The 70,246-nt window shown below is 43.6% G+C and overlaps 3 protein-coding genes and 2 long non-coding RNA genes across 12 annotated transcripts in view; 3 read left to right on the forward strand and 2 right to left on the reverse strand.

Annotated features, from left to right (window-relative positions):
- Positions 1-9,976: 9,976 nt before the first annotated feature.
- Positions 9,977-34,271, reverse strand: LOC309848781. 5 transcript variants are annotated; one of them, XR_014303268.1, is made up of 6 exons: positions 34,192-34,271; positions 26,281-26,376; positions 21,240-21,331; positions 19,377-19,643; positions 12,282-12,350; positions 9,977-11,481 (listed from the first exon to the last, which is right to left on the reverse strand). It is a non-coding gene; the product is annotated as an uncharacterized lncRNA (long non-coding RNA). The 5 variants fall into 5 exon arrangements; XR_014303269.1 differs by lacking the exon at positions 19,377-19,643 and adding an exon at positions 19,753-19,869 and having other exon boundaries at positions 12,282-12,344; XR_014303270.1 differs by lacking the exon at positions 19,377-19,643 and adding an exon at positions 19,753-19,869.
- Positions 34,247-39,867, forward strand: RPL21 (ribosomal protein L21). 3 transcript variants are annotated; one of them, XM_082700760.1, is made up of 6 exons: positions 34,247-34,549; positions 36,653-36,731; positions 36,996-37,057; positions 37,631-37,743; positions 39,402-39,552; positions 39,750-39,867. In XM_082700760.1, exons 2-6 carry the CDS (start codon positions 36,665-36,667, stop codon positions 39,837-39,839), a joined length of 483 nt encoding a protein of 160 aa, XP_082556886.1. In that variant the 5' UTR covers positions 34,247-34,549; positions 36,653-36,664; the 3' UTR covers positions 39,840-39,867. The 3 variants fall into 3 exon arrangements, with proteins under 3 accessions (XP_082556886.1, XP_082556887.1, XP_082556888.1); XM_082700761.1 differs by having other exon boundaries at positions 34,519-34,806; XM_082700762.1 differs by having other exon boundaries at positions 34,523-34,820.
- An 8,473-nt stretch (positions 39,868-48,340) lies between these two features.
- RASL11A (RAS like family 11 member A) lies at positions 48,341-50,968 on the forward strand. The gene is made up of 4 exons (XM_082700753.1): positions 48,341-48,638; positions 49,062-49,118; positions 49,224-49,303; positions 50,251-50,968. The coding sequence occupies exons 1-4, from the start codon at positions 48,515-48,517 to the stop codon at positions 50,716-50,718; spliced, it is 729 nt and encodes a 242-aa protein (XP_082556879.1). The 5' UTR covers positions 48,341-48,514; the 3' UTR covers positions 50,719-50,968.
- A 9,886-nt stretch (positions 50,969-60,854) lies between these two features.
- Positions 60,855-63,821, reverse strand: LOC309848771 (ral guanine nucleotide dissociation stimulator-like). Of its 2 annotated transcripts, none has more exons than XM_082700759.1 (4): positions 63,745-63,821; positions 63,140-63,247; positions 61,571-61,764; positions 60,855-60,986 (listed from the first exon to the last, which is right to left on the reverse strand). In XM_082700759.1, the coding sequence occupies exons 2-4, from the start codon at positions 63,230-63,232 to the stop codon at positions 60,923-60,925; spliced, it is 351 nt and encodes a 116-aa protein (XP_082556885.1). In that variant the 5' UTR covers positions 63,233-63,247; positions 63,745-63,821; the 3' UTR covers positions 60,855-60,922. The 2 variants fall into 2 exon arrangements, with proteins under 2 accessions (XP_082556885.1, XP_082556884.1); XM_082700758.1 differs by having other exon boundaries at positions 63,645-63,809.
- A 1,953-nt stretch (positions 63,822-65,774) lies between these two features.
- Positions 65,775-70,246, forward strand: part of LOC309848783 — a 13,478-nt gene continuing 9,006 nt past the window's right edge. Inside the window, exons 1-3 of the long non-coding RNA XR_014303274.1 lie at positions 65,775-65,903; positions 66,213-66,349; positions 66,725-67,406. This is a non-coding gene — a long non-coding RNA (uncharacterized lncRNA). The remainder of the gene's footprint in view (positions 65,904-66,212; positions 66,350-66,724; positions 67,407-70,246) is intronic.

Below are 70,246 nucleotides of genomic sequence, written 5' to 3' on the forward strand. Positions count from 1 at the left end.
CTAGATATACTCAGAATCATGTCGTGCTTTAGTTAGCTTCCTGTTTGGATCATGGCTTTCTTACAGAGCCTTTGTTTTCCGCAACAAAGTTTCTCATCTTGTCTGTGTGCGGGTCTTTTTTGATATGTGGTTGTTGAAATGTCTTCGCTTTATCATTAAGAACTTGCAGGTTCTTCAGTATTCAGCCTGTGTAATGAAATCTATTTTGTTCTTAAAGTTCTTCATGGAGACTTTTCACTTCCTGCTTTAATGTGAACTGACAACTTTGCAGGCCTGTTGCACAAATGACCCCCTGAGGTTTCTTTTCAATGATTTCCTGAGCTAGTTCCCTTGATTCTCAGCTTCTCCCATCTCCCTCTTCTTGGATTCCTTCTCTGCTTGAGAGGAGTACATCCTCAATGATTTTTTTTCCCCCAGAAAGGGTGGATGTAGAGGTAACTTTTGTGGGTGCTTACCATTTTTAGTTTATCCTCACCTTACTTGTTTGACCGGATATAGGATTCTTTTTTTTTTTTTTTCTTCTTCAGAAAAACAGTATTCATTATTTTTTCACCACACCCAGTGCTCCATGCACGGATATAGGATTCTTGTTGAAATAATTTTTCCTTAAAAACTCCGAGACATTGTTTCACTGTCTTCTAGCAGGCAACATTTCTTCAGATAAATCTGGGGCCGACGTATTCTTGAGATACTTATTTTCTTTCCTTTCTGCAAAACATTAGTATTTTTCTTTCCTCTGAACATTAATATTTTTCTTTCCTCTGCCTTCACCAGAATGGGAGGTGGGCAAGAAGTTTTTTTTAATCCAAACACTTGGATTTCTTCACTTCTGGAGAATTACATGCTGCTGTTTCCTTAAATACTTGCTCTTCATTCACTAATCTCTCCACCTGGGGCTCTTCACAGAGAGACGTTAGATCCACGTTTCTTTTCTTTTCTTTTTTTTTTTTTAAGATTTTATTTATTTATTTGACAGAGAGAGATCACAGGTAAGTAGAGAGGCTGGCGCAGAGAGAGAGAGAGAGAGAGAGAGAGAGAGAGAGAAGCAGGCTCCCCACCGAGCAGAGAGCCCGATGCGGGACTCAATCCCAGGACCCTGAGATCATGACCTGAGCCGAAGGCAGCGGCTTAACCCACTGAACCACCCAGGCATCCCTAGATCCACGTTTCTTAACCTTCCCTCGTTGCTGCTCCATATTCTGGAACCCCCTCTGTCCATCTCTTCCGGGTCTTTTTTTTTTTTTTTTTAAGATTTTATGTATTTATTTGACACAGAGAGAGAGATCACAAGTAGGCAGAGAGACAGGCAGATAGAGATGTGGGGAAGCAGGCTCCCCGCTGAGCAGAGAGCCCGATGTGGGCTCGGACCCAGGACCCTGGAATCACGACTTGAGCAGAGACTTAACCCACTGAGACACCTAGGCGCCCTTCCAGGTCACTCTTTGGCCGTTTGCTTCATTCAGTTCTTTTATTCAGAGTTTCCATGTTAGTAATCATGCTTTTAATTTTTGAGAGTTTTTCACTTTCTGAGTGTTCTTTTTTCATGGCCATCTGTTTCTATTCTTTTCTTCAATAGATAGTATGTCTTTGGAGCTTGGATTAGAAAGTGTTTTCAAGTTCTATTTCTTGCCATTATCTGTCTCCCACTCTCTGAAACGATGTGTTCTGTTTGTGCAAATTGGTCTTTCACAGCATGAATTTCTTCTAAATGCCTCGTGATTTTGATTGACATGGACGATGGATGATGGGATATATTGACTTTTCCGGTCGACTCACCTGAGCTGCCTTTGCAGATAGGCAGGCCTGTTTACCCAAAAGCCTTCTCCTTAACCCCATTCCCATCCTCCACACCCCCATTAGCACAAGAGGCAAGCAGGAGGACTCTGGGTAAATGGGGGTGTCCTTCCCACAGGCAGGATTCTCAGAATTGCCAGAATAAAGAAGAATTACCTTGGAGAGTCTGAGAGGGGTGTCTCCTACCTGTGGCTTTTTGTGGGGGCCCTGAGTCTCTCAGCACCTGCTCTGCCTCCATCTACAGCTCCTCCCCCCTCCCTCACCCTCATAGCTTTTACTTTGCTGGAGGAGGGGTGCATAGGGCTGTACCTGGGGCAAATGATGCTGCTCCAGACATTTAATGGAGGGCAGGGACTGAGTGGCTGAGCCATTCTATACATGGTCTTTCTATCCACCACCTCTTTCCTCCCAACCTGCTGTCTCCATGTCTTGGAATTTCTCCAGAATTCTGCCAGGAGAAACAGCCACTACTTCTGTGGTGGCCGAGGGTTACCATTTTATCCTGCTACGATCCCATCTACTTTCTATCCTCTATAAACTTTTCAAAATGTCTTGTCTGTGGATGGTGCTTTCTTATATTCAAGGCTCCCATTGTCATTCCACCGCTTTCCTATATCGTTTCCCATTTTGGTGGGATCTGCTCAGCTCTGGGGTTACAACTGAGAAGAAAACAGACACTGTCCCTTCTCGCATGGAGTTTATGTTCTTGAGCAGTAAATAAGCAATTAGAGTTAAACAGACAACTCCGGCCTGCACACAGTCAGCATTGCAGTCTGCAGAACATCACACCAGTCCAGATTTGTGGGTAAGAAAAGGCCTGGAGGGGGGAAAGGGTGTCTCAGCTGAGATCTGAAGAAAGAGCAAGTATTATGGCAAAGCCATCAGCATCTATAAATGGCTTCTGCTGGAGATGCTTGTTTGTGCACAGTATCCCCCTAATTCTCTCAGTAATCTGGTGACATAAACATTATCGATACCAGTTTAGAAGTAAGGAAATAGAGGATCTGAGAGGTTAAGTAACTTGCTCGAATCACGTAGCTAGGAAGTGGTAATGCTGGGATTTGAATCAGTTAGGACATCTCTAAAATCTACATGCTTTTCTGCATTAGGTGCCAATTTCTTTTTTTTTGCTTTTTCAACTTTAAAAATTGTGGTAAAACACCCATAACGTGAAATTCACTATCTTTTTTTTTTTTTTTAAGATTTTATTTATTTATTTGACAGACAGAGAGATCACAAGTGGGCAGAAAGGCAGGCAGAGAGAGGGGGAAGCAGGCTCCCTGCTGAGCAGAGAGCCCGATGGGGGGCTTGATCCCAGGACCCTGAGATCATGACCCGACCCAAAGGCAGAGACTTAACCCACTGAGCCACCCAGGCGCCCCAAAATTTACCATCTTGACCATTCTTAAGTATAACAGCTCATGGGCATTAAGGACAGTCACACAGTGGTCCGGCTACTAACACCATCCACCTGCAGAACTCTTCCCATCTTGCAAAACTGAAACTTTCTACCCTTTTCACAACAACTCCCCACTCCCCCTCCTTCCAGCCCTGGCAACCACTAGTCTAACTTCTGCCTCTATGTGACTGATGGCTCCAGGGACCTCATCTCATCGGAACTGCGCGTTGCATTTGTCTTTTTGTGACTGGCTTATTTCGCTCAGCATAATACCCTCAAGGTTCATCCACAAATGCCAATATCTTTTTCATCCCCTGTACTTCCTGATAATCTCTAAAAGGAAGAATGTGTCCCAGCCTGAGCGGCAATGGGGAGGACCGGGTTTTGATAAAACTTGATGTTATTAAGAAAACCACTGAAACTACGATGAATCTGCACAGGACCCCAGACTTTGTCAACCCTCGAATCTTGTAGTGACTAGTGTATACGATCTGTCTCCACTATATGTTAAAAAGTCAGAAAGTACACCACGTCCTGGCATTATAACTTTAATCAATGTAATCCAGAGAGCTTCCTGCTCAGTGACCTCTTTAAATTCTATGTCTGAGAAAGAACCCTCCTTTAACATTGAACCATGGTTCATTCATTCATTCATTCATTCATATACAAAGGTACCAGTATGGTGGGCACGTACCAATGAACTGTACTGTACCACATACCAGTACGGGGAGGTGGTTGCCATCTGCATCTGCAGACCCCATCGCCACCTTCTCCTCTCTGCCTCGCATCCTACAGGCTGACCCGCCGGGTTGGCTTTCAGTGGGATTTGGCTCAGGAGGCACTAGCAGGAGACTGGAGAGTGGTTGGCATATTTATTATCCTGGCTTTCTCTCCACAGGGTTGCTGTGGGTTGGCTGTTCCAAAGGCAACACTTTTCTGGCACCTGGTATGCAGCTAATGACCTAGAAAATGCTTTCACTACTCCCCTTCTCGATCAGCAAAAAATAATTAAAAGTGGTGAGCCTTCCCGTGTCAGGGACAGCACTGTATCTTAACTGTCTTGCCTCAGGGCTAAATCAAATTCTGCTGTCGTAATATGATCTGGAGGGACTTGTTTGTCTTGCTATTCTGCAAAAAATCACACTGGTCCATTACGTGTATGGCATTATGCTAACTGGATCCAGGGAGCAGGAGGGGACACGCATCTTAGGCACACTGGTGAGACACGAGCCTGCCAAGGAGTTGGGAGATGACCCCCCGGAAGTCCAGGGCTGCTATATCGATGGGGTTCATAGGGGTCCAGTGGTCTGGAGCATGCTGGGATACCTCCTCCTACAAGAGAGGCACAGTACTTGCACCTTACCCTAAATGCTACACAGGAAGTAAAACACTTCATGGGTTTCTTTGGATTTTAGATGCAACACAAACCATAGTTTTTTGATATGTTGCTCTGACCTAATTATTGGGTAGCTTACAAGGCTCCCAGTTTTCTTTCTTTTTTTTTTTTTTTAAGATTTCATTTATTTTTGAGAGCGAGAGAGAACATGACAGGGGATGCAGAGGGAGAAGCAGACTCCCTGCTGAGAGGGGAGCCCAATGTGTGACTCGATCCCCAGACCCTGAAATCATGACATGAGCTGAAGGCAGACGCTTAACTGACCAACCCACCCAGAAGCCCAAGGCTCCCAGTTTTGAGAGGGCACAGGTCTTGTGCCCTGTAAGGAGATCTTGAAACAGGTCCAGGCTGCATTACAAGCAGTCTGAGCAGCTGACCCAATAGAGAAGGAGAATCTGTGGCCAACAGAGACACTGTGAGAGCCCTTGTTCACACCCACAAAGAAACAGATAAAGTCAACTGCTGACAATTATTTTCACTTGAAAAGCAGCTCCTGGACTGCTTGAGAGTCCCAACAGAGCCTGAACATCTAGCCCTGGGTCACAAATGACTATGTGAGTTGAACTATCATGACCTGGTTGTACTCAGGGGGATTCATTGTAAATGTAAATGATATATGCAAGGCCAATCTCTGGCAGATCTGGAAACCACAGACTTCAGGATCGGGTGCTTTAGGCTGCCATGGTGCCTCTTCCCACCGCCTCAGTGCCCCTCTCTCAACACACACTGATGGCTTTAAAGGGGAGTTTCCTGTAGCCACTTACGGAGGAAAAAGTGGAGGTCAAATTTATTAATGGATATATGTGGTATGATGGACCGACAGAAGGGATAAGCCACCCAACTATAGCCCCACTCAGGGATGGCTTCTAGAGAAGAGTGAAGGTAATCCTCCCCATTGGGCAAAGCCTCAGCTATTACATCTGGTTAACTTTGTATGGAAGGGAAAGTGGTCTGAAGACTAACCGTCTGATTCCTAGCCAGAGGCTAACAGGTGCACCAGGTTGTTAGGGACTTGGAGAAAACTGCATGTTCGGTGATATGGCTGAGGCACCGGTATGTGGATGGGCTTCTGGAATGTGCATGGAGCGTAAAGATATGTATCTCCCACGTAAATACCCACCAGAGCATCTACTGGGAAGGAGGTGCTCAGTAACTGTATGAGTCATCTCAGGCCACCATAATAAAATTCCACAGACTCGGTGGCTTAAGCAACAGACATTTCCTTTTTCACTGTTGTGAAAGTTTTACGTCCAAGATCAAATTGTTGTCACGGTCGGTTGCTGGTGAGACCTCTCTTCCTGTAGAAGGCTGCCTTCTTTCTGTGTCCTCACATGTGAGTAGAAAGAGCTCTTTGATGTATTTTGCTTTTTGATGTTTCTTTGTTTCTTCATTTATTTCTATATTTCTGTATTTCTTTATAACCTTCCCCCCTGAGTTATTAAGACATAATTGACATAGAATCTTCCTCTTCTTAAAAGGACAATAGTCCTACTCGTCCAGGGCCCCACTCTTATGACTTCATTTAACCTTATTTCCTCCTTACGACTATATCTCCGAATGCAGAAACACTGAGGGTTAGGGTTTCAACACATGAAAAAATTGTAAAACATTTGGGGAAATGTGATCAGTAACTGGATACTGATGGTATTAAGGAGCTGTTGTTCATTTTTTAAAGTGTCATAATGGTATTTAGGTTATGTCCTTTAGAGATGCACACCGAAATATTTATTGATGAATGAGCTTATTATGACTGGATTTGCTTCAGAACAATTTAGAAGAGGAGGAAGTGGGTGCTGGCATGGATGAAATGAGATTAGCCATGAGTTGGTAATTACTGACGGTGGGTCATTAGTATATGAAGGTTCATTATACTAGACAATTTTATATATGTCTGAAGTTTACTGTAATAAAAATTTTTTTCTTGGGGCGCCTGGGTGGCTCAGTGGTTTAAGCCTCTGCCTTCAGCTCAGGTCATGATCTCAGGGTCCTGGGATCGAGCCCCACATCGGGCTCTCTGCTCAGCGTGGAGCCTGCTTCCCCCTCTCTCTCTGCCTGCCTCTCTGCCTACTTGTGATCTCTCTCTGTCTATCAAATAAATAAATAAAAATCTTTTAAAAAAATTTTTTTTCTTAATCTTCAGCAATCGGTGTAAAAATATAAAGCATTGACGCTTAAAGTGGAGTTCAAAGGAAAGTCATCCTGGGATGGGGGTGAGAATGTTGGAGCCGCTGGACAAGAGGATGCTACTTGGCACTTTCTCTCAAAGTTAGTTTGTAGATACTGACTTTTCCCATGGGGAGGTGGAATGCAGATTATTTATTTTTTAAAGTGAGACATAGGGGTGCCGTGGTGGCTCAGTCAGTTAAGCACCCAACTCTTGATTTCGGCTCAGTTCATGATCCAAGACAGTGAGGCTGAGCCCTGTATTGGGCTCCGCACTCAGCATGGAGTCTAATTGAGATTCTCTCCCTCAGCCCTTTCCCCTCCCCCGCAAATACATAAATAAAAACTTTTTTAAAAAGATAAATTGTGATATAATGGACATGTAACATTGTATTAGTCTTGGGTTTACAACATAAGGATTTAATATAGGTATATACTGTAAAATGATTGCCACAAGAAATCTAGCTAACGCTATCACCACATGTTGTTATATTTTTTTTTCTTGTGATAAAAACTTTTAAGATTGCCTCTTTAGGAACTTTTATTCTTTTTATTTTTTTATTTAAAAAAATTTTTTTAAAGATTTTATTTATTTATTCGACAGACAAAGATCACAAGTAGGCAGAGAGGCAGGCAGAGAGAGGAGGAAGCAGGCTCCCCACGGAGCAGAGAGTCCCATGCAGGGCTCAATCCCAGGACCCTGGATCACGACCCAAGCCGAAAACAGAGGCTTTAATCCACTGAACCTCCCAGGCACCCCTTTAGGAACTTCTAAATACACAATACAGTACTGTTAACTATAGTCACCATGCTGTACATTACATCCCAGGACTTATTTACTTTATAACTGGAAGATTGTAACTTTTGACCCCCTACACCCATTTTCCCCACCCCCGAACTGCTTCCTCTGGCAACCACCACTCTCTTCTCAGTGAGTTTTGTTTTGCTTTTATTTCTTTAGATTCTAGGTATACGTGAGGCCATATACTATTTATCATTCTATCTTTGGCTCATTTCATTTTTTTTGAAGATTTTATTTATTTATTTGACAGAGATCATAGAGAAGCAGGCAGAGAAGAGAAGAGGAAGCAGGCTCCCTGCTGAGCAGAGAGCCTGATGCGGGACTCGATCCCAGGACCCTGGGATCATGACCTGAGCCGAAGACAGAGGCTTTAACCCACTGAGCCACCCAGGCACCCCGACTTATTTCATTTAGCATAATGCCCTCAAGATCCATCCATGTTGTCACAAATGGCAGGATTTTCTTGTGTTTTGACTGAATTTTATATATTTTTTCTCTTTATCCATTCAGCCATAATGGATAAAGAGAAAAAATTCAACAACCACTTAGCTTGTTTACATATCTTGACTATTGTAAATAATGTTACAATGATCATAGGGGTGCACATATATTTCAACTTAGTGTTTCATTTCCTTCAAATAAATACCCCAAAGTGAAATTGCTGTGTCATATGGTAGTTCTATTTTTTTTTTTTTTTTGAGGAACCTTCATACTGTTTTCCACAGTGGCTGCTATGGTTCTCCTTTCTCCACATCCTTGTCAATACTTACTATTTCTTGTCTTTTTGATACTAGTCATTCTAAGTGGTGTAAGGTGATATTTCATTGCAGTTTTGATTGCATTTCTCTGATGAATGATGTTGAGCTCTTTCATGTACCTTTTTATTCAATTATTTCTTTATGATCAGATTTACCAGGTCTAGTATTTGGTACTAAATACCAAAATGGTAATTCGAGCTGCTTCCGGATTAAAGTGGGAACAAGAATCTTAAAAAGAAAGACCTTTCCCCCAATCTTCCTGATCGAAGATATGGAAAAATGGCATGCAGGAAGGAAAGCAATTCTGACTACCCAGCTATGTTACGCATCACCTGGGGACTTGGTCAAACAGGTCTGGGTCAAGGCCAAGATTCTAAATTCTAACCACATTCCAGGTGATGTTGTCTTTGGACCCCACTTGGAGCACAGGCCATGGCTCTGTGGTGCACAGAGCTGTTACAGTTTAGAATTACCTGGGGGCTTTTAAGAAGGGCTAATGGCTAAGTACTTCTAGAGATTCTGATTCAATTTAACTAGAGCTTGGGTATTATTTTTTTTAAAGTCTCCCATATATTCTTAACAATTCCTTAGAGGAATATTTTTAGGACCAAGTGACATAGTCTATTATTTCCAATGCACTGACGATGCATTTTGAATGAAGCATTCATTCAGTCATCCATTCATTTATTCAATTTCCAGCTCTAATGACTATTAATGTTCTATTTTAGAGAAATTATGTCTATGAATTCTTCACATTTCTAGCATCTTCTAGAAATACCTACATTCTTTCTACTGGATTTTCACTGGGTTACCTACTACATAATGAAGTTAAACTCTGAATAGCATCCTTCCCACAAATTTCACACTAAGCTGCTGCTTTTGGAAGTAGACAATAGCACAGGAGAACAAAATTAAATAGTCTAGACAAGGAAGAAGAAACATCTATTTTCAGTTTATATTTTATTGGAGGTGACTTGCCAGTCGGATGATATTTAAAATTATCCAGAATAAAAAAAGAATGGGTAGTTGTATGAACATCTTCTTTGTTCATTCTCAAGAACTTCCCTGAGTTATTACGCAGAAGGAAACTTCTAGGTGACTTCAGCAGTCTGCATCTATCCAATGTTTTCAGAAAGGAAGGTAGAAATATGATATTTTATTCTTGCCATGGATGTCCTTACGGAGTCTTCCTATGCACACATGCAAAAGTCATGTGTACTGGTGGAATTGCTGGATTATAGTGTATGTGAGTGTTCAACTACTAATATATTACCAAATTGTGTCCAAGGTGGGTGGGTATATTTATCGCCCCATCAGCAGTGTATAAGAGTTTCTATTCATTTTTGAGATTTGTGATTATACGATTAACTTTAGCTCCTTTGGTGGGTTTTATGTGCTATATCATTACAGAATGGATTTGTATTTCCTTCGTTACTAAAGAAGTTGAGTAATTTTTCATGTTTATTCACGTTTTGTATTTCTTTTCCCTGTGAAATCTCTGTTTGGACAGTTCCTGCATTGGTTGTCTTTTTCTGTTTGTTTTATAGGATTAATCTGAATACTACCATCTTCCTCCGCTACAGGCATTGCAAATATCTTCTCCCAGTTCGTAATTTGTTTTTGCCCTTCCTTTTTGGTGTCTCCTGATGAACAGAAGTTCTCAATTTTTTTTTTAAAGATTTTATTTATTTATTTGACAGAGAGATCACAAGTAGGCAGAGAGGCAGGCAGAGAGAGAGGAAGAAGCAGGCTCCCCGCTGAGCAGAGAGCCCGATGTGGGGCTCGATCCCAGGACCCTGGGATCACGACCCGAGCCAAAGGCAGCGGATTTAACCCACTGAGCCACCCAGGCGCCCCAGAAGTTCTCAATTTTAATAAGGTCAGAGGTGTCTATCTTTCTGATTAGAACTTCTTATGTCTTGACTATTTTTCCTTACACAAAGATTAAAAAAAGATAGTCTTCTACTTCTAGAAGATTTTATACATTTAAATGTTTAATTCTTCTGGAATTCAGTGTCAAATGCCCACTCTTAAGGACTATTCACATGTGGAAAAGATAGCCACAAATGTCTCCCAGGAAAACTTGCCTGGTGTCTGCTCTATGGCTTATGAAATCCCCCTCTTACACATATTTTGAGTCTCACTTCCTTGCAAGTCAAGAGCCGTGACCAACATGGGTACCCTTACTATCATAGTTACTTCAGCTTGACCTGGTAGAGTGAAGTAGTTTCCCAGTTCTCAATCCCAACAGATCTGATGAGGGCAATAAAATACTTCTGAACATAAACCCTAAGCACTGAACAAAAAATGCCCTCAAAAAGTGTACTTTGAGGCCTCTATGTTATAAGACTATAGTTTTGATAACCATTAAAAGGACTTTCTATGAAAACAACAACTCTAGTAACTCCTATGTAATTGCACCAAATAACACAAAACAACCAATTAATGATACTGAATTTAAAAACAACAACTACAAGCCAACTCTTCCGTCAAATCTACATCTTAATGGCAGGAACTTGACCAAAGGAGGGATGCAAGAAGCCAACACTGACACATTATGCTATTGCCAACAGAACTGAGCATTTCACAGACAGCAATTGGGAAAAAAGTAGAGTACTTTGCCTTCTAAAATAAAAATAACAAGGCCACCCTAACTGGCTTGGACCACCAAGCAATTAAAATATTGAATATCCTGTAAACCTGGTTTCCAAACAAAAGCAATTCTACTGGTGATTTTGCTATGTTGATATCTGAGAATATGCCTTGGTCTTTATGACTATAGTCATGTAAGGAAGTTGACCATGGCCAGCATTAACACACTAGTATAAACTTGCAAACCTGGATAACTCTGTTGTTTATGTGATCAAATGTTTACTAGGTCCTCTATTTGGGGAGCCAATCCTTCTGAAGTCTGATTTCTCTGTTTTCTTTGCAAGTACTTTCCCTTTTAAAAATTGTGTCTCTGAGCCCTCCTTGGCATTGTTCAGTCGGATGCTTCATTTGCTTCTTGGTCATCTTTCTTGCCTGGTACTTCAAGCTCTCAGTGTGATGACGTTTTCTTTGTTCACAGCTCACCCACACACCTCATGTTTTGACTGGGAGTATTTTCATTGGCATTTTACACAGATTCATCCTGGATACTGTCCACAAACGAGCTCTTGGCTTCCTCCTAAAGCAGCAATCCATGGATATGTTCTTTCAGAAACATGTAAGAGGAAACAAAACCACACTTATAATGCTTTTTGTTCTGTCTGAACCTAAGCAAAACCTTGCAGTTAGAATTAAGTCAGTCATTAAATTAATGACTTATTTTAGCTATTTTTTTTTTTTTTAATCTGAAGGCTTCCTTATCAGTAGGAAAAAAAAAAAACAAAAAAAAACCCAGTATTTTCAACCTCATAAACACCTGTAATAATGAAAGATCTTGGGCCTATATGAGTCAGCAGTTTTCTCTCATTTGCTTTTTATCTTGGACAGAGTTTACTTGTCTTCTTAGGATGGCTGTAGCCAAACTGCAATATCTGTGGCTCCCTTGGGACAGATCTTCACATTCTCACCCTTGCCTGGGGTCCTAGGACATATGGTTGATGCAGATGCCCTAAGGTAGACACATTTTTGAATATGTACAGATGGAAACCGTCAGGGGCATCACAAAATGAATTGGCTTTTAGGTCAAACCTGGAACATATCCACCTTCTGCAAGTTTAGGTTCATGTGGAGAATGGTGCTGGGTTTAGATAACACAAGTTCATATCCTCCTCTGAGGCTCACAACTTGGAATCCAAGCTCTGAAGACATAGGGAATGTTCCTTGACAATGGGCAGACTCCAAGCAAACACTTGTATCCTATTTCTATCCCACCCCAACATCTGACACCCCACATGTCTCAGAGAAAGTGAGACAACTGGTGGTTAGTGGACCCAAAATCATATCCCCATAAAATTTGAGTATATAGCATCAAATGCTTACCACAGGCATGAGCACCCTGGTCTCAGTCACCAGCCTCCCAAGGGCCATGTTGACCTGGATCTTCTGTATCTGAAAAATGTCAAGACACTGAGGACAAATGAATAGCCCATTCTGATTCTTTCTCACCAAATGCTAGAGGCAGGTGAAGCACAAGTTGTTTGCAAGGTATCAAGCAGAGGTCTTCAAAAATATTTCAGTAAAAGAGATAGATTCTTTTCTGAGTTTTCTGTTATGCTCACATAGAAGTTTGCCATCGTAAGGCACCTGTTCAGTGCTGTATTCTGGACTCCAACTCTCTGAAAAGGCTCAAGTGTCCCGCTGCCAGGTTTTCCTAGATTTACTTATTCCAGAAGTGAAAGCACTTTGAGTGTGAAAAGCCTTTTGTCAGTCTGTATCACCAAGGCATCAAGGCACCTTAAACAGAATCTATATGCATACATTATAGGATAGGGTTCTGAAAAGACTAGAAAGAGTTTTTAGTGTTGTTGTTGCTGTTGTTTGGCTCCAGGCATTAAAAGAAATCTTTGCCTAACCACTAGCTCACTAGTAAGCTAATGGAATAGAAACATAAGTGGCCACAGAGAACAAAAAATATAGTTTAAAAATTAGCTCAGAAAAGGCATTTTAAAAAACAAGCAACAATAGACACAACAAACAGTAACAGTAACAGTGTATCTCTTAGATTTTATATTACTTGGGAGTTCATTGAGCTTCTTGGGTGAGTGCTTCATGTCTCTCATCAAATTTGGGAGTCTTGGCCCTTAGTTCTTCAAATGTTCTTTCTGATCCTTTCTCTTTCTTCTTACCTTCTGGGGATTCTGGGGATTCTGTGTATATTGGTATGTTCGATGGTATTCATATCATGAAGGGGAGAGTGATTTCTAAAGTTGCCACATTATAACGTTCCAAATATCAAGTTTTCAAGAAAGATTATAAAATTACATGCAAAAGAAAGAAAGAACCATTCATAGGAAGAAAGAAATTAATAGATTTTGAGGAAGCCCAGATATTGGATTTAACATACAGAATTTAAATGAACTGTCTTAAATATGCTCAAATGGCTAAAGAAACCATTGTGGGGGGGGGGACTAGGAGGATGATGTCTCATCAGGTGGAAAATATTAACAAAGACACAGAAATTACAAAAAAACCCCAAAATTCTGCAGTTCAAGAGAGCAATCACTGAAACGAAAAACCTACTAGAGAGTTTCAAAAGCAGATCTGAGTAGGCAGAAGAAAGAACCAGTAAATATGAGATTATCCAGCCTGAGGAGTGTAAGGAAAAAAGAATGAAAAACATGGACAGAGTCCATGAGACCTGTGGAATACCACTGAACATACCAATATACACAGAATAGGTATCCCCAGAAGCTAAGAAGAAAGAGAAAGGATCAGAAAGAAAATCTGAAAAAATAATGGCCAAGACTCCCAAATTTGATGAGAGACATGAAGCTCTCACCCAAGAAGCTCAATGAACTCCACGCAACATAAAATCCAAGAGATACATACTAAGACAAATCATAGCCAAGTTATCAAAAGCCCAGGACTAAGAGAGAATCTTGAAAGCAGCAAGAGAGAGACAACTCCTCAGGTACGAGGGATTATCAATAAAATTAACAGCTAATTTCTCATGAGAAAAGATGCCATGTAAATCATAATCAAAAGAAGATTGGGTAGCTATACTAATATCAAATAAAGTAGAATTTAAAAAAAGTTTATTACAAAAGAAAAACAGACATTATATACTTATAAAAGCATCAAGCCATCAGGAAGATACAACAATTATATCTAATAAAAGATTCCCAATAAAAAAAGCCCCAAAATGTACAAGGACCTCCAGATATAAATACTAATAAAATATCTCCAAAGCATATGAAGCACCTAATAAAAATGCCTAATAAGAGAGCCACAAGACATAGGAAGAAAAAACAGACAAAATTAAATGGAGAAATAGACAGTGCTATAATAATAGTTGGAGATTTCAATATACCATTTTCAATAATGGATAGAACAACTAGACAAAAGATCATCAATGAAATAGAAGACTTGAACAATGCTATAAATCAGCCAGAACAACCGACATATATAGAACACTCCATTCAAAAACAGTAGAATATACATTCTTCTCAAGTGTACATAAAAAATTCTCCAGAATAGACTATATGTTAATCCACAAAAGAAGTCTTAATAAATTTTAAAAGATTAAAATCAAACAAAGTATCTTATCTGATCATAATGGAATAAAACTTAAAATCAATAACAGAAGAAAATCTGGGAATTTTAAAATTACATGAAACATTTGGGTCAAAGAACAAATCACAAGACAAATTAGAAATTACTTTGAGACAAATGAAAATGACAACACAATATACCCCAAATTTATGGAATGAATTAATCAGCACCCAGAGGTGAATGTATAGCTGTGAATGCCTATGTTAAAAAAGAAAAAAAGTTCTCAAATCAATAACCTAATTGCACACTTTAAGAAACTAGATAAATAAAAGCAAACTAAATCTAAAGCTGGAAGGAGAGGGGCGCCTGGGTGGCGTTAAAGCCTCTACCTTCGGCTCAGGTCATGATCCCAGGGTCCTGGGATGGAGCCCCGAGTCAGGCTCCCTGCTGAGCAGGGAGCCTCTCTCTCTCTGCCTGCCTCTCTGCCTGCTTGTGACATCTCTCTGTCAAAAAAAAAAAAAAAAAAAAAGAAAGCTGGAAGGAGAAAGGAAATAATAATGATTAGAGTGGAGATAAACCAAATAGAAAATAGAAAACAACAGGAAGAATCAAGGAAACCGAAGTCTAGTTCTTTGAAAACAGTTCAACAAAAATGACAAATTTTTAAGCCAGAAGACCTAGAGAAAATGAGAGCAGACTCGGATTACTAAAATCAGAAATGAAAGTGGGGACCTAACTGCTGACACTGCAAGAATAAAAAGGATTAGAAAATACTATGAACAGCTACTCTGGGAAACAGTATGGAGGTTCCTCAAAAAGTTAAAAATAGAGCTACCCTAGGACTCAGCAATTGTACTACTGGGTATTAATCCAAAGGATACCAACATAGTGATTCAAAGGGGCACCTGCACCCCAATGGTTATAACAGCAATGCCCACAATAGCCAAACTATGGAAATAGCCCAGATGTCCATCAACAGATAAATGGATAAAAAAGATTTGAGATTATATATATATATGTACACACACACACACACACACACACACACACGATGGAATATTACTCAGCCATCAAAAAGAATGAAACCTTGCCATTTGCAAAAACATGGAGAGAATTAGAGGGTTTTATGCTAAGTGAAATAAATCACTCAGAAAAAGACAAATACCATATGATTTCACTCATATGTGGAATTTAAGAAACAAAACAAATGAGCATAGGGGAAGGGAAGGAAAAATAAAATAAGATGAAAATTGAGAGAGAGGCAAACCCTAAGGGACTCTGAACTCTAGGAAGCAAACTGAAGGTTGCTGGAGGGGAGGTGGGTGGGGGATGGGGTAACTGGGTGATGGGCATTAAGGAGAGCACTCAATGTAATGAGCACTGGGTATTATATGCAACTGATGAATCATTAAATTCTGCCTCTGAAACTACTAAAAAAATATTATGAACAATCAGAATCTAGCAAAGTAGAGAACCCAGATGAAACTACCAAAACTGACTCAAGAAGAAATAGAAAATCTTAACAAATCTATAACAAGTGAAGAGATTTGGTCGGTATTTAAGAGGTTTCCCAAAAAGAAAAGGCTAGGAACAGATGGCTTGTTTCCTGGTGAATTCTACCAAATATTTAAAAAAGAATTAACACCAATCCTTCCCAAAGTATTCCAAAAAATAGTACATAACAGAACACTTGCTTATCCTTTTTATCAGGAAGCATTCCCCTAATACCCAAACCACACAGGGATATCACAAAAAAAGGAAACTACAGACCAGTACCCTTTATGAATTAGATTCAAAAACTCAACAAAATACTAGAAAACAGAATCCAAACAGAGTCCTGGCTTTCATTCATCCCAGGATTGCAAAAGTGGTTCAACATTTGAAAATGAATCAATAAAATACAGCACATAAATAGAATAAAGGGGGGAAAAAACTTCATGATTATCTCAATTGACAAACAAAAAGTATTCAACACTATTCAGCATACTTTCATGATAAAAGCACTCATGAAAGTAGAAATAGAAGACAACTTCCTCAACACAGTAAAGGACATTTTAGAAAACCCTCAGCTAACATTATACACAGTGGTGAAAGTCTGAAAAAGATTCCCCCTGTGATCAGGAGCAAGACAAAATTGCTCACTTTCCCCATCTTCTACTAAAAGTCTTATCTTAGGAATGCAACAAGGAAAAGAAATAAAGGCATCCAAATAGGAAAGGAGCAAGTAAAACTACTCATAGATGACATCATCTTTATATAGTATCTCATAAAGAATCCACACAAAAACGTTTCGAGCTAATGAATGACTTCAGCAGTGTTATAGGATTCCATACCAACATACAAGTTAGATGTATTTCTATGTTCCAGGAATGAACAATCCTAAAAGACAAAGTAAGGAAACAATTTCATTTGTAAAACCATCAAAAAGAATAAAATATTTAGAAATAAATTTAATCATGGAGGTTCAAGATTTGCATGCCACAAAACTACAAAACATTCTTGAAAGAAATAAAAGCAGACCTAAATAAATGGAAAGCCATCTTGTGTTCATGGATTGGAAGATGTGACATTGTTAATATGGCAAAAGTTCTCAAAGGGATCTACAAATGCAGTATGATCCTTATCAAAATTCCAACTGCCTTTTTCTCCAGAAACTGACAAGTTGATCCTAAAACCTTTAGGAAATTTCAAGGGATTCTACATAGCCAAAATAATCATTAAAAATAAGGTCAAAGTTGAAAGACTCAGATTTTTCTGCTTCAAAACATAGTGCAAAGCCACAGTGATCAAAACAGTGTGGTACTGGTTTAAGGATAAACATATACATCAATGGAATAGAACTGAGCATTCAAATAGAAGCCCAAACATCTCTGTCAACTGACTTTTGACATGAATGCCAAGATCATATAGTTGGGAAAAAATCTCTCTTCAACAAATAGTGCTTGAACAATTAGATAGCTATTTGCAAAAAACTGAAATTGGACTCTGACCTTACTTATACCATATGGAAAAATTATCACAAAATTCATTGAAATCCTTAGTGTAAGAGCTAAAACTATACAAGTATTAGAAAATATAAAGGCAAATCTTTGTGACCTTGGATTTGGCAATGGTTTCTTAGATACAAAACAAAAAACACAAGCAATAACAGAAAAAAACAGATATATTGGACCACATCAAAATTAAACTTTTCTGCATCTAAAAATACTATTAAAAAAGTGAAAAGACAGGTGGCGTTTGGTGACACTGACCATGCCCGCACTGCCACCTCCCATGAGGCACTGGCAGGTTGGGTGGAGTAGGCGGCCATGGGGAGCTTTGTGCGGCCTGCACAGACCGGTGGGAAGTTATTTTAGTTTATATGAAAGAGATGTTTCCTCATCTCTAAGATTTACCAGAAATCTTGATTTGAAGACAATAAATGGATTTTGCACCAAACCACAAGAAAGACCAGAAGCTCCACCCTACACTTAGAGCTGCAGAGTACCATCACACAAACCTACAAGTTGGGAGAGGAAGATCCTGATATCACCAGGTTGCTTCAAAAAGGAAGAGGAGATCCCAGCGGCTATCTTGTTCAAGACGGTTGATGCTGCCAAGAACAAGATCTGGGGGAAGATCAGCTATGTAATGACTGCCCTGTGGCAGGACGCATTTTGGTGGTTACTGAGGGCAAGAAGGCTGTCATCAAAGGAAACGAGTCTTTAACAAGACTGAACTTGGAGCAGAAAGCTTGCCTGAAAGAGGAAGCAGCCACAAAGGCCAAGACAGTAGCAGAGATATCCATGTTGGCTGGATTTTGAAAATGCAGGAATAACATTACAGCAGTTAGCAGGATTAAAAAGAATATGGAATGAGGATCCATTTCGGGAAAGGGGCTTTGCACACACTTATAATTTCCCTATTTCTGCTCTGGAGATACACATACCTTTCCTTAAAGGGAAAAAAAAAGAAAGAAAGAAAGTGAAAGGACAACCCATGGATGGAAAGGGAGAAATTATTTTTAAATCATATATATCCAAAGTATGTGAACACTTACCACCCAACAACAAAAAGACTAACAGCCCAAATTAAAAAAAACACAAAGGACTTGAATAGACAGTTCTCCAACTAAGATATATATCCATGACCAATTAAGCCATGGGAAGATCTCCACAGCATCAGTCATTAGGGAAATGCAAACCAAAACCACAATGAGAAACCATTTTATATCTTTAGCATGGATATACCATGAAAAAAATGGCAAATAATTGTTGGCCAGGATATAAAAATACATTGCTGGTGAGAGCATAAAGTGACACAGCTGCTGTGGAAAACAGTTTGGTGGTTCCCCCCAAAATTAAACAAAGAAGTAACAAAAACCCCAGCAATTACACTCCTCTGTGGAATTCCAAAAGAACTGAAAACAGGAACTTGAACAGATCCTCCTATGTCAATATGAACTGCCGCAATATTTATGAGTCAAAAGGTGGGAGCAGCCCCAATGTCCATCTGCTAATGAACGAATAAACAAAAATGGTATATCCATACAATGGGGTATTATTCAGCCATGAAAAGAACTGAAATTCTTATGTAGGTGGCAGCATGCATAGACCTTAAAAACATCATGCTAAGTGAAATAAGCCAGATCACAAAAGGACAAATATTGTACGATCCTATTTGTACCAGGCACTGGGAATAGTCAGATTTACAGAGAGAGCGAGCAGAATGGTGGCTGGCAGGGCCTGGGGGGAGGGTGGAAATGGAAGTTTCAATGGGGACCAAGTTTCAGTTTTGCAGGATGACAACATGCTGGGGATGGATGGTGGTGACGATTGTCCAACAATGTAAATGTACTTAATGCCACCGAACTGTGCTCCTACAAATGCTTAAAACGGTAAATTTCATGTTGTGTACATTACACCATCATAAAAAAAATTATACCCTAGAATCTTCTTGAAAAACAGCTTCAAAAATATTTCAAGAATGACAATGCTGAGGACGCCTGGGTGTCTCAGTCATTCAGCATTTGCCTTCGGCTCAGGTCGTGATCCCAGAGTCCTGGGATCAAGCCCCACAATCGGACTAGAATAATGACCACCTATATGCACCGGGCACCCTGCTCAGCAGGAAGCCTGCTTCTCCCTCTTGCACTCCCTCTGCTTGGTGTTCCGTCTCTCATTGTATCTCTGTCAAATAAATAAATAAAATCTTAAAAAAAAAAAAGAAGAATGGCAATGTTGTTAGACTGAATATATAACTTTTTAGAGTAACAGATTTTAAAAGTTCAATGTTTATTTAAATGTACAATTCAGGGCACCTGGGTGGGTCAGTGGGTTAAAGCCTCTGCCTTCCGCTCAGGTCATGATCCCAGGGTCCTGGGAGCCTGCTTCCTCCTCTCTCTCTGCCTGCATCTCTGCCTACTTGTGATCTCTCTCTGTCAAACACACACACACACACACACACACACACACACACACACACACACACACAAACTTTAAATGTACAATTCAGCTGCATTTAGTGTATTTGGGGTATTGTTCGACCATCACCACTATCTACTTCCAGAGCACAACATCAACCCCAAAGGAAACCCTGTACTAGTTAAGTGGCCCCTGAAAATCCTTTTTATGCTTTCTGTCTCTGGATTTAGCTATTCTGGACATCTCATATGAATGGACTCGTACAATATAGGGCCTTCTGCGTGTGTCTTCTTCATTAAGCATAAAGTTTCTGAAATTCATTCATGATGGAGCATGGATCAGCACTTTATTTCTTTTTCTTTTTCCTTTTTGTGCGTTAAAGAGATACATTATTTTGATAATTTTAAAAATGGTTTCTATGGTCTATAATGGCTCCAACTACTGACTAATCTTTCCCTCACAAGCTGCTTACTTCTTTTTAGAGATCCACTTTGGAATCTGATTCTTTTTTCTTTTTGTTAATGAAAAATTTTCGAACATACAGGACTAGAATAATGACCACCTATATGCATTGTCTCATTTTAATAGTAACATCCTGCCATTGTTTCATCTGTTTTTCACTGAAGTTTTTGAAAGTAAATGAGGCAGAACATTTGGGTGATGTCCCAGTGTGTCCAAAGTTTCTCCTGTTTCCTTACCTTCTCAGGGAAATCTCCTGACCTTCTTTTCTCCATTTACCTAACATAAAATGTCCAACACGAGTCCCTCATTCATCATTGACTCCTAGTCTCTCAGTAATCCCAGAAGAGATTCATATGTGATTGTTCCTAGGATTGTCCCCTTCATTCCACCCAGATTGTTCTCTCAGGAGCTACAGCTGTGGTACAACTTCATGCACACAGCTCTGCCTCCCCTCACAGATGATGGGTCTAGAAGTCTAGTGGCCTAAGGAGCGATTTCCTACTGATCTTGGACTTAGGGCCCAGAGGGTTGAGGTGGTTTTCCTTTAATTTGTGGTTCTGTATTTCATTTTCAAGACGATGAAATACTCATCCACATCCACACCAAAATAAGAATATGTACCCATTTTACAAATTGTTAAACATACAAACACAATAAAAAAACAATTAGCAAGCTGGAAAAATATCGCCATACTGAAAAATTCAACATTTGTTATTTATATAACAAATTCCTAAATATCTACCTAGCCCTAGAAATGTGTAGATCCTTTTGCTAGACCATATATTACTGAGTGAAAATAATTTGTTTACAGTTTTGTAGCTTCTAATAAAATATACTTCTCAAGGGTAGGAACATAATCATGTAAATCAGGTAATAATTCAAAATGTGTTTGAGTACATGTGTCCCAAGAATGTTCTCTTACCTATTCCTAGAGCTTGATGTAGCCTCCTCCAGCAAGTCCTCCCTGATCTCCTAGACAAGGATCATGTGTTACTGATGTTCTCATAGTCTCAGCTGGTCATTCATGGTACAAAAAAAGATTATTGTTAAATAATGTAACAAGTTTAGTATCTGTTTCCCTGAAGAATACCTCATTTCCCTAAAGACATAGACTTTGTTCCCCTCTCAGGAATGGGTCCCAGTATCAAGCAGGCACATAATTAAAGGCTTGGTAAAAGATTAATGAGTAAATATGTCACACCACAGAGAATTTTATAAAGAACAGACTACGCAATTTTTTCTTTTTTTTAAAAAAGATTCATTTATTTATTTGACAGACAGAGATCACAAGTAGGCAGAGAAGCAGGCAGAGAGAGAGGGGAAAGCAGGCTCCCTGCTAGCAGAACAGAGAGCCTGATGTGGGGCTCGGTCCCAGCACCCTGGGATCATGACCTGAGCCGAAGGCAGAAGCTTTAATCCACTGAGCCACCCAGGTGCCCCAGACTCCACAATTTTTTAAGTTGTCTTACTTCTGGTTTGTATAGAGAGTGAGAATGGAGAACGGGTGTGCACTATTGAGGAAGGCATGAGCAAATGGAAGTTTCTAGCATTTGAGGCTTGCTTTCTCTCCTGGCTTCCAGTCATATGTCAAGTAGAGAAAAGTTTACTTTTTACTACATACAATCATAGTAATTTCTCATTTTGGTGTCCTGTGTTACAAAATCTTTAACGCTGTTTGGTGACAGATGTTAACTAGACTGTTTGTGATCATTTCACAATACATACAAAGACTGTCATTATGTTGTGCACCTGAAACTAACATAATGTTACAAGTCAATTATACCTCAATATTTTTAAAAAAGAATTCAAGCTATGTCTCTCTATAAGCACTCTTTCATGGTATCTCATACGTTTTATAATATTTTATTTTCATTCATTTCAAAGTATTTTCTAATTTCTGTTGTGATTTCTTTTTGACCAATTGGTAACTTTTGGTGTGTTATTTAATTTCCACATGAGTATGATTTCCAAAATTTTCCTTGTGTTTTTCTGTGGACTAAGAACATACTTTGTATGATTTCAATTATTTTAAATTTTTTGAACCTTGTTTTATGGCCTAGTATATGGTCTATCCTGGGTAGTGTTCTCTGTGTACTCAAGAAGATGTCTATTTTCCCATTATTGTTTGAATACTCTATAGGTGTCAGGTCTAGTTGACTGATAGTATTAAGTGTTCTAAATCCTTGCTAATTTTGTCTGGTTGTTCTACACACTATTGAGATGGGGTAATGAAGTCTCTATTATTTTTTGAATTGTCTGTATCTCCTTTCAGTTATCTTCTGTTCAATCAAACACCCCTGACCCAAGGTTGCTTAAATATGTCTGACACACTGTCCACAGGATCTTTGCACTTGCTATTCTTTCTGCTTGACACTCTTCTCTCAGATACATGCATGACTCCCTTCCTCATATTCTTCAGATCTTTGGGCAAATATCCTTCTCAGTGAGGTCTTCTCTAATCATTCTATTTTAAGTTGTAACATCTCATTTCCTCTTTCTTGTTTAATTTTTTTTTCTTCCATAGCACTTGTCTCCATCTGCCATAATGTATGTATAATAACATAATACTATAAATAGGGTACTCCTCATCATCTTTCTCCTATTAGAATGTAAACTTCAAGAGCATAGGGATTTTGTCTGTTTTATTCCCCTGTATCTCCAGCCCTAGATCAATGTTGCCACATAATAGGTGCTCAATGAATGTATACTCCGTGAATGAATGAACAAATGCCCTGAGCATGGCTTGAGGAAACCAGTCAGCTGGGCAGCAGACTAAGTTGGATTATTGTCAATTTCAAGTGGATCCTAGATATCAAATCATTCTATTACAAGACTCTGCAGCTGTAAATGATCATTTCCTTAAAATTCCATTCATGTTATTAAAATTACCCATATTAACACTGATTTAGTTGGGTCAGCTTGTTGCTCCCTCCTATTTCCATCTTTTCCACCTGTCTCCAAATGTTTTTTGAGCCTTTACTACACTGTATGCTAAGCGCTGGATGCAAAGTGGTAAGCCTACAGTGACAAAGTCCTTGCATTTATGAAGCTTACATTATAGTTTTCTGAAATTGTGCAGAAGTCAGCACACCCATCTCTGCAGTTTCAGTATTCCCCTAGACCAACTGAAATTAAGTAGAATTATAACAAATGATTTCAACTGAACCTTATCAATTTCATGCACATAAATCAGCTTTCAAATACCCCTGAAACCCAGCTTTAAGCACTACAGATACCTGAAAGCTAGTTTGAATAAGTGGCAATGGAATTGTATCCATAACATTTGAAAGCTGTGTGCAAATTAGCAGCATTAAACGGATGTCTGACAAAGGTTCTTCACATAATTTTATGTTTCAGCTACAAATCCCAGTGCTAGAACCTTTAAAAGCATTTGTATCAGTTATTTTGCAAAAATACTTTGATGTCATTGTGGTTCATTATAATGGTTAAAGTTATTGTGAGCCCCCCTCCCCACCCTGCCCGAAAGCCTCTTTCAATAATTCCTGGCATAAATGAAACCATAGCCAGAGTAATTTTTCTAATGGCTAAAAATGTTTTAGTCTTTTGTCTGCAAGTACGGTAGTTAAAATACTTCAACCGCAGATTCTTATTATTGCATCAGAGAACAGCCAAGTACCTGAGTAATAGCTCAGAGGTTGAGACAGGACACTATGCCAGTCAGCAGAAAATTCTGAATCTCTCATAGGACAGAAGCCTAATTGCTCACCTATTTCATTTGACAACCAGAAAGGTTTCGAGAAAACTTTTGTGGGTTTCTTTTTAAAGTGTTTCAAAGATGAATTTTAACAAGCACAACCAAGTGCTAGTTCCCTACCTGATTTTCCACAAACTTTGACATGTTTGGCTAATAAGCAGTTGCACTGGCAATCTGGGGACATGACAGAGTAATAGTGAAGCAGGATCAGTTTAATTACGGGATAAATTAAAAATTGAAGACCGGCCACTCAAGGCAAGTCAGCAAAATTGTACCATGGCTTGCTCAGAATTCACAAAGTAAAATGGAAATAACCCCATGTGTCCATGTTCCGGAATAACTCTGAAGAAGCAAGATTACTATGGGAACCCGCATATTTTGACCTGAGACCCACCCTAGTAGTGTAATAGTCAAAGTTTGCTATGAATGGAGATGAGTTCCAGAACTTACGGTGACAACCCTGGCTCTCCTCAGGGGGTCAAGGCACACCCAGCAGTTGCTGAAGTAGGGGACTAGGACGTATTCTTAACGTATTCTTAAACGTTTTGGTCTTAGAACCCCTCTACCTCTTAAAAATGAATAGGGGCCAATTGGAAATTTTTGTTTGTAAGAATTTTTGTCTATCGCTATTTACCACATTATTAATTGAGTAATTTCTAAGAATATTCATCAATTTAGGGGTGCCTGGGTGGCTCAGTGGGTTAAAGCCTCTGCCTTCGGCTCAGGTCATGATCTCGGGGTCCTAGGATCGGGCCCCGCATCGGGCTCTCTGCTCAGCGGGGAGCCTGCTTCTTCCTCTCTCTCTCTGCCTGCCTCTCTGCCTACTTGTGATCTTTGTCTGTCAAATAAGGAAATAAAAAATCTTTAAAAAAAGAATATTCATCAATTTATTTAAAAATAGAAGCCTCATACATGATAACATGACATCTTTTTGTGACAAATAACCATATTTTCCACAGTAAACTTTTTTCATTACATTTCTTCTTCACTGCATCACTTGGTGAGAAATGTGGCATTTTGTTACCTTTTGGGGATAATCTTAAGGTCTGCCTCAATCAAAAACAGCTGGACACTCATGTCTGCTTCTGCACTGAATCTACTGTCTTATGTTATTTGTTTGAAGTACATGAAGAAAATCCAGTCTCTCACAGGTATGCTATAAGAGGGAGGAACATTTTCATAACTTTTTCAGATAATTGCGGCTAATCTTATTAGATACTACACCAACACTCAACAAATGGCAGATTTTTTTTAAAAAGGGTAGTTGCGGTGTGAAATCTGAAATGCTATTGGTGACATTTTCACATCGGCACATTAAAATCTCTTGGTCTTACATTGCAAATGGTCTTTTCCCATTCCTTCCTTTGTAACATTATGTAACGGTCATCTGAAAATATGGCTCACTCAGGCCGATAATCTAAATGTTGACACATTTAATTACATAAAACCAACTCTATTTGTTCATATCACCAATGATCTAATCAGAAAGGTATCTAAGTTGTAGGAAGCTGTCAGGCTCACAGCGGTGGATACAAGTTTCTAAAATGGTAATCTCTACTCAAAAGCTCAAGTTTTCATTGGCAGTATTGTCAGCTGTTTCCCTTGGAGTAGCAAGAGTCTGGCTAAATTCATTGATCAGAAAATGTCAGCCAAACATGCAACTCTGACTGGACATAGTTTATCTGCTGTTCTTGAAAGTACAAATAGTTTTCAGTGGCAAAAAGTGGTGGTGAGTTCAGCTTTCAACACAAACAACAAAACAGGTGCTTTCCCTCCAGACAATTGTTGTACTGGTTTTATAGCAAAAGTGTCTTATACATGGTTCCCATTTTATGTCACACAATTTGTTAAAAAGATGTGTACTCAGGGATGGAGATCAATTAAAATTAATGATTTTTACTGCCCTTATCTAGCATATTATTAAGGGAACTGGCTTTTTTTCTTTTTTGACCCTAAGAGTGCATGGTGGTGACAAGTACAATAACGACCAGTGCCACAGCCTTGATTCATAGTAAAGCTTTAGGCTGCTTTTCCCATTATTGCTTTTGCATCATCAGAATAATGTCAATTTAGTATCAAAGGCAAATAATGTCTCAACACTATTCTTAAAATAAATTTTGACCTCACACATCCCCTGCAAAGGTCTCAGAGACACCCAGGGGTCCACAGACCAGACTGTGAAAACACTTGGACTATGAGAGGAGAAGCTATAGAGGAGAGCAAGGGAGATGAGATGCTTTATACATACCAGTGTCAGTGCTGTACAAAATGGAAAAGATGTTCTACATTATCTTGTGTGGAATTATAAATATAAGCTCCTCCCAAATGATGACCTGTGCTTTCCCTTTAAGGACAAAGAAACAGACTTTAGGAAGAGACAGAATAAAGAATCTGGTCTGACTCCAAAACTCTTATTTCCTGCCCACCTCCACCCCAGTGGAAAAAGATATCTTCTTTCTAGCTTTGATTTAGGGACCCTCTTGCAATGTGCCCACCCCTCCCCCATAATAAGCCACATCCCCACACTATCTTCTGGCCCGTTTCCATGTCTGGGCCAGCCCTGGAATCTGCCAGTGAACTACTTCTCTTACTACCAGTTTTTTAAGCCAGAGGTAACAAGGACATGGCATAGGAGGTCTTTTTCTTCAGTGATCCCCCATTGGACATTAATAATCTTTGCTGTTCAGTAAGCCTGAAACTGGCCTCAGAAACATCTTAACTCAGGTCCAGGTAGCCATAATCAATCAATAAATCAATCAGAGCTAACAAAAGACATGAAATTTATTTGTCAGCCCTCACCTCTAAATCATTATGAAGCATGTGTGCGGGAACAGAGCATGAACCTCCTCATTCGTTACAAAAACAAAATATAAGTTTGCCGTGAAGAGATGTGGACAGCTCCAAGGGATGGAGTAATCATTCAGAGTAAGGATTTGTTGACCCCAACTGATCAGTCTCCCTGAATTTACTACAAGTTCAACAGTCCACCAGATGTTTTTTACCTACCACAAAACTCTACATTGTATCTGTTTTCACTTTTCCAAATTGTGTTTTATAGTCTTAACATAATTGGGCTTCCATAAATCACTGCAATGGCTTTGCCAACCCGCACTGCAACACTTTCCCATCTGCACACTTGATATTTGACTAGGTTCTTCCACAGGCTGCACTGGCCTTAACATCTAAGAGTATTGAAGATATTTTAGAAGCTGGAGGAAAAAGCAGGATTTGGGAACAGAAAAATCTGGATGCAGACAATGAGGCCATTGTTTAGGGAGCTGAGATTCTATGTGAACATCCACTCACATGGTCACAAGTCTGTTTATGCTTCACTATTTTCAGGTAGAAAATCAAGCCATGGAAGAGTGCAATCTTTCCCTCTTTGATTAAAAAAATGGATTTTATCTTGTTCATTATCCCGCCCCTGGCTTCTGAGGATCTCAAATGAAAATTTTTATGGAAAAAAGATTATTTTATGTAATTATTCTTCACTATGTTTTTCAATTATTCATAGTATTTCAGTCCCCATTACTTATCATTACAATGACATTTCCCTGGAGACAAGAATTCTCATTATAGACTTTCTACACTAGAAATTCCTAATCAGTTCTCATTTGAAATTGTTCTCCTACCAGTCTACCAAGACAAAGGGCACATCGAAAGGAGCTGATTGATACTCCTATGGAGTTCCCCACCACAGCCTCACACAGAGAGGATGGATCCAGGTTTCCTTCTAGTTTAGAAAATCTGTCCTGCTGAAGCTAAACTGCCAATGTCCTCTGAAAACCAAAATAGAACAAAACATATACCTTATTAAAATCCCTCCCTTCACAGGAGGAAACACGAAAATAGAAATAGAGATGTGACTTTAGTTTAATACCCAAAAGCTATGGGTTTTGTTTAGTATTTTATTCAAGCCTGCTACAAAAGTATTAATTTCCCTCATTTTAATAAGTCACATTCCTATTCATTTGTTGACCTTATTTTCTAAAGCTATTGGATGACTTTCATTTTTCTGAGTTTTTAAAATTGTCATTCACCTCTGTGCTCTAATGAAGTTAAAATACCCTCTGCCTAAAATATTTTCGCCTAAAATACTCTTACTACTTGCTCTATGGTCAAAGAGTTACTCTTTCATCAAGTTCAACCTCTCAGGGAAACTTCTTTTCTGTCCAGGGGTTCGTCTCTCATCCATTCCCTTCCTCTAAGGTAGGTGCATGGCATCACCCATGGAATGGCCATCCTGTTCATGTTGTGTCCTCTATTAAACCATTTAGAATATTGGAATGCACTCACTTCTGTCTTCCACCAAACTCTTTGTGGAGTCCTTGAGGGTGAGGGTCATGTTTTATTCATATTTATAGTCTCATCACTCAGGGCAGTAACCTGATGTAATCTAGACGCTAATAAATATTGAATGAATTTTGAGTTTTCCTTCTTACCACATTTAATTTACTTCACAATTTTTCTTTTTAAGTTTCAATGCTTTTCTTATTCTTTTTACACTAATGATCTCAAAGTAGAGACGAACTGACTATTAGAGAGTCAGGGAACCACTCTGTTTTCAGACGTGTATAAGAGATAGGTACACAAACCGATTTTAAAAGCCTGTAGTAAAATGCCTTACTCTCTTTAGAGGAAAATGGTACTATAATGGGGGGTTCACTTTGAAAATCCATTTGGTAATTTTTTATGAAGCTAGACACATACCTACCTTATGGTTAAGCAATGTAAAATCTGGATATTTTCCCAACAGATTATAACATATTCACAAAATGTTTATGACAGTTTCATTCATAGTATCAAAAAATTGCAAACAACCCAATTTCCATGAAGAGAAGAATGTATACATAATTTGTAGTATATTCACATAGTGGAATACTACTTAGCATTAAAAAGGAATTGAATTATTGGTACCTATGACATGATGGAATCTTAAAAACAGGCTAAACAAAAAGAGCCATACAAACAAGAGTACACACTGTAAGGTACCATTTATGTGAAACTTAAGAATAGGCAAAATAAATCCACAATTATAGAAATCAAAATATTGGGCAGTTCTGGTGAGGAAGAGGACCCGTTGAAAAGGTTGGAAAGGAGAATCAGGGAATTTTCCATAGGGATGACAATGCTCTATACCTTTGTTGGAAATACTGGTTACAAAATTATAAAAGTTAGTCAAAAATTATCCACTTGGGGATGTCGGGGTGGCTCAGTTGGTTAAGAGTCTGCCTTTGGTTTAGGTCATCATGATCCCAGGGTCCTGGGATGGAGTCCTGCATCAGACTCCTTGCCCAGCCAGGAGGCTGCTTCTTCCTCTGCCTGCTGCTTCTCCTGCTTGTGTGCTTTCTCTCTCTCTGACAAATAAATACAATTTTTAGAAAAAAATGTTTAGGGGAGCCTGGGTGGCTCAGTGGGTTAAAGCCTCTGCCTTCAGCTTGGGTCGTGATCCTGAGGTCCTGGGATCGAGTCCCATATAGGGCTCTCTGCTCGGCAGGGAGCCTGCTTCTCTCTCTCTCTCTGCCTGCCTCTCTACCTACTTGTGATCTCTCTGTAAAATAAATAAATAAAATCTTTAAAAAAAAAGAAAGAAAGAAATGTTGTGGTTAGGATCTGTACATTTTAGTGTGTATAATTAAAATATGTCTCATGTATACATACATACATACACTTCTATGTATATGTATGTATATACACATGTCCATGTATATGCATGTATATACACATATATACACATCATACTAGGCTTCAAATATTTACTTATATTCACTTAAGTCAAGAACAATGTACAAAAAAAAACAATGTACAAAGTCTAAAATGATGGGTCACAGCAAGGACACATTTAATTCTGGATTTGTTTTACTATTATTTTTATTTTCTTAATTATGATTTTCTTAGGCTAAAAGTAATATGATTTTAGTTACACTTAGTCTGGACCAACTGATGAGTGGGTAAATAAAGGAATATGCTAAAAAACAGAACTACTGACTTAGAATTGAATTTTTCCTAGGACAAAGTTTTTTTTTTTTTTAAGTTACCTAAAATAGAAGTAATTGCAAATATTTTGGTCACATTTGGATTTGCTTTATAACCTAAGTATCTTTCTAAATTCCTAACCATGTAGATATATAAAGCAATGTAGGATGTTAATGTTTAGGAAACCAAACGATGAGAAAGAATGAGCCATCTGAAAGGCAAGGGAAGAGGAGGCACAAAGCCCTTGAGATTAGAAAGACCTGGCCAGGGTCAGGAAACTACACAGAAGGCAGTGGCAACTACAGTGAATTGGGGCAGGAACCAAGTGAACCTGAGAAGATAACCAAGAACTGGTTTATGCAGGACCTTGTAAACCAAGGTAATGAACTTGGACTTTACTGTTAAGAGAAAGTCTCTGGAAGACTTTAAGCAAAGTCATGACACAATCAGGTTTACATTTCTTTTTTTTTAAATTTAATTTTATTTTTTCAGTGTTCCAAGATTCATTGTTTATGCACCACTCCCAATGCTCCATGCAATATGTGCCCTCCATAATACCCACCACAAGCTCACCTATACCCCCCCAAACCCTCAGTTTGTTTCTCAGAGTCCACAGTCTTTCATGGTTTGTCTCTCCCTCTGATTTCCCCCAATTCACTTTTCCTTTCCTTCTCCTAATGTCCTTCACATTATTCCTTATGTTTTGGCTACTATGTAGAAAATGCACAGAGCAGAAGGAAGAGAGAAAAAGGTGACCTTAATGGGTCCATTGCTAGTTCGAGCAAGATTCTAGTGGTGCTGGCAGAGATGGAAAGAGGCAGGCCATCTGTAAATCCAATTTGCAGGTGGAACTGGGACAAAATTTGCTGATGGACTGGATATGGTGGGGGAAGGAAAACTTAAAAATGAAACCAAGGGGGTGCCTGGGTGGCTCAGTGGGTTAAGCTGCTGCCTTCGGCTCAGGTCATGATCTCAGGGTCCTGGGATCAAGGCCCGCATCGGGCTCTCTGCTCAGCGGGGAGCCTGCTTCCCTCTCTCTCTCTCTCTGCCTGCCTCTCTGTCTACTTGTGATCTCTGTCAAATAAATGAATAAAATCTTAAAAAAAAAAAAAAAAAGAAAGAAACCAAGGATTCTGGTTTATGTTATTTACTGACATGGGAAACACTGGACTGAAAACCGGTATGGGAGTGGAAATCATAAGTTTTATTGGGGACACTAACTTTGAGATATTGAAGGGTATCCAAGAATAGTTGTTACTCTGAATAGTTTTGAGAAAAGTCCTGAATTTAAAAAATACATCTGGTAGTAAGCAGGATAAACACAACATTTAAAATTATAGGTATACATAGAATTCCCCAAGAAGAGAATGGAGAAACAGAAGAGCAGGGGAACTAGTTCCAAGTCCTGAGGTAGCCCATTATTTAGAAGACAAGAAGAGTAAAGAAAACCAGCAAAACAGGCTGTGAAGTAGTTAGAAAGGATAGTGTTTCAAGGAGGGAATGGCCAAAGGCTCTGAGAGGTGAAGAAAGACATGAAGAGAGAATACCTTCTGGTTTAGGTAACGTGGAAGCAGCTTTAGTGGCACAACCAGGGCAGAAATCAGATTAAAGTGAAAACACAACAGGAGATAAGAAATAGTAATGTTCATGTATTAGATTAGCCATACGACCTTGCTGAAATCAGACAGTTTTTGTTGTACAGAAACAGCCATTTCAAATGATTCTTTTTTTTAAAAGGTTGGTGGAAGAAAATATGGAGCAGTGTAGAAGGAAAGATGAGGTCAAGTAGAGCCAGGAAGGTGGAAGGAGAGAGTTGTGGGTTTTGGGTGGAAAGGTCAAAACATGTTCATACAGAGATAAAAGTGAAGCAATTATCAGCTGATAAAAAGGTGAAGAAAAGGAATGGAAGATTTGGTTATTGAAGAAAAAAATGTGAGATAAATTTTACCGAGAGTAGGTAAGTAAACTAACTTGGGAACTGCAGTGGGGATATTAGGCGCCACTTGAGAATTGTTGAGCATGAATGTGGCAGGGGTTTACAGCTCAAATGCCACAGGGGCAAGACAAGGAAACAAGTGAAGTAGGCTCAGTGGTAATGAAACTCAAGAATATATATCCAGTCTAAATGAGATGACCACTGGATTGCTACCACCCAAACTATCAATTCCATGTATGTCGCCGCATCCTTTTTCAAGAGGAGCCAGAAATCTTGATTTTTATGTGACATATCTTAATTCTTGAAACTATGTGTGGAAGAAAACAGAGGTTGCTTTTACCTCAGGTAGTACATTCATTAGGAGAGTGATAGGGAAGACTGACTTGAGTTAGTTGAGATGGAGTGACTGTAATAATGGCTACGAAAAATTAAGCCAGATAAAGAAGAATATAGAAGCTAAAGGGAATTATTAGTTACAGTTAAGGAGGAGGAGTCAATGTACTAAAAGGAATTGATGAAGACTGGCTCCTGATTTCTCAAGTTCTTGAGAAAGTGAGCTCAAGGCTAAAGACTACAGTCACAGGATATATAAAAATCAAAATTCTGGAGCCTATGCAGTTTTTAGAAATTACAAATCCAAATGCATCAGGAGAGTAAGTCAAATAAATGTGAAACATCAGTGGAGTGGTATTATTTAAATTCAAACAGATTAAGATTTTTGTTGCTTAGCTGACTTTTAGAAAATACGTCATAAAAATAATCCAATGAGAAAAGCATCAGACAAATTCCAGTATTGGGGCATGCTGTGAAATACCTGACCAGTACTCCTCAAACTGTCAAGCTTAGCAAAAACAAGGCAAGTCTGAGGAAGCGCCACAGCACAAGAAGACATGATAATTACATATAATGTGGTATTCTGGATGGAATCCTAACAGAAAAAGAATATTAGGACGTCTGAATAAATGAAGGAAATCTGAATAAACAATGGATTTTAGTTATCAATAATGTAAAAAATTGGTCCACTAACAGTAACAAATGTCCCATACTAACATAAAATGTTAATAGGGGAAACTGGATACCAGATATACAGAAATTCTGTTACTATTTTCTCAAAAATTTTAAAAAATATATCTAACACTACTCTAAAAACACGCTTCTAAAAATACAAATCGGAATGCCTGGGTGGCTCGGGTCATGATCCTAGGGCCCTGGGATCGAATCCCACATCCCGCTCCTTGCTCAGCAGGTAGCCTGCTTCTCCTGCCTGCCGCTCCCTCGTTTGTGCTGTTTCTGACAAATAAATAGATAAAATCTTTAAAAGAAATACATATCAAAAAAGTGAATAAAACAAGGGCTACCTATATTTCCCAATACTCAGCTTACTAACGGTCAAGATAGTGAAAACCTCTCTTACAGTTCCTTCTCTAGTGGACGTGAAATAGATTCCTAAATTCGATTTTTATCCTCTTATTTCTTGACTGCTTCCACTACGTATGCACACACACCTAAACAACATATGGTACTGTTTCACAAGTATTAAAATTCTATGTATAGGGGCTCAGTGGGTTAAAGCCTCTGCCTTCGGCTCAGGTCATGATCCCAGCGTCCTGGGATCGAGCCCCGCATCGGGCTCTCTGCTCTGCAGAAAGCCTGCTTCCTGCCTCCCTCCCTGCCTGCTTGTGATCTCTCTCTCTGTCAAATAAATAAAATCTTAAAAAAAATTTTTTTAAAACCCACAGCATTAAAAAAAATAAAAATAAAATTCTATGTATATAGATTGTCATACTATGTACGTTCTACGCCTTCCTCTTTTTGTCTCAAATTTCTGGGTCTAGTATTGATTTACTGACATATCCCTTCATATGAACATCTCCTTACAGTATTCTCTTGGGCGGATAGTGCTAATTTTCTGCTTTTACTGACAGTGGTGTTACCTACATCCTGATTTCCCTGTCAAAGTTTCTACCAGATATACACTTAGAAGCAAAATACTAGGGTACAGTATTTAAAAATCTGCAGTTTTACTTTGTTTGCCAAACTACTTTCAAAGCGATATAACATTTACGCACACACTAGCAAGAGCGTGGTATATCTTGGCTCACCGGGAAAAAAAGCTTTTGAAAGACACAGAAACTGGATAATATGCTTGCCTAATTACAATTTCTCTTTTGTGCCCACGTAATCATTTCTGCAAACAAACAGAGCAGTTAGAAGCCCCGCAAAATGATTAGACGCCGTCACACCAACCTCTCCCCGGTGCCCAGAGACACCGACACAAGCGCGCTTCCGGCGAAGCCTCGACGCAAAGGCGAACGTCAGCACGCTTGGGACGTGGACGTCGTGATGGACGCCCTTCAAGGCCCCTTTCCGGGCTGTCCGGAAAGACCCAAGTGTCAGGCTTGAGTTGGCTTATAGCCTTTTTTTCACAAGAAAGAAAAATATTCTGCCAGCCTCCCCTTGTTCCCTGAGAAGATCCCCTTTCCTAGAAGAGTTGCTTTTACCCTGGCATTTCTTTCAGGCAGTGCTCTGGGCAGCCCGGAGGCCCTTGTAAGGCGCGAGCTGCGGCCCCCCCTCCTTCCTTTCGGCCGGAACCGCCATCTTCCAGGTAGGACCAGCGCGTGGCTCCTGGTGCCGCGTGTCCCACAGACTCGAGTACTGATCCTGAGGCCGCTGCGGTCGTGCATTCAGGTCCTAGAAAGACGGTCTAGTCTGTCCGGGGCCCACTGACCTGGGTGGTGGAGCTATGTTCGTCCAGAACAGGAGTGGCCTGCGCCGGGCGTCGGCCGGGGGCTGAGGACCGGACGCCAAGGCCGTGGCCCTAAGAAGGGAGAGACCCGAGAAAAGCGAAGCCGAGTCACTGGGGTGAGGCAATGCGGGTCAGTCTGAGAAAGAATTTGTTTTTCCTGTGTCCCCATGGCTTCAGCCTCAGTGTTCTAGGTCTTCGGACAGGCTTTGTGCAGCCGCATGGCCCAGTGCTTTTCGAACTCTTCAGTATGGTGTTTTTGCTAGTCTTGTAAAGTCTAAACTTGTGATGCTGTTGGAAAGGGGCTTATGGGGTGATAGGAATGATTTTACGGGTGTAAAGACATGGACTTTATTAACCTCCGATGAGGCCTGGGGTTTGAAAACCTGGGCTCGTGGTCCCAGAACAGAGAGGATGCCTTTCATGATAAGAGCTGTAGACCACTTGGCTTCAGTGTGTGAAATTAATCCCGTTTAAAGTGGGGGTCCCAGATCGCATTTGGACAAACGGAAAGTGCTTTCAGGCGCTTCCATGTTGCCACGAATACGGTTTTGTTAACGCTGGGGTGGCATGTGAATAGTTAGGATTTCATTTGGAATTTTAGGGAGAAAGTCCTTGAATTGCCCCTTAATCATCCTTTTCTTTACTTCTTTTTTTCCTCACCCCTCCCCCCCTTCTGTAAGTGGTACCTACCAGAGTTGAGCAGACTGCCGGTTGCATTTTACAGTGGGTCCTGTTAACAGAATCTACAGCATTGCTGTGTCTGCGTTAATTATTACTAGTGATTTGAGCCTGCAGAATATCTCTCCTTGTTTATGGAGTTGACACAAATGTAGAGAATTTGAGGATCAAAGTAGGATATCTGGCACTTGATAGATGCTTAGTTATCTTTTTAAAAAAGTAATGGAAGCGTTTGTTGCATCAATGATTTGGCTTTGGTGAGTTAGGTGAAACATTGTGTTTCCATACCCCTCAAGCTAATGACTAAGGTACTTCGGAGTCTCTCTTCTTTAGGAAATGTTAAGGTACTTGAGAGTCTCTATTCTTTAAGAAATGTTGATAAAAGGGTACCTTGGTGACTCAGGGCTTCTCCTCCCTCTGCTGTTCCCCCTTCTTGTGTGCTCTCTCATTCTCCCTCAAATAAATCTTTAAAAAAAGAACTGTTAATAAGAAACTGAATTATGTTACAATCCAGTCCAGTTAAGCCTGATTTACATACCACAAACCTTGTGGTAGAAGTAATTTTCAGTAATGGTAGTTCTGCCCTTGAATGACCTAGAGCAATAAAACCTGTTGTTTCAAACTTTTGAGAAATAGTGAAAGATTCCATGTGAAATGCCTGTATGTGAATTCTTAGATAATGATAATGAACTTACTGTGGTTAAGCAAATAGGCTAGAACTTCATGAATGCTTTGTAGATTTTACCGCAGTTGATTGTAAGAGTATTAACTCCCATTTTGCAGATGAGGATCAGTGTTTAAATATAAATTTCCCAGGGGAACAAGTGGCAGACTCTCAGAATTAGGTCAGAAGTTATAAAGCCTGTGTTTTTCCCCTTCAACTCTACATATGTTTATTAGTGAGTGATGGGGTAAGTAGTCAGAAATAAATAGGAAGTGATTTGGATTCGTGACAGTTAACAGATGGTTGTGTAAGATACACTGTCACCAAAAAAGAAAAAAAGTCAGTAAGAGAAGGGGTTTAATCTACCATATAAAAATGCAGGGCTGAGGGGTGCCTGGGTGGCTCAGTGGGTTAAAGCCTCTGCCTTTGGCTCAGGTCGTGATCCCAGGGTCCTGGGATGGAGCCCCGCACCAGGCTCTCTGTTCATTGGGGAGCCTGCTTCCCTCTCTCTGCCCGCCTCCCTGCCTACTGTCAAATAAATAATAAAATCTTAAAAAAAAAAAAAAAAGACAAATGTCAGTTTTGCATTTGCATTTGACTGTTTTATACTTTGTTTTCAGTAATTTGCCAAAATGACCAACACAAAGGGAAAGAGGAGAGGTACCCGGTACATGTTCTCTAGGCCTTTTAGAAAACATGGTAAGTAAATTTACCCTCCTGTGAGAGCAAACATGGCATACATTGGTACAATGCATTCTTAACTAGATGGCAGTAATTAACCAGCACCTAACATGTTTTTGTAATAAATAAAAAGCATAAATTTCATATAGTAGTTTCTTACAAACAAGATTTAAAAATAAAACTGTCAAAGATAAAATATGTTGAAAGCTAGTAAGCTTACTTTTTTTTTTATAAGGTAGACTTCAATCTTTATACTGACGATACTGATTTTTTTCGGTGCAGGAGTTGTTCCTTTGGCCACATACATGCGAATCTACAAGAAAGGTGATATTGTGGACATCAAGGTAAATTCTAAAATTAGGTGAATAACCTACAGAATAATATTAGAAGGTAGAAAAGTTTAATCTAATATTGGAATTCAAATGTATGTTGCATCTGTTGGCTTTTTATTCTCCTGAATAGGGAAAAATCTTTGGTCTGAATAAGACCTCTTAAGTGTAGAATGGCTCATTTAATTCAGAAACCAGTCTCTGAAGTGCTATTCCAGAATCTAAGAATTTTCTCCTAACTTGTTTGATATTGGGTTGTGAAAAAGGAGTTTGTTGATAAAAGAAAGGGATAATACTTTGGTGCAAAATGTAATTGTTGATGGAGACAGAGATGGAGATTGTTATTTTTTAAAATAAACAGTAAAAGTTCTTTTGTGACCGGTATTTAAATGTATCCTGGTACTCTGGAGCTTAATGATGATTGTCTTTTTGATTGCTTGAAGCAGTGTGAAAAACACATTTCACCGGCTCTGAAAGCTCTTGAGTTGCCATTTGGAAGAAAAATTTTTATCTTAGTTACTTTAATAAGAGTCAGGATGTAAAAGGAAGGGGAAATGCTGGCATAACTTTCATCTCTTTTCTTAACAGGGAATGGGCACTGTTCAAAAGGGAATGCCCCACAAATGTTACCATGGCAAAACTGGAAGAGTCTACAATGTTACTCAGCATGCTGTTGGTATTGTTGTAAACAAACAAGTTAAGTAAGTAATACAAGAGTTCTTTTTAGCAGATTAGTATTCCCTCATACCCCCTTTTCACTTTGCCAATTGGACTTATGTCTTTATTGGTCATTCAAGTGGGGCAAAGGAAACATCCTTTTAAAACTCAAGCAAACTGGGTGTTTGCCTTGTATCCTGTCAGAGGAAACACATTGATCTAGACTTAATGGAAAGTTTTGTTAGGGTTTAGTGTTAAGCAGTTCTAGTTTTCAAAATATAAAAAGAAGTGTAAGTAGTAAATTCAGTTACTGATTTGGTTTTGGCTTATGGTATTTCAAGGTCTGTCACCTCATCAAAAGGAGGCTTAAAGGGGTGCCTGGGTCGCTCAGTGGGTTAAAGCCTCTGCCTTCGGCTCAGGTCATGATCCCAGAGTCCTGGGATCATGAGCCTTGCATCGGCCTCTCTGCTCAGAAAGGAGCCTGCCCCTGCCCCGGCCTACTTGTGATCTGTCTGTCAAATACATAAATAAAATCTTTTTTTAAAAAGAGGAGGCTTGGGCGCCTGGGTGGCGCAGTGGTTAAGCTGCTGCCTTTGGCTCAGGTCATGATCTCAGGGTCCTGGGATCGAGTCCTGCATCGGGCTCTCTGCTTGGCAGGGAGCCTGCTTCCTCCTCTCTCTCTCTCTGCCTGCCTCTCTGCCTACTTGTGATTTCTCTCTGTCAAATAAATAAATAAAATCTTTAAAAAAAAAAAAGAGGAGGCTTGAAAGTGGAGGTGTTTGGTGATGTGTGGGTGGCACAGTCCATTAAGTATCTAACTCTTTTTTTTTTTTTTTAAAGATTTTATTTATTTATTTGACAGAGATCACAAGTAGGCAGAGAGGCAGGCAGAGAGAGAGAGAGAGGAGGAAGCAGGCTCCCTGCCGAGCAGAGAGCCCGATGCGGGACTCGATCCCAGGACCCTGAGATCATGACCTGAGCCGAAGGCAGCGGCTTAACCCACTGAGCCACCCAGGCGCCCAGTATCTAACTCTTGGTTTTGGCTTGGCTTGTGGGATGGAGCCCCGAGTCAGTCTCCACAATCAGCATGGAGTCTGCTTAAGACTTCCCCCTGCCCTCAATAAACCTTTTATTTTTACAGAGAACGGGCAGCATGGGGAGGGGCAGAGGGAGAGAAGAGAAAGAATCTCTAGCAGACACCCCGCTGAGTGTAGATCCTGAAAATGGCTCAGTCCCATGACGCTGGGATGGTAACCTGAGAGTGGGATGCTCAACAGCTGAGCCACCCAGGCACCCCAGCGAATAAATGTTTAAAAAGGGAAAAAAAGGGGGCACCTGGGTGGCTCAGTGGGTTAAAGCCTTTGCCTTCGGCTCAGGTCATGATCCCAGGGTCCTGGGATCGAGCCCCACATCAGGCTCTCTGCTCAGCCGGGAGCCTGCTTCCCTCTCTGTCTGCTTGTGATCTCCGTCTGTCAAATAAAATAATAATAATAATTTTTAAAAAAAGGAAAAAAAAGTGGAGGTGTTTGCTTCAAGGTTTCTTCTAGCACGATTAATGATTATAAATTAGCCATCACCTTGCTGTGTAATCCTATTTGTAGGTAAAAGGTTTATGGTTTATTTAATAAATGAAATTGCTAAATAAAATCGGAATTTGTTAAGTTTTTGCTGAAGCATTTATAGTAATGTTGATTCTCCCCAGGGGCAAGATTCTTGCCAAGAGAATTAATGTCCGCATTGAGCATATTAAACATTCAAAGAGCCGAGATAGCTTCCTGAAGCGTGTAAAGGAAAATGATCAGAAAAAGAAGGAAGCCAAAGAGAAAGGTACTTGGGTTCAGCTGAAGCGTCAGGTAAGTGCTTGACAAGATGGTTTTTGCTATTAATCTTCAGAAATTTAAAACTTGCTCAGTAGTTTTCATACGAAAGCGAATGAATTGAGTATTTTATTTCTTTTTTCTGAGAACAGTTCAAAACTGAACATGTCCCTGATGTAATTGTTCCCTTGTTTTTTTCTTTTCTTTTTTTTTTTTTTTTTAATTTTCAATAGCCTGCTCCACCCAGAGAAGCACATTTCGTGAGAACCAATGGAAAAGAGCCCGAACTGCTGGAACCCATTCCCTATGAATTCATGGCATGATAAATAAAAAGAAAATAAAAGACCTCAAGACTGTAAAATTGTTTCCCTTTATTTTTTTTTTTTTTAAGATTTTATTTATTTGACAGAGAGAGATCACAAGCAGGCAGAGAGAGAGGAGGAAGCAGGCTCCCTGCTGAGCAGAGAGCCCGATGCGGGCCTCGATCCCAGGACCCTGAGATCATGACCTGAGCCGAAGGCAGCGGCTTAACCCACTGAGCCACCCAGGAGCCCAAATTGTTTCTCTTAATTGAGTAGAAGTGTAGTATCTTTTCCCGAAAAAATATTTAAAGCAAACTTTGTGTCCTAATTCTTTGGGTGATGTCTTTATTCAAACCTAGTGGCTTTTTTCTTGCTGAAAGATGGGAGATGGTTTATCATAGAAAAGAATATACTCTGTTGGTTAGAAAACTGCCAGATATTACTTTAAAAATATTTGTGGTTGGAAAATAGTCTCTCCAAATCCCAAAGAGAAAAGAATTTTTAAAATACGTTATCTGTTGCATTGCATTTAAGCTTAGGGAAAGTTGAGTCTTAGAATTGTATCCTGCCTTAAATAGCCTTAAATAGCTGTGTTGTGAGGTTAAAAAACTTGCCTTTGAAGAGTACTATTTAAAAATAGATGATTTAAAGCACTTTGTTTGGTTCCTACTAAATTGTTTTCCCTATCATTTCCTGTTACGGTTTTCTGGCTCTTGGGGAAAATTTTGGTTCTTGGAATTGCTTGCTTTCCCCAGTTCCTTTGTACTTGTATCTTTTCCTGAAATACCTGTACTTTAAAAAGTTGGTGAATTCCTGATAGTCCTTTGTTCACTTTGAGTGTCATAGGTGAACCTTCCCTGATAAAAGTAATTTATGGAGAGGAATGAATGGAAGTGCTTGGAATCAGAGAAGAGAAATTATGGTTTGGAATGGTAGAATAAATCCCTTATGCCTGTTCCCACTACAGGTGTGTTCACAATTTTTAAAAACTTGATCTTCACATTAGATCTGGGGTTAAAAAACTCTTAGTATGTCCTCCTGGGTCCTGGCACATGATAAGTATTTCTTTTATTTATTTTTTTTAAAGGTTTTATTTATCTGACAGAGATCACAAGTAGGCAGGGAGGCAGGCAGAGAGGGGCAAAGAAGCTCCCCACCAAGCAGAGAGCCCAACATAGGACTTGATCCCAGGACCCCGAGATCATGATGCAAGCTGAAGGCAGAGGCTTCACCCACTGAGCCACCCAGGCACCCCATAAGTATTTCATCATTTTTTTTTTTTTAATTTATTTGACAGAGATCACAAGTAGACAGGAGGAAGCAGGCTCCCTGCTGAACATGGAGCATAGATCCCAAGACCCTGAGATCATGACCTGAGCCGAAGGCAGAGGTTTAACCCTCTGAGCCACCCAGGTGCCCCTTCATAAATGTGTTTTGAATTGAGGGAAGCACTGCCTATTTTCTTTTTTAACTTCTTTTTGTTTTAGATTTTTTTTTTTAATTTTTATTTACTTATTTGACAGAGATCACAAGTAGGCAGAGAGTGAGAGGAGGAAGCAGGCTCCCTGCCGAGCACAGAGCCCCATGCGGGACTCGATCCCAGGACCCTGAGATCATGACCCGAGCCGAAGGCAGCGGCTTAACCCACTGAGCCACCCAGGCGCCCCTTGTTTTAGATTTTTTAAAATTTATTTGAGAGGTAGCACAAGCTGGGAGGAGAAGGAGAAGCTAGCTCACTGCTAGCAGGGAACCTGATGGCCTCAGTCTCAAGACCCTGGGATCATGACCTGAGCCAAAGGCAAATGCTTAACCAGTTGAGCCACCCAGGTGTGGCAGACATTTTCTAATTTCTGTATGTATGTTTAATCTTGTTTTCCTATGGACTTCAAACTAGAGTGATTTGGATTTTAAAGGTCTCATAACAATTTTGTTCATGTGTAATTGAGATTATTAAGTCTCCTACATGATGTGGAAAGATAGGAAACCTCAAGCTTTGTTCAGTTTTCAGCAGTTTGTATTAACCTTCCTGTTGCCCCATGTAAAATGAGGGTATTATCTATATGTGTATAGGGATTGTACCAAATGATTCCCAGAGGTCCTTTATGCACAGAGGACCTATGACTCCATTCCTATGACACCAGATGACAATTGTGACAAAAGACATGGCAGAGGATCGGGTCCCTCCATTCAGGAGGGCTGGTGAAGGTGAATATTGAGAAAAAAGGGCTGTAAATATAACTAGTTTAGGGGAGTTCTTAGGGCAGGTCACCATAAAGGGAACTCTTCCAACTGATATATGATGTGGCAATTTTCTAATGCACTGTGAATGGCGATGGTACCGTGAATATACATAAAGTTTATTTTTAGTATTGGAGTGCAGTCCGACTTGGTTTTGGCTTAGGTCTCAGCGTCATGAGGTCAGGCTTTGCTGTAGGCTCCAGTGGTTGTCAACATTTTTTGGGAGCTTGTTAAAAATGTGGGCCTACTAAACAAATTCTGGAGATGAGCCCCACACTTCAGAACCTCTCTGGTGACTGATGCTTGCTCAAGTTTGAGAACCACTGATCTATGTATTTAGTCATCTCTAATATACTTGAGATTCAAATTTCAGAACTTAAGTTCTCTGAACCTCTATTTCCAGTTCTCTCTTGGGCAGCTCCATCTGGATATCCTGGAAATACACAGATTAGTTTGAAGAGGTTTTATTATTGGAGAAACAAATTGCATCAAACTCCCTAGCTTTGAGTAATGTGTGTGTGGTGATAAATTATGTGCCTGCCTTGAAGTGCAGGTCCTTTTAAATAATGAGAAATTGTTACAGATTGTAGAATTATAAAAGAATCTTACTGTACAATTCCCTTTTCTACACTTGGGGAGGATGAAGAAAAATGTTCTAAATGTTAAACTTTCTGCCCTATTCTTAAATTAGAGCCATGATGGTAAATGAAGGTGCATGGCTCCTTGAACTTTCGATTTTATCTTTTCTGATCTAGCCAGGTATACATTTTGAGAACTTCTGTTTTTGTTCAGTTGAGCCTGATCCCAAGGGCTGAATAAAATTACACTCAATGTTGTGGCAGAAAAAATCCCCAGTTTCATATCTACTGTATTCTCCCTAGAGTCAACCTTTTCTCTCTACTATGATAGAGGAAAAAAGTAGAAAAAAACAATTTTGCTAAAACTTAGAAATAAAAGTTGATAACGAAGTAGGTTTATCTTTTTGAGAACAAGAGAAAACAATTAAATTTGGAATACATGTGTTTATCCCATCCCCACTTAAAGGAAAACAATTGGTATTGTTCATACAAAAGCTTTCCCAGAATCTGTGAGACAAGTTACTCGGTTATGAGTAATAGCAATGAGGCAGCATCTGCAGCTCGTATTGCTGAAACAGAAAGTTTACAGAGGAGTGAATAAGCCCAGGGTTTCTGTATTGTGGTTCTTTTCAAACTGCAAATGTGTGTGGTGAGGATTAACTGACAGGCTAGCTCATAAAGACCCAAGTGGAAAAAAAGCATAGAGAAAATGCTTTGACACCTACTTCCCTTGCAAGATTGGGATTTATGGAAATCATTTGTTTGGGAAAAGAATGCATTGAGGTACTCTGTTCTAAATGAAGTGATGGCCTAGCTCAAATTGAGGATGTGATTGAACTTCGTGCTCCTGAGTGAGGAGGTTCAAAATAATTGCTTATGGAAAATGAATAAGTAAACAGTTCTAAGATCTTGAGAGTGAGATGATACTCTGTTCGTTAAATGCTTGTAACACTGACCCTATTACAGTCAGGGTTACCCTCCTTAAGAGTTTAGTGGCTTTACATAATTTCTAGATAAATCCCTGGGCATATAATGCATTGCCATCCACAGTCTGGTCCCCAACTTTTTGGACCATCCACCCCATCCTTCTAATGTTTGATACTACTCAGAGCTCCCCAGACTTGTATCATACTTCTACTTTCAGGATTTTGCTCATGCTGTTCCTTCAACTTGACATGCCATCTCCCACCTTCTGTTTCCACCTACCAAATATTACTCATGCTCAGAGACCAGGCCATTTCTTCCTATAGCTTTCCCTGATTACCACCACCTCCCTCCCCCATTCAGATTTAATTCTCCCTATGGCAGTCTATAGGAAGTTGGCACCCTGACCTGCTTTGTCATTCCTTTGACATGACCAGAGTGTTTTCATCCTGCTTTTTGCATCGATGGAAAATGCCAAGATGAGAAATCAGAGGGGTTGGAGTGTCTCCTACTGAATGGCTCAATGACTTTGGGTAAGTAACTAACCTTGTCTGAACCTCAATTTAGAAGATAGTTAACCCACTTTACAGGTTTAGATTAAAAAAGAAATGGAATTTTTTGACAAATTTATGAAGAATAATTAATTTCGGGGCACCTGGGTGGCTCAGGGGGTTGAGCCTCTGCCTTCAGCTCGGGTTGTGATCTCAGGGTCCTGGGATTGAGCCCTGTATTGGGCTCTCTTCTCAGCGGGGAGCCTGCTTCCCCCCTCCCCCTCTGCCTGCTTCTCTGCGTACTTGTGATCTCTCTGTCAAATAAAATCTTAAAAAAAAAAAAGAATAATTAATTTCACTATGGAGATGTCTGTGAAGGCAGGCCGGAATGTCTTATACCTTGTCATTCCCTCAGTAGATGATTGGTAATAGAAAATTAGCTGTTCTTTGTATTCTGTACCAGCAGTTAGAGGAGCCTTGCAGCGAGTAGATTTTCAGTAATTTTGACTGTTGAAATAAACTAGGGAGCTAGTAGGAAAGCACAGTTTTTATTCTGGTGAAATTACCTAAAGGTAGTCTGTGAGTCTCCAGTAAGTTCATTGTTCAAGGATTTAGGATACATACAAAGAGTTGGTATTAGGAGGGGATGGATGGTGGAGAGGGGTTCTTGAACTGGAGGAGGACCATTGGCAGCTTTGCCTCGGACTAGCAATCAAGCTTATTTAGCTGATAAAGGGTTAATAACTTCCCAAGGCTGTTATTTGCAAATTACAGAATTCTGCCCTTCATACTCATTCTGAACACCCATAGGATTTGTGTATCCACATCTGTGCCTACGCATTTCCATTATCATTTTAAAAACCACTTCAGTATGCCTGTGTTACATTGGTTGCAGTACACTTACATAACTCTGGACACAAAGAAATCCAAGATGAAATAGAACTCAAGCAGCAACAATTTAGGCAATGCTATTTATAATGTTCAGTAAGTGTTCAGTAAGATACTGTCTGTATTAAAAGGTCATGGATTATCTTGTCTATTTGCAAATGCAAAGAGCTTTCCAAGGAGAATGAAATAACATTTTGAGCTCTGAGCAAAGGTGCGAATGTGAATGCAAAATGGAACGTAATTATCAGTGGACAGAGAACAGTCATAGGAATCTTACTTATTGGGCGACCTTAAACTAAAATGATCTTACTCCTGACAGGGAATATAGGATATGGAATGAGGTGTAGCGGTAAGTCCAAGATTCAGCCAAGAAAGTGCTCTCTTTTCCCTTGACAGTTCTGCATTTTAATCCCAGGAGAGTGAAAGGTGTTTGTGGCAGAGTTGGGTGATTCTTGCTCAACAGTTACCCGTTCTTCTATTTCTTGATTTTTAATGGGGGAGCAAGTTGTCTGCTAGCTCCTGGGGAGGAGTTAGGGTTGTTCTAAGGTAGTGACAATCCCAGTCTTTTTAGCAAAAAGTACTTGGATAAACTCTCAGCTTCTCAGTACTGGAGACTGAGAGGTAAGAGAAAGTCTGCTGGGTTCTGAGAATTATTTCATTTCATAATGGAGATGAATAGAGTCCCACTCTCCCTTGCTTTGGTGAGGACTTGGTGTTTGGTGAAACAGGGTCCATTTTGTGTTCAAAGAGAGCCAAGAGCATCTGGGACCAACAATTTGGATCCCTGTCACTGAAGAGCTGAAGGATCCCTGGAGCCTAATAGTTTCATGGTTGTTCTATAAATAGTAACTGTCTTTATGGTTCTCTCTCCCCTGTCAAGGAATGAGGTGCCCTGCTTTAAGTCTTTCCAGTTAAACTGAAGTTGAACAGAAGGGGATTGCCTTGTAAGCTGCCAAAAGTCAGTGCAACTGAAATACAGCAGTTCATCTCAGGACATTTCCTGGAACACTTTCTCTAGAGAGTAGGTTGCTCTCAAAACCAAGCTATTGGGGTAATGGTTACACACATGACTCCTGTCTTTTCCAGTTCACACAGTGAAGACATCATTTATTCATTCAGAAAGTTGGTCAATGAAAAAGGACCTTCTAAGTCCAGGGTGTCACTATGTGCTGGTGCTAAAGACACAAGCTAGAGTCTCTGCCCCTGCGCCCCTCCCCATCCGCTGAGACACTCACGAAACAAATTTTACAGAAAGTAACAGTTGAGATCAGTGCTGCTAAGAGTGTCCTAAGAGGGAGCAACTGGGAGATAGGGGCAGGGATGGCTGATCGAAGAAAGCTTCCAAGAGAGGAGCACATAAACAAGTCCTCATCTAGTCCTAGTCTACAGCGGGAGTCCTGAAGAATTCCCCTGAGAGGTGAAGAAAGCAGTGGGGCTGGAAAGGGGGAGATGCCAAGGGGTGTAGGCAATAGAAATGGTGGAACTTGAAGTGAGAGTGGTTGGAGTCAAGGATGGCTCCTAGGTTGCTGGTTTGGAATTCTGAGTAGATGGAGGGAAACATGCATTCGTGTAGCTGGTTGCTGAAAGTGGATTCCATTCTCTATCCCTCTCTGCATCCCACCCAGCCCTTTCTTTTTTCTTTAAAATATTTATTTCAGAGAGATAGGTAGTGAATGAGCCCGGAGGAGGGGAGGGGAGGACAGAGGGAGAGGAAGCGGACTCCCTACTGAGGGGTGAGTCCAAGGCAGGGCTCCATCTCCCAACCCAGAGATTATGACCTGAGCCCCTGAGTGGAGACCAAGATCTCGATGATGAACCGATGACTGAGCCACACAGCCCTTTCAAATGTGATTTCAGTGCCCTCTGCGGAGGAGTGGAGTGGATCCCTTCCCCTCTCCTTGAATTTGGGCTGGAATTGTGACTGCAGCAGAGGTTATGGTTTCCACCCTGGAGTGAGGCTCAAGGAGCCTTTTCACTCTGAAACCTGCTCAGCCACGGGGAGAGCAAACCTTAGCCAGCCAGTGTGTGTGTGGGTGGGTGGGTGGACTCAAACTTGTGAATCTGCCACTGCCCCTCCCCCACCACTGCTGACAGCTGGCCAGCTACCATCCCCGGCTCCCAGCTCTTTGCAGATACATGAAAGGGCCCAGCCGAGGTCAACTGAGTCTGGCCTAGATTAGGATAATGTACCCACTGACCTACACAGGTGAGCAACTAAGGGGGGTTGCTGTTTTAAAACATTAAGTTTCCAGCAGTTTGCAGCAAAAGCTAACTAATACAACCAAGACAGAGAAAGCGATAAGGATGGGGCCCTCCATTAGACAATTCAACATATGAGGCTGGTATACTGGAGGCCAAAAGCATGAAGTTCTAACCTGTAAGGATCAAATCCCAAGCCTTCTGTCTTACTATGGTGGGCTCCCCAAACCCAAGACCAGGCCATTTGTCTCTTTTGTGTCCCCTTCTTCCAACTCCCCATCCTTATTCTAAACTTCATTTTACACTTGGAAGTAAATGCTTGGGGGCATCTGGGTGGCTCAGTTGGTTAAGAGTCTGCCTTCGTGATCATGATCCCAGTGAGGTCCTGGGATGCAGCCCCTTATCAGGCTACCTGTTCAGTGGGAAGCCTGCTTCTCCCTCTCCCCTGCTTGTGTTGTCTCTGTTTCCGTGTCTCTCTGTCAAATAAATAAATAAATAAATAAAATCTTTTTTTAAAAAAAGTACGTGAATAATAAAAGCAAATGCATGACTCAAGTGCATAGGACAGTATTAATGACAGAGAATTAGTCCAAAGAGCCAAAGCTCCCAGAGGATGGAATGTGTATTGAGTGTTCACCAATGAGCGGATTAAACCAAGGCCAGCAGGGAGGGTCTGAGGTTGGAGCCTGAGCAGCAATTACTGACCCAAGGCTTCACAAACCTGGAGCAGTCACAGTGACTGCAATTCCCTTACTCGGCTCCTAATTCAGGGCTTTACCCTTCTCCTTTTTCCTTAGTAATGTCACCCCTCAGCATCTTATGAAAATAAAAAGGGCAACAGACCCAACAGGAATTTATCCCTCCCATTGTTGCAGAAACATCCGACTGATGGCACTTTTTCTTCTTTCTTCCCTCCCGCAGCTCAGAACTGATCTCGGGTTCACCCACTGGTCTAGTGACACGGGCTAGCCTCTGCGGGGTGGAGGGCCCCCCGAGCGGCGCCGGCACAGCCTGACGAGAGGCCTCCCACGCGCTCGCGGGACTGTGGCGGTCCTTCTGGGGCCCCGGGCGGAGCGCGGCAGGCGGTGAGCGGGTGCGCCCGCCCTCGGGGCCCGGCCACTCGTCACTCCTGCGTCGGCCTTCTCCGCCGCCGAGGGAAGGGGCGGGAAGGGGTGGGGCCGGAGGCGGCCGCCCCGCCCCCACGGCGCGCGCCCAGCCCTTTAAAAACCGCCCACCCTGCAAGCTCTGTCGGACGCCGCGGTCCCCGCGCACCTGTGATCCTACGCTGTCTGCTGGCGAACCGCTCCGCCGCGCTCGAGGCCCGGCTCGGCCGGCTTGCGCTCTCGGTGGCGGGACCCGCTCGACAGACGCGCTCTCCATGCGGCCGCCAACCATGTCGGGGCACTGTTTGCTCGCGCCCATCCCCGAGTCCTCCTCCGACTGCCTCCTGCCCAAGGACATCAAGCTGGCCGTGCTGGGCGCCGGCCGGGTGGGCAAGAGCGGTGAGTACCCAGGGGGCCGCGCGGGGACGACCGGGCGTTGGGGAAGAGCCGGAGCTCTGGGCGGAGGGGAGGGGGATGGAGCGCCAGGAAGAACCTAGAAGTTTCCGCGCCAGCCACGGCTCTCCCCCGCCAGCCCGCTTTCCCCGCTGCTTCCCCGGGGCGTCTACTCCTGGGCTCGCGCCAGGCTTGCCCCCTGCAGGAGGAGGGAGGCTGGCGCGGCAGGTGGACACCTGCGGTCACACCCGCCGCAAAACCCGTGGGAGACTGCCACGGCCGCACCTTTGGCTTTGCAGAGCTTTGCAACGCGGGCAATACCCGCTGTTCTGCGGCCCGGTGCCCTCTCCTTTTCCACGAGAGCGTCCCGGCTTTACTGTTCTGTTCTATTTAACTGATTTAACTGTTTTTCCTATTTTTCCTTTTCAGCAATGATCGTGCGCTTCCTGACCAAGAGATTCATCGGCGATTATGAACCGAATACAGGTTAGAATAATTTCGTGTTCTGTGCTTTTGTGGCCGCATGCTCCGATTTTCTTTTTTCTGATACGTGTGTACGAATTTTAAAACAAACTCTCCTTCATCCTTCAGGCAAATTGTATTCACGGCTGGTCTACATAGAGGGAGACCAGCTATCCCTGCAGATCCAGGACACCCCCGGGGGCATCCAGGTAAGGACAGCCCGGAGCAAAACAGCTCACCACCTCCCACACACCCGGGGGCTCCCCAGCAGGAGCAAGATGTGTAAACACACCTGTTTGGCATTTCCATGAAGGCCTGGGCTGTCTGCAGGGGGGCTGTTAGCAACCCTCCTGGTGGGGACAGGGTGAGTGGATGGTTAGACTGGCAGCTTCCTCCAGTCCAGCATCTCCAAAGGGGAGAGATAGGTAACAGCCTCTTTGCAGCTCTGGGTGAGACATCACTCACAACTTGCGGGGTTGGGGCTCACGGCTTTTTTCAGATCCGGGCCATGAACCCATTAACTGAACTGTTGGTGGTAGGATTCCTGAGCGAGTCCTATCCCCTAGCAAGGACAGCAAGAGTGCTTCTGTTTGTAACTGTTCCCTCAAGTAGTTAATTGCAACCAGATAACCCCCTGGCAAGCAGTCAGGAATTTAACTTGATTAACAAGTTATTAATTGCTCTCCCTTGGAGGGAGAGCAATTTCTGTTGTTCTTGTGGAAGAACAGAAAGAAGGAATTTGTTTCTGTAACATTCTCAAAAGGACATGCTAAAAATATTTTTATGGGCTTGGGAAAAGATATTTATCTTGGCTTATTTTCAAAGTTTTGTTTATTTTCAGTTCCCTAAAGATTGCGCCATTCTTCTTTGAAAGTTCTCATTGAAGTCATTCTGCAGTCAGCCAGGGCTTGCCACAGAATATCCGCCAAGCGGGGGTTTAAGGATAATGCATTGGCAACAGCCATAGAATAACCCAGGCAGGGAGCTTGCTCTTCCTGCATCCAAAGCCGCCTCCTGCAGAAGCTAGGTAGCAGTCTGCAAACTGTATTTAACATTTCTCTTTTGAATGCGTTTTTGCAAGTGTTTTTCTGATGTTATTTTGAGTCCTCTCCCACTGAGGGCTTCCTTGATCCAGACTCATTTTGATCTTTCTTAGGTCCAAGACAACCTGACCCAAGTAGTTGATTCCCTGTCCAAGTGCGTGCAGTGGGCAGAGGGCTTTCTGCTGGTCTACTCCATCACAGACTACGACAGCTACCAGTCCATCCGTCCCCTTTACCACCACATCCGGAAGGTCCACCCTGACTCTAGGGCCCCTGTCATCATCGTGGGCAACAAGGGAGACCTTCTCCATGCCCGTCAGGTGCAAACGCATGATGGCATTCAACTGGCCAATGAACTCGGCAGCCTGTTCCTTGAAATTTCCACCAGTGAAAACTATGAGGACGTCTGTGATGTGTTTCAGCATCTCTGTAAAGAGGTGAGCAAGCTGCACAGCCTCAGCGGGGAGAGGAGGAGGGCCTCCATCATTCCCCGGCCGCGCTCTCCCAACATGCAAGACCTCAAGAGGCGCTTCAAACAGGCTCTGTCTTCCAAAGTGAAATCCCCCTCTGCACTGGGGTAAACCCATCTCACACCAATTTGGCTTTTTTTTTACTGTGCATTTGTGCAGCCGAAAAAGACTGGGGACCTCCCATTTTAATTGCACATTCAAAGTTTATTTTTATAAAGACTATTGGTTTTCAAGTATATGTGTATTTCTGAAAACCCAGTGATTGCCTAGAAGTTGGTAGAGATTTTTTTAAACAAAATGATTTTTTTTTTTTACTCTAACCGCTAGCCACTTTTCCATTAAAGGCAAAATGGCAACATTGCTCCTTGTTTTCTAAATGCCTTTTTATAGAAATCAGACTTGCACCAGAGCCCAGAACGGCTCCATGCTTGCCCTCAGTCTGAACTCCTCTCGGTGTCTTGTGGTACTAGGGGGGGCTGATGTAGAGGGAATCTGTTGTGGAAGAAAGAATGTGGAGGAGAAAAGACTTGAGCAACTTCAGGATGTCTGTCAACTAAGGCACTTTGCCACCGGCATGAAATTGATACCATGTGATTTTCAAGGAAAGGGGTTCATAGTATGCTGGTGTTAACAAGTTGGAAACATGAGTGGCTGTTTTATTTATGGTGCAAATGGAAGTCTACCCTCTCTACCTGCATTAGAAAACAGAAATTCCTCATGTCAGTAAGTACACCCTACCTAGAGTTGCTTAAACATTCTCCTTCCCGGGGTGCCGTGGTGGCTCAGTCCCTTAAGTGTCAGATTCTTGATTTTGGCTCCGGTCATGATTTCAGGGTCGTGGGATTGAGCCCCACGTTGGAACCTGTATTGGGCTCCGTGCTGGGCATGGAACCTGCTTAAGGGTCTCCCTCTCCCTGTGTTCCTTCCCTCCTCCCTCACCCCCCAAATTATTCTTCCTGCTCTTTCTCCCTGACCCTCGAATCCAACAGGACACCTTATCTGTCAGTTCTCTTTCCTGTTTTTCTCTGAAGCATCACTCTGCCAGAGTCCAGGCCTGTACAGCTCTCTTGCCTAGACTGGCAGGCAAGTGGAGGTGAGACCGGTTTCTTGGCCTCTGGACTGACACCCTTCTAATTCTTTCTTTACACCAGAACAACCTGACGAAAACCAACCCTAATCATTTATTTCCATAGGTTGAAAAACCTCAGCTGTGTTTCCCTTAGCTGCCGGATAAAATATAAATGAGGCATGGCATCAAGATTCTTTACTACCTCAGAGTGCCTGGGTGGCTCTGGTTAAGCTTCTGCTTTCAGCTTAGATCATGATCCCAGGGTCCTGGGATCAAGTCCCGCATTGGGCTCCCTGCTCAGCGGGAACCTGCTTCTCCCTCTCCCACTCCAAATAATTAAGGAAAAATACGATTTTGAATCTATTATCTTTGAAAGAGTGCTTAATTCTTCTTCCTCAAAACAAAAGCAGTTCTTCTATCATCAGTATCTTCTGTTACCGTACATCTTAACTTTGTAGGAGAGGACAGGAAGCAACAGGCTGACCCAATCATTGCCACACCCCCAGTATGCCCAGACTGCCACCCAGTGCCCAGGGCTCCTTTGCCTCTAAGGAGTGGAGATCAGACATCCCATGGGAAAGAGCTTTGAATATCCCATGGGAAAAGTCATCATGGAAAAGCTAAAAAGAACAATATGAGAGATGTCCCAAGGCAGCCTGTGATGAAGTTCCAAGTGAGAATGGTAAGGACAGGAAGTACCCTTGAGCTCTCCAGCGGGGAGCACAGTGGGGATCAGAAGGGTCAAAAGATGAGTCACAGGGCAGTTCTAAAGGGGGTAGCAGCCTCTTGGGGCTCAGGCAGGCTGGAAGGTCAAGCGGAAAGCACTCCCCATGGTATTTTTTCCTGTCCTCAGCATCACAAATAACTGATCTCCTCCCGGGGCCTCAAAGCTTCCTTTATTTCTGGTCCCCAGAACAGACCCAACATACATACTGGAGCTCTGGTGTCAGAAGGACCCCAGTGCCCGTTCCCCAGGCCTCCTGCTGATGGGGGTGAGGTGCGTGGGATGCATCTGGAAGGAGCCCTGGGATAGTGGCCCTGGAGATGGGGGAGGGGAGCCTGGAGTTATCAGGAGGCAGTTAGGGTGGAAAGCTGTCAGATTTGCAGGTAGGAAAGAGGGTCTGAGGATTTGGGCTTGACTGGATGCTGAGGAAGCCCTTTGAGGAAGCTTAGCTCTGAGCCCACTTCCCCTTCCTGCAGAAGTGGGGTGGGCAGAGCCATCAGAGCCCTGGGTGGGTCACAGCTCATTGGGCAGGAGATTGGAAAGGTGGGCAGGTGGTAAGATTATCCCCAGATCTTTATCACAGTTTCACCTTCCCTCTGCAGTGTCGTCCCCAGTGTCCTCTCCATCCTCACGTCCCCTCCTCCGTCTGTGCCCCCTCCGCCACCTCCTGCCTCTGTTTCTGAGACCACCCTACCCCCCCCACCCCTGTCTCCATCTCCACAGCCGCCGCTCATCCTCCTTCTGGTCGAGGCTTCGTTAGAATTCTGTTCTGAAATTGCAGCACGATTTAATTAGCATGCCTATGTGGTGTGGTCCCGGAGATACAGATGAAACCTAAATGGCTAAATAGTACATTCTGCAACATTCTGTGCCTCCCATGCCCCTCATGAAAAGCAAACTCGAATAATGGGAAAATCAATCTATCATAGCATAAGAAAATAAACTTGTTTTGCTTGTGTCGAGGCAAAGGGCACAACGGAAGTTCTAAAGTTTATTAATATCTCTTTAGAGGACTGGATTAAAATAAATAGCTGTGGAAGGCAGCAGCAAACAATAGAGCAAATGGAATAGACAAGATGACTGTTTAGTCATGAACTTGGGGCTCGAATAGCTTTTTTGTTCTGTGCATGTGTTGTAATTTCTACTTCTCACTATGCAATATTACGGATTTAGATGTACAATGTGATGATATTTTGTATGATTAATAATTTTTTCTTACCATTTGATATGTCTCCAAAAGGTGGGGTATTTTTAAAGACTTTGTTAAAATGAGTCTTAAGCTATCTTGACACTCAATAAGAAAGGCATGATAGGGGGTGCCTGGGTCGCTCAGGGGGTTAAAGGCTCTGCTTTCAGCTAGGGTCATGATCTCGGGGTATTGGGATGGAGACCCCCGTCAGGCTCTCTGCTCAGTGGGGAGCCTGCTTCCTCCTCTCTCTGCCTGACTCTCTGCCTACTTGTGATCTCTCTCTCTGTCAAATAAATAAATAAATAAATAAATAAAATCTTAAAAAAAAAAGAAAGAAGTGAGCTAGGGGTTCGCCTCAACCCCTTGGTGACACTGATGTCTGCATGTACCAGTACCTGCGCTTTGTCCGAGGGACTCTCTTGGAGCACTGGGAATCACAGCAAACTTCCGAAACTCTGCCTTCTCTGGAAAGAAGCAGAGCACCATAAAGAAGAAAACTCCAGGACTGGATGGGGCCTGTTTCCCCAGTGACTTGGCTCTGAAGCCCCCCTGCTCTGGAGAAGGGCGGAGGGATCAGCGCCATCCCAGCTCTGCTAATCGTTGGCTGTGTCGCTTTGGACAAGGTACTTAACCTCTCTGAGCTGCGGCATTGTCATCTGTCAGTTTAAGGTAATCCTAACACCCCTCACCCCACCCCCCAACCCGGGGACAGTGTCCTGAAAACCCTTAACAGAACACTTGACAGCATTCCGGAAGGGAGCTGTTCTTCCCTCCCGTGCGAACCTTTCTTGCTAGCTCCTGCCTCTGAGTGTTCTCTCCACGGCGGGGCCAACGACTGAACAGAATGGTGTATCTCTTTCAACCCAGAACATAACCTCTTATGGAACACAGTGAGGTTTTAAGCAGACGTGCAAAGTGGTTTCTCTCTGACTGTTATCAAACATGAATCTGGGGTTTGGGAATCTCTGGCAGTGGCTTTCCTCCATTGACCCCAGCATTTGACGAGGGCCCAGAAGACCTGTCCGTGACCTTGTCCTTGAAAGGCTGGAGTCATGCCCCCCAAATCCATGTCTTTCTGTGAGAGATGTCTCGTTCACCCCTGCTCCTCCTGAACATCACTGACCTTACTCACTTTTTCAAGCCGAACAATATGAATACGAGACCAGGGTGTTAACCAGCCAAGGGGACGCCTGAGGCTGAGCCCATCCACAGCCCACCACAGGCTCGGGAGCATCACAAACACGCAAAACCTAAGGACTCTGAGCAAATATTTATTAAATCCAGTACACTGAAGGCACAGGCCTTGACTGCAGCTCTCTGGAAAAGTAATCATGATTTCCCCAGCTGGTAAGTCAGCTTGTTTATCTTCCGCATATTTTTTAACGAAGATCTGTTATGATTTCCCTTTACAGTGGTTAAGGCTCAGCACGCCAATTAGTTTGGATTTACTCCACTTGACATCATCTCCTAAATTGGGTTTTTGCCTCTTTGTGCCCTGATAACTCATCCAAACACCCATTTTATGGCTTCTGTTGGTAATACCTGAAGCCCGGATGCTTATTACTGAAATCGTTCCTTCGCTTCCCCATTTCTGTGCAAGGGAAAAGCTGGCACAAATCTCCTTTGGTGTGTGAGATGGATGCCCTATTTTGCCTTGCCAGTGGCCAGATACTCTCCTCTGACCAAGACCTTGCCCACAGGCTACAATGCCAGGGCCAGCCGACAGCGTCTGCTTTCCAGAACAAATTCCACCTCTGGGCGATGATGGTACTCTCTTCCCAGGACACAGCCCGCAGTTGATGCAGTTGCCTCCTTGGTGGGCTCTCATTTCCCCTATGTCTCCCCCAGGCCAGGTTTTCTTTCGGGGCCACGAGGCTAAGTGGAACCTGGGCAGCTGTACCAGCAGCACTGACAGAGGTAGCCAGTGAGGGGCCCAGCACCAGACCCTGAGTCGGACATCACCTCTATGACCCAGGGCTAGCAACCTAGCCTTCTTGGCTCCATTTCCTCACTAGCAGAATGAGGTTAATAAAGGAAAGCCTACCTTGAAAAATTAGAAATAATCGTTAGATCTGGGTTTCTCCAGGCCGTGCCAGCTAAGTCTTATGTTAAGCCCCCCCAAACAGCAACCCTTAGCATTTCCAAGGAATGGTCTATGTGGGTCTTCCCTCTCCATCAGGGACCCTCATGTGCTCATGATCAGCACCCCAGATATGGCCTGGTGTTGGCCAACTCCTGCCCTCTATCATGGCCTACTTCAGTGGAATGGGAACATGAGGCCCATGATCCTTGCCCCAGAGCCTTGGGGATGCACAAAACTGAAGCCACAGAAGAAATCCAAAGATCCAATGGTGATGAGCACACAGGTGCCCCTTCCTGTGGCTGCTGAAGTTGCTGGCCCCATGGAGCCTGTCGAGACCATCCTGTGAATTGTAAGGGGCACTTCCTTCTCCCATTGGTTATTTCATTGTACCATCTTCTACTGAGGCTATGTTCAGGGGGGCAGGAAGATGTCAGGTGATAGATCTCAGTAGTTCTAGGACACACTCCTCCTCTCCCGACCCTGACCCATTCATTCACTTATCCAACAGCTACATCTCCAGTCCCAACTACTTAGCAGGCATTGGGGTCTGCCCCAGGGATACAATGGTGAACAAAATCAGGGCAACCCTTGGCCTTATGGAGCTCACAGGCTGCTGGGGGACAGTGGACAGTCAGCGTGGTAAATGCTCTGATAGGAAATATAGGGTGCTCTGTCTTAGATACTGGGCACCGCGAGGTCAAGGAAGGTTTCTCAGAGGAAGCCTATTCAAAACTTGAATAGCAGCTCTCTCACCTCTGGGAGGCTCTCTTCAAGAGACCCCCACCAACAGACTCTTTGCAGGGCACTTCATGGGTCCTGCAGGCAAGTCGAACAGCCCTCTGTCCTGGGGAAGAACTAGGTGAGCTCGACCCAGACACCCAAATGCGTGTGCAAAGAGCCCAGCACAGTGCCTGGCCCAGAGCAAGTCAGTGAAAGAGAAAAGGGAACTTGTTTTTTCTTACTTACAGGCTTTTAGCCAATGATATGGGGCTTGTCTGATAGTGGGTAGTCATTTGAAACAGTCCTAAGATGGGCTGAGGGGAAGTGGGGGTGCAAAGGTAGAGAGAATTAACATGACAGGGGACCTAAAGACACACTTCCCCATGGCCACCGGGGTTCCCCTAAAGGATTTCTTCCCATGGTAATTTTGTGCAGTTTCTTTTTGCTGATAGAACAGCAGTAACTTGCATTTTTAGTAGCAAGAAGTTTTTCTTTCCTTTCCTCTTATTCCTTGGGTTTGTCTCTTTATGGTTTCCTGTGTTCTGACATCCTCTCCTTTCTTCACTTGAAAGTAAAGCAAATTAAACCGGATGAAAATCCTCTGTAAAGAGACATCTTGATCCACCAGCAGCTTGGCAGCCAAGGGAAATTTGCATCTCTTCAATTCCTTGTAATTATTCATTTCCTTTCTCTTTCCCCTCTTGAACAGAATGGCAGCACAGCACGCCTGGTTTTTCCCTAGATAAGAACTTGAAAGGGTGAAACTGAGGGCAATGACTCAGCTCTCTTTTCCAGACTCCTCAGTGTCCCTGAATTTTTGCCCTAGAGTTCCTGAGGAGGAGGGCCACTCCAGCCCCAAGCAAAGTCTAGCAACGGATGCATTAAGTAATATTCCTCTGAAAATGTATTGTCATGCCATTAAGGGTTTTCTGTTTAATATTTATTATCCACTTATAGTGCATTTGGTGTTAAGTGAAGCCATAAAAAGTTCAAAATCAATTCTAACAACAATAACTGTTCCTATTTGCGGTTTATGGTTTAAGGTTTGGTTTCTCCTGTATTTACAGGTTGTGCAGTTAAGTGGCAGGCTCAAACAGCCCAGCCAGGGTTTGGACCTGCTTCGAGAGAAGGCAGCTCTGACCTGCCCTTGAATGGAAGTCACAGAATTCCCCCACCCAATCCCCCAAACTAGAGCCCTCCTTGCTGTTGCCATGGTGATGTGAAGATCCACCTCCTTTTTTTAATGCCAATCACCATCTCCAGTTCAGACCTGTCCGAAGTGATAGACTTGTAGACATAGTAGCTTCCTGGGCTTTGCTCTATGATGTTACTACGTCACATCAAACTCAACCCTTCTGAGGCTAAATGAGAACCTTACACACTAAAACCTGTGCCTCCTACCAGCTTCCCAAGCTACAGGGCTGGGAGTTCTGTCACCTCTCCCCGATTGCTCAAGGAAAGAAGGAGCTGGAGCAATGGTCATTTCTCTGGGCATTAACCACCCTCCAGTGAATCCACCCCAAACACTGTAGTATGTAATGAAAAGAACCTGGAAAGGTTAAACTCTACACAACTCCTGTCTCACTGAGGTCCATTTGTTCATGACCTGAGAAGAGGAAAGGCAGGGAAGAAGGATGCCATGTGTGATGGGGGATTATTCCTTGGTAGAAGGAACGTGCCTTCTTTTTTTCATCTTTAAATCATTATTGACTAAATAGACATAGTCTGGATAAAGCCTAAAGAACTCTTTTATGACCTAACTTGTTAGCAAGAAAGGAGAATATTTAAGATATGATTTTAATATTTGATAAGATGCCCATCAGAATAGTTGAAACGCAGACTACCCGGGAAATTGAAAGCATGTAAAGGTGTCTCATGGACCCAGACATTTCTCTCATGGTTTCTGCTTTTCAAGGCATGCTTCTAAATGGGAAACCTAGCTCAGAATGAAAATAGTTCATTTGGGGGCTTCCCGTGATCTTTGTTCTTTCAGGAACATTCCTATGTAATAAAATGTTATTTGTATAACAAAGTTTGAAAAGAGGGGAATCACGCTTATATTCTGCAGACACACACAGAAGGCCATATTGTAGGATTCCAGGCAGAGGAAAATCCAAGTCGAGGTGAAGTGGGGGAGACAGAGAGCAGAGCAGCGGTTGCAGGGACTGGGCGAGGGACAGAGCAGTGAGCGATGAGGAGCGCGGGTGTCTCTGTGACGGAAACGTCGTAGAACGACATGGTTGTGCAACACCCTGAATGGACCTAATGAAACCTCCATATCCCACTGCAAAGGATGTGAGTAAAATTTTATGTAAACTCAAATTCTACTTTAATAAATTAAATCTAAGAAGTAATTATAGAGGTGAACACAGAACACAAATATGATAAAAAAGGAAATGACGGGGGAGGAGGAGATATGCTCTGGGGGTCCAACCAGCACGAGCTGCTGCTCAGGGGCCAAGCCTGCTTGCTCCACGGAGGCAGGGGGCGGCAGCTCGGGGGCCGAGCCTGCTTGCTCCACGTAGGCAGGGGGCGGCAGCTCAGGGGCCGAGCCTGCTTGCTCCACGGAGGCAGGGGGCTGCAGCTCGGCTGCTTGCTCCACGTAGGCAGGGGGCAGCAGCTCGGGGACCGAGACTGCTTGCTCCACGGAGGCAGGGGGCGGCAGCTCGGGGGCCGAGACTGCTTGCTCCACGGAGGCAGGGGGCGGCAGCTCGGGGACCGAGACTGCTTGCTCCACGGAGGCAGGGGGCGGCAGCTCGGGGGCCGAGCCTGCTTGCTCCACGGAGGCAGGGGGCGGCAGCTCGGGGGCCGAGCCTGCTTGCTCCACGGAGGCAGGGGGCGGCAGCTCTGGGGCCGAGCCTGCTTGCTCCACGGAGGCAGGGGGCGGCAGCTCTGGGGCCGAGCCTGCTTGCTCCTCGGAGGCAGGGGGCGGCATCTCCGGGGCCGAGACTGCTTGCTCCACGGAGGCAGGTGGCGGCAGCTCGGGGGCAGGACCCTGCTGGTCATCCAGGAAAGTCAAAAGGCCTGGTGGCTCTTCCGTGGCAGAGAAGTGAACGAGGGCCCTGACGACCATCTGCCCTGGTCCCAGAGGTGCAGCGGGTGCCAGAGGGGCTGCTGGAACAACTTCCTGATCTGGCTCTGGGGCCGGTGCTGTAGCTCCAAGAAGAGAAAGCATCATCAGCTTGATTGACTTCCCTTTTGCCTTTCCCTTTCCCCACCACTCAGCGTGGCCTGCGTTCAAGACCCAGCCCCTGGAAGGTGTCCCCGACGGAAGCCCATGGGGACAGGGATCTGAGACGACTCACTCTCTTCGGCCCAATTACAATCTACGGAGGCTTCCTCAGGGTGGCCACCCTGCCTCCTCCTCAGGCCCACACCAGTTACCCCCAGTCCTCCTCACCCCCAGCCTCTGGCTCCGTGGCCTTTCTGGGAGGGCATTGAATTTCTGTCAGCAGAAGCTGGGCATGGCGCTGCAGGTCTGAGCCCGGCACATAGACCTGCAGGTAGGCCAGCAGCGTATGCAAGCTGGGAAACTCTGGAGGCTCCACAAAATCTTCTGGATACTTTTCCACCCAGGTGTTTAGGATGGCATAGATGGCCCTGGGGACAGACATGGAGACAGAAAAGTCAGAGGACAAGGTATGCATCCAAACCAAAATCCCAGGGAACCCCTGTGGGAACCTGGGCCCCTGGGCTGTCAGCTCCTGCCTGAGACCAGTCGGACTCCTTGTCCAATTGCGACCTGGCAGTCCTGCCCGAGACAGGCCTGCTCCCAGACGGCGGGCTGGCCAAAAGCCTCTAGGAGTGGGAGTCCGTGATCAATGGGGTGATCATTTCTGGACTTCTTAGGGGAGCTGGACACACTCCTCAGTCTGTCTCCTTGGCCACAAGCCACTTCAATTCACTGCATGTGCCCAGGGAGGGGTGGTGTCTGGCCTCTTAATTACCCTCACTGCACTCGCCTCTGCTCCGTGAAGATCCAACCGAGGAGGGAACAAAGGGACTCTGTCTCTAGCCAGGCCTTCCCCGGACCCTCCCCATACCTCCACCGTTACCTCCTCTGCCCAGTCACTAGGTGCCATGAGAGTGGGTCTGTTTCCACTGACACTCACCTCCCACAGGGTGTGGGATGGCTGCTGCTCCCTGGGCTCTACTGGGTCACCACTCTCCCTGAGCCCCCTCTGAGCACCCAGCATGCAGGTGCCAACATACTGCTCTACGATGGTTCCTAAATCCTGCGTTCTGGGTCCCAGAATTGGGGCAGAGAGAGGGTTGGGAGGTGGCAGGGATGGAGCATGACCCTCTCAGGGGTGGAAACTGTCCTCCATGCCCCTCTGCTCTCCCACAGTGCTCACACACCTACCCCAGCTCCCCAGGGCACCTTCCTAGTTTCCAGTAGAAGCTCTCAGACATTTACCCTAAAGCAGGAATCACAGAGGTGTGCATGAAGGTCCATCAGCCCCTTGAACTCACAGGACCCTCACTGCCCTGCTGGAGAGGGAAGGCCCTCCTGGAGCAGCCAAAGCTTACTCACATGTCGCGCTGCTCCTGGGATCTCTTGACCTCTTCATACGTGGAGTAATAGCACCCGAATCTGGAGGAGGCCAGGGGGCATCACATGAGATGTTTGCGGATGTTGGCTCTCACCCTCTGACCCTCGACTAGCCTGCAGCCCTGGGGTGCTGTCTGTTCTGTGCCGGGATCCCATTCAGCTCCGAGATAATCGCCTCCACCTACCGGGGCTTCCTGAATGCTTGCTGAATGAAAGGGCCCCAACCAGCCCATCACCAACATCTGAGGGGGCCTGGCCCTGCTCACCCCCAGGGATGATTGTTCTGGATTCATCCAGACACAGACCCCAGAAAGAATCTCAGATCTCCCTTTCAATGGCAAAGGAGCCCTGCTCAAGATCACAGTGAGAGTAGGGATTAGGCAGAGGCTTCATCATGAGGGGCACGGGAGTGTTCAAAGAGCATGCCCACAGGCCCTCCAGCAGACTTTTCCACCGGCGCAGGCTGCCAGGTGTCCTTTCTGACACCTGCCACTGAGTCCCTATAATACCTCTGCCCCAGTTAGGAGTAAGGGAAAGTTTGGGGAAGCTTGGGGACCTGCCAAAGTCTCACAACCAGGCATTGGCCTATTCCCACGGGACAGTTAGGGGCAGGGGAGGATGCTCACCTTGCACATAGTTGGTCCATCACCTCCCCGGTGCTGGCAAAGGTGTCGTATGTGTCCAGAAAGGTGTGGACACAGTGTAGATCTTGTCTGAGGATGGCAGGCACCAGGTGATCAATTGCGTCCTCCAGCTTGTTGGCCCGCTCTGCCATCAGCAGTGAGGTCCTCGTCCTCTTCCTGGTTGAACCATTTTTCCCCTGAGGTGAATCAGAGGAGACATGAGTCAGTGCTGTGGCCACCAGGAGGGTTGGGGCTTGGAGGGCAGAATGAGCCCCCAGATCTCAGGGACTTCTGCAAGAGGTGGGACAAAAGAGCCCAGAGTCTGAAAAACAATCACTGACTCAGTGTCTCATTGGGTTCAGCCTAAGGCTCTTGGTTTTGCTTCAGGTCATGGTCTCCGTGTCCTGAGGCTTTGTTCCTCATAGAGCTGGCTGTGTCCATAGGGCAGTGTCTGCTTGAGGATTCTGTCTCTCCCTCTGCTTCTCCCCACTCTCCCCCTGTCTCTCTCTCAAATCCATCAATCAACCAATCAGTTAAGAAGCCTTTAAGGCAAAGAGAAAATGTTCTTGGTATCCATATAAAGAATTGATAGAAATGATGTCTCAACTTCCTAGAATCTCAGGACCCTTTGTGAGTAGAGTATCGATAGCATGTCCCTGCGTGAGTGGCATGGATCCTGTGATTTCTGATGACATAGCCCATTCTTTTTATTTTTTCAAAAGACATTTTATTTATTCATTTGACACAGAGAGAGGTCACAAATAGGCAGAGAGGCAGCCAGACAGAGAGGGGGAAACAGGCTCCCCACTCAGCAGAGACCCATGATGTGGGCCTCAATCCTAGGACCCTGAGACCATGACCTGAGCTGCAGGCAGAGGCTGAACCCCCTGAGCCACCCAGGCACCCAACATATCTTGAGATGAGAACACAGAGATGTTTTAGGCAAGAGGGCTTAGGATTGGAGGGCATGGAGGCTGTAGGATGCAGCACTATGCATTGGCCACAGAAGGGATTACATCCAGTCCTGCCCCAGTAAAGGGCTCCATGGCTGTGATCAATGACTGGCCTTACGGACTGCCGTGCAGTGCAGTGCAGTGAGGCCCCTGTTCCTGTCCTTGGGGGGGCCCCAACCATGTGTTCCATCAATACCAAAGCGCAGAGCAAGAGACAGAGTACCATGGGCCCCATGTCTCTTTGGATCAGAGTTTCCCAACTCATTCTTGCAAATGATGATTTGCAATACTTGAAGAACTTGAGGAAGGACTGTGGGCCAGTGGGGGCACCTGGGAGCACGAGTTAGGAAAATGCCTAGGCCAGGGCAAAAGGAGTCTAGATCAACGGGATGAGACCTGGTCTAAAGTCTCTTTAATGATACTCCTATAAGTATGTGGACAATGGCTGTGCTTCTGTCCAAGGCATGGGCAGGACCATGAGGGCCAGTTTGGGGAAGAGATGGGATGCAGATTCATGGGAGTTCAGGACTCTAGGAGGCCAGGCTGGCTTCTAGGAAGTGGGGCCCTTGGTGTTGCATCAGTGCCCCAGGGGTCGGGTCTCCCCAGCACCTGCACTCACCCTGAGCCAGCGCCAGACTCTGTTGGCCCTGTGTGGCTTCTTGTCCTTGGAGGAAGGAGAGCAAGGATTCTCCTCGTTCACCTCCTCCACCATGTCCTCTGGAGCGTTCTGTAAAGACAGTGCCCAGCAGCCAGGCAGGAGGCCTTAGAGCCCTGTTTGGAGGCCTTTGCTGGTCTTCAGACCCAGGGCGCTCCATTCCAGACACACCATAGCCCAGGATGCAGAGCCCTCCCCCAAGGAGAGAAACGTGGCCCAGCTTCAGGACCTTGGTGTGCTCTGGCACAGCTCAGAGGCACCTCAGGAATCCCCGGTGCACCCTGCCCACCATGACATTGGTGTGAACAAGAAGGGATCACCAGGGTATCCACTGTGCTCACCCTCCTCCAGCCCATGGGCAGGAACCCCCACATATCCCTCCTCCCCTCAAACTCCAGAGGAAGGGATGGGGCTTCCCTAGGACGGTTCAGAGGGGTGGGCATCGCCTAGTCTCCTCAGAAGTAAGTACCTTATGGCGTCTCCCTCGAAATATCCTGAGGCATCGTGGGGGTGGTTTCAGCCAATGCCTGCAACATGAAAACAAGCCATTTTCCTGGGGGTTCTGACACCCAGAGCCCCGGAAACTCGGCACACAACACGAAAACATCTTTCTGTGTCAGATGTCCTGAGCCCAGTAACCCTGCTACCGGACTAGAATGTGGGTGCCTGGTTGCAGGGGTTCCAAGTTCTGGGGGCAGGTTGTCAAGGAAGTGACATCACTTCCTGTGATCCCCTACCAAGGCCCACTCCTGGTTGGACCCCTACACGATCAGTGCTCCGGTCTGCCATCTCCTCTTGCCCCTTCTGCATGCAAGGACACATCTCATCTGTACACAGTGACCCCAACACACCCCTCGGAACAGGCCCCCAGGGAAGGTCTGGGAGCAGCCAGGGCCCCAGCTTGCAAACACACCTGGTTTCAGACACAAGTCTCTATACTTACCTGGTTTGGACCTTAGATAAGCCATTGTGCCTGACAGGGATGGTCCCTTCTCTGCCAAATATGGATGATTCCAGCATGTCTTTCTATCAGATGTCCACAGGCATAGGTTGGATAATAGCTATGATGTTAGAGGAGTGCTGTCACATGTAGGAAATACCTCCCACCCAATTTCCTCCCTCCTATCAACTTCTTGGAATCTGCTACTCATCAGATCCCACCCCACAGTCCCTCCTGGGGTGTGTGTTTGTGTGCACCAGCACACAAGCTCCTGTGTGCACACATGTGTTCATCGGTGCTCACGTTCTGGAGTCCCAGAAGAGGACAGCCCCACTTACAGAGGGCTGGGTAATAGCTTCCCAAGTTCTTAGGCTTCGAATTTTCAACGCAAACCCTAAAGAGGGGACTGGAGTCTTGGCCCTTGATGGTCAGAATGTACCCTTACCCCTAGAGACCGCCTGTTCCAGGATGCAGGCCATTCTCTCCTTTCTAAAGGGTGTGATGCAGATAGGGGTCCATCCAGTGGGTTGCCATGACCCGGGATCCTCCTCAGACAAGAACCTTGGCATATGTCTCCGCTCTAGGATATCAATGATCACCCTCAGCCCGATCACATTTCCAGGCTGACAGCCACTTCCTTCCAGAAAAACTTTTACAGAGCCCCCAGTGAATGGCTACGTTGCATCCCAGACCCCAACTTTGAGGACACTCAAAGAGCTGGGTTCAAGCCTGCTAAGCCTCCCTACGAGTCTGATTCTGGGCAAGGCCCGGACCCTGCAGGGATCTTCACAGTGTCCCTTCAGGGGCTCCATTGGTTCCCCAACTCCTTTGTAGACATGTTTTTGTGACCCTGAGTGTGGTCCTGACTTGGTGATTCACTTCCATGTCACAGAACGTGGCAACATGACCCAAAGGCCCTTCTGAGATTTCGTTCTAAAAGTTCACTGCCCAGCCGCATGTTGACTTGGACCCATGTTCTCTCTCTGATCTTCACACTGGAGCACAAGCCCCTAGGTTGAACCATGATACAGACATATTCACATGGCCCAGCCCTGTGGGTCCACAGCAGACAGAAGAAGTCAGGTCTTTGAGATGGGCTGTATCTAGCCCATGCCCCTGAGTTTGCTCAGGTTCTCGGTGAAGCAGGTTGTCCCTTGGTGTTGTCAGCAGCCCAGCTTAAGGAGAGACTCTGGAAGGAGCCCCCAGCGGAGCACTGCTGGATTCCTGATCCCCTGAGACCATGAGGCAGCGTTTGTGGGTTCAGCCACTGAGTGTGGGGAAGTGCGGTCACACAGCCCTGGGAGAAGGGCACTGATACTGACCAACTTCCCGGGCCCTGGCCCTCCTCCCCTCCCACTCTGGTCCTTCCTCAGCTTCTCTGGCCACCCTGGCCCCCTTTCTAACCTCCAGTCCTCTGCTCCATGGTGCCCTCCGCCAGGTGGAATGCACTCGCATTTTTGCAGGGCTGTCTCCTTCTTTTCCTCCCGCAGGAATTCTCTGTGTCATCTCAGCACAGCCTTGTCATACCCCTCACCGGGTGGAGTTCGGGCCTTAGTTGTGTCCCTTGCTCTTTTGCTGTGGAGCAATCGCTTTTTCTGTTCACATTTTGGTTTCTCGTTTGTCCATCTTCTCCTCTAGACCCTGAGCTCTCACGAGGAGAACCCGCTGGGCTGATAAGCACTGGCACCATCTGAGTGCGCAGTGCCCAGTGGCTGAAAGAACGGGAGACGGGATCTGTCCCAGCACAGACCAGCTCCGTTGTTTGAGCCTCACTGATTTTAGTCCTGTGTAAGTCTTATGTTTTGTTTTTTTAAGTTAACTGTGCCTGATGTGGACCTCGAACTCATAACCCTGAGATCAAGGATCCTAGTGCCTGAGGAAGCCAGGTGCCTCTTTGGTCCTCTTTAACGGTTTTAGGCTGATCACTATTCAAGTGAACTTGGTCATTTCAACATGCTGTACGGAGCTATATTACATTACGCTGAATGACCATGTAACTCCCCAGGTTTTGGTAGCCTGTCACCACAGAGGTCCCCCCCTTGACAGTGCTGAGTGGATCTTCAGATTAGAGACTGAAATCCTTTCTGTGTTCTTCAGGAGCCCAGAGTCTCTCCACCATCGGCCTTCTCCCTCCTTGGGATGACATGCACCTCTGATGCCATCAGCACAAGAAGAAAGATGACAAGGAAATACACACAGGAGGGTGTTTCTGGCCAGGTCTTGAAGGTCTCAAGGTTCACTTTGATGCTCAATCTTTTATGTATTGTTGTAGGATTTTATTTCTTTATTAGAGGGAAAAGAGCACAAGCAGGGGGAGGGGTAGAGGGAGGAGAACCAGAGAGATGCTGATCTGAGGAGGACAGGGGGTGGCTGATATAGACCTGTGCAGGGAACACCGGAGGCCGCCCAGACCTAGCCTCCGTCATCTGGTGGGCCAGGAGTAAGGAGTAGCCTCAGATCCCTGTGCCCATGACCTGCTATCAGGGGAGACCCTCTAGGGATTGCTTCCTGGACTCAGAGAACATTGAACGGTGGGGAAATTTTCCTTGATTTAGGAGGGATGTAAAAGTCAATCATTGGGTTGATACTTTCTCTTCTTGGACCGACAGCCCCAACCTCAGAACAAGATGCTGAACCACCTCAAGTGCTACCTCTAGCTCCCACTGTGGTGCCTGCCGCAGCTTCAGAGCCCGAGGGGCCTGGATGGGAACCAGTTGTGAGTGTGATACAGCTATGGATACAGCCGAGGGGAGGCACCTACCTGAAGGAGCCTACTGCAAAAGTTTCTATGGACAACCAGGTGCATGATTGAAAGACTTAGGGGTCTACCCCTGTGGGGGACATTCCTGGCTTAAAAGTGTTCAAGCGATGAAGTGGGGCAATATCCCAGGTGTGACAGCATGATCTCAGGATCCCGGGGGTCCCCAGAAGACCAGCTGGGGCCTGAATGCTTCCGAGTTCCCAGACATCAGTTAGGGAGGATGGCTGAAAACCACGAAGCTAGGTCCCGGCTTTCTGCTCTGGGAAGCAAGCTGGGCCCAGACACCACCTTATTCCATCCACAAAGTCTCACACATCTCGCCATTCTGGTTGCAATGAAGAAATGGACTGTACACCAGAATTTCGTACCTGTGGATTATGCCCAGGATTTAAGGTGCTAGAGAAACTTTTTTTGACATAAGGATGGAGAAATGGTTCCTCCACAACAGCTACTGGAAGGACAACTGAAGGATTATTTCAGCACAGGAAGTCAGACCTGCAGGAGTGAATGGGAAACAAAGAGTCCGGTAGGTAAGTAGTTAGCCAACATGTCGGGAAATCTGAATTACCATTAGCTGTAAAACACACGAAAAAGCCATTTCGGGAGATGTTAGTGACAAGTTGGAATGACATGATAATGCACATCGTTAGAACAACTGAAGGTACTTAGCATTAAAGGATTCTGAGATTCTCATTTTGTGTTCTATGAGGGGTAATAGACTCAGTTCAGACGTAAGTTACATGTGCTTAAGAGTTTGGGTTTTTTAAAGATTTCATTTATTTATTTATTTGTCAGCAAGAGTGTGAGAGCGCACAAGCAGGGGGAGCAGCAGGCAGAGGAAGAAGTGGGCTCTGGGCTGAGCAAGCAGCTTGATGCAGGACTCAATCCCAGGTCCCCAGTATTATGGCCTGAGCCGAAGGCAGATGCCTAAGAGACTGAGCTATGTAGGCGTCCCTACATGGGCTTAAGAGTTTTAAAGGTGGGGCACCTGGGTGTCTCAGTTTGTTAAGGAACTGCCTTTGGCTCAAGCCATGATCCTGGAGTCCCAGGTCCCACACCAAGCTCCCTGCTCCGGCAGGGAGTCTGCTGCTCCCTCTGACCTCTCCCCTCTCATACTCTCTCTCTTGCTCTCTCATTCTCTCTCTCTCTTTCTCAAATAAATAAATAAAAATCTCTTTAAAAAAAAAAGCGTTTTACAGGAAACCCTTAAATCATAGAAATCGAGTATATGTTTTTTCACACTAAAAGATGAAATAAGAGAATAAAGAAAGTATGTCAACTCCTTGACAGGGAACAAATGGGAAGAAAGAAACATTAAAAATGCATGATCAATAGAAAAGTAAAAATCATATGGTAGAAATAAGTCTACCTATATAAGCCATCACAACAAATGTGGGCAGCTAAACCATAAGTCAAATCATATATGAATGGACAGAACTCTTAAGTTGAATTAGGAAATTAACAAAATCTGTTTCTCTGCTGTTTTCAAAAAAAGATCAAATGCAAGAGGACAGAAACCAGTGCACAGGCCCAAACTAAAACCAAAGCAGTTGCACTGGGTTTTGCCTGGAGGTGGAAATACCCCAGGCTGATGGCCTTGGGAGACACAAGGGCAGGGGGTGGGGGGCCAGGTAAGGGAGGCCTAAATGGAAGAAATGATGTGAGATTTGAGGCGGAAATGGTAAGAATGAGCCACCTGGGTGCCGTACTTCAGGCAGAACATCCTAAGGTCCTACGGGACCTTAGGATGTTTGAGGAACAGAAAGGTTGGTGGCCTTTGACAGATGGTACAGGAAATAGATCATGAAGGATCTTGAAGGATATTTGCATTTTATTTTTAGTGCAGTGAGGAAACATCAGAGCATTTGTAGCAGATGAGTTCCATGATGTGTCTTTAAAAAGATCCTTCCAGCTACTGCGGGGAGACTGCAGTAGAGAGGGTTATAGAGAAGCAAGAGGGGAAGTGGGAAAGCCATTTGTTGGCCAGTACAGTTGTTCAAGTGAGAGGAGAGTGTGCCTTGATCCAGAGGGGTTGTAGGGGACACCAGGAGGCAGCGATGGGCTGGAAATATGTTTTGGCCGTTGAGCCAAAGGGACTTCTTGATTGACTGGACACAGAGTACGGGATGGGGAGGAATCAAGGCTGACGCTCTCCTTGGGGGCTTGAGCAACTGGGTCGATGTCAGTGCCATTCACCGAGATGGGGAAGGTTGAGGAGCAACAGCTTGGGAAGGGGTAGGGGTTGCAAATCAACAATTCTGATTGGGTCTGAGATGACTCTTAGCTATAAAAGTGGAGTTATCAAGTAGGTAGTCCAGTGTTTTGGTGTGGAGATTGGTAGAGATTTCTGAACTGGAGATAAAAATTTAGAGTTGTCAGGATAAAGTTTGGACTACTTAGGTTGACTCCCCTAAGTACTGTGTGTGGGTAGAGAAAAAGTCCAGGGTGGAGACTCAAGGTAAGTGTTCCTCGAATTAGCAAATAAAAATAAAGGAGTGCCAACTGAATTTGAACTTCAGATAAACAAATAGTTTTATGAGACTGATGCACTGCCTACTGTGCTAAGGAGGCACCTACAATAAAGATTTTTAAAGGATATGTTACATGAAATACTGGGGACATATGTATGCCAAAAGAATCACTTATTATTTATCTGAAATTCAGATTTAATTGGACATCGCATTTAATTTGACAATCCTACCTAGGGTACTACTTCCTTGTTTAGATGAGATGTGGAGAAGGATAAGGAGCAAAGAGAATGTTCCATTTAGTGTGACTATGTAACCTATCTTGCCAGAATGCAATGTCATAAAAAAAAATTTATAATGCTCACAAATTCTATGGGTCAGGGATTTGGACAGGGGTTAGTGGGCATGGCTTTCCTCTACTCCTTACTCTAATCCTGGGATTCTTGCCAGCGTGGTGTCTGGGTTCCAATGGTGAGAAAGAAAATGCATGTGCATGTAAGCAAAAGAGAAAAAGAGATTCAGATAGAGAGAGAGAGAGAGAGACTTTATAACTCAAATTTCCTGGAAACTTTGATTCATTCTACAAGAAGCTCCCCCATGCCTTGCCCTATGTTCTGGACTGTACAGTAGGGATAGGAGGAAAGCTCTTGTTCATTTTTAAAGCATTTATGGACCAGACCCTGTGCAGGGCACTGGGAACACAAAGGGGCTTAGCCCTGGCCCCTGCTGTCCAAGCACTTACAGTATGGGTGGGTATGTGCTGGTGAAGACAGACATATCGGGAGAATCAGGGCTTGGCATCCCCATCAAACCCTATCCTGGCTTTGGGAGGAGAAGATGTGAAAATGTAAGTTATTTTTAAATAATCTAGCAGGTGACTTAGGATCAGACAGGCTGAAACA

Source organism: Mustela nivalis, assembly GCF_964662115.1.
Source record: "Mustela nivalis genome assembly, chromosome: 15".
NCBI lineage: Eukaryota > Metazoa > Chordata > Mammalia > Carnivora > Mustelidae > Mustela > Mustela nivalis.

Excerpts from the sequence above, each read along its gene's own strand:
- RPL21 (XM_082700760.1), top strand. The coding sequence starts at position 36,665 with ATGACCAACACAAAGGGAAAGAGGAGAGGTACCCGGTACATGTTCTCT. Across the intron at positions 36,732-36,995 it reads TAGGCCTTTTAGAAAACATG|GAGTTGTTCCTTTGGCCACA; the intron begins GTAAGTAAATTT and ends TTTTCGGTGCAG. Across the intron at positions 39,553-39,749 it reads GGGTTCAGCTGAAGCGTCAG|CCTGCTCCACCCAGAGAAGC; the intron begins GTAAGTGCTTGA and ends AATTTTCAATAG.
- RASL11A (XM_082700753.1), top strand. The coding sequence starts at position 48,515 with ATGCGGCCGCCAACCATGTCGGGGCACTGTTTGCTCGCGCCCATCCCC. Across the intron at positions 48,639-49,061 it reads CGGCCGGGTGGGCAAGAGCG|CAATGATCGTGCGCTTCCTG; the intron begins GTGAGTACCCAG and ends TTTCCTTTTCAG. Across the intron at positions 49,119-49,223 it reads CGATTATGAACCGAATACAG|GCAAATTGTATTCACGGCTG; the intron begins GTTAGAATAATT and ends TTCATCCTTCAG.
- LOC309848771 (XM_082700758.1), bottom strand. The coding sequence starts at position 63,782 with ATGTTTTCGTGTTGTGTGCCGAGTTTCCGGGGCTCTGGGTGTCAGAAC. Across the intron at positions 61,765-63,139 it reads GAGTCTGGCGCTGGCTCAGG|GGGAAAAATGGTTCAACCAG; the intron begins GTGAGTGCAGGT and ends GATTCACCTCAG. Across the intron at positions 60,987-61,570 it reads ATGGACCAACTATGTGCAAG|ATTCGGGTGCTATTACTCCA; the intron begins GTGAGCATCCTC and ends GGCCTCCTCCAG.